General features: G+C 37.5%; 2 protein-coding genes across 2 annotated transcripts; both read right to left on the bottom strand.

The window, feature by feature from the left end:
- Positions 1-31517: 31517 nt before the first annotated feature.
- On the bottom strand, positions 31518-54136 carry LOC109003684 (T-complex protein 1 subunit eta). The gene is made up of 14 exons (XM_018981932.2): positions 53955-54136; positions 53577-53837; positions 46043-46168; positions 45750-45953; positions 44379-44548; positions 44158-44293; positions 43356-43472; positions 43110-43229; positions 42923-43021; positions 42746-42835; positions 41140-41227; positions 40641-40729; positions 40461-40535; positions 31518-31983 (listed from the first exon to the last, which is right to left on the bottom strand). Exons 1-14 carry the CDS (start codon positions 53967-53969, stop codon positions 31885-31887), a joined length of 1689 nt encoding a protein of 562 aa, XP_018837477.1. The 5' UTR covers positions 53970-54136; the 3' UTR covers positions 31518-31884.
- LOC118344216 (T-complex protein 1 subunit eta-like) lies at positions 37101-46296 on the bottom strand. The gene is made up of 13 exons (XM_035684340.1): positions 46273-46296; positions 46043-46168; positions 45750-45953; positions 44379-44548; positions 44158-44293; positions 43356-43472; positions 43110-43229; positions 42923-43021; positions 42746-42835; positions 41140-41227; positions 40641-40729; positions 40461-40535; positions 37101-37280 (listed from the first exon to the last, which is right to left on the bottom strand). The coding sequence occupies exons 1-13, from the start codon at positions 46294-46296 to the stop codon at positions 37101-37103; spliced, it is 1518 nt and encodes a 505-aa protein (XP_035540233.1).
- Positions 54137-72089: the final 17953 nt, after the last annotated feature.

Here is a 72089-nt window from a genome sequence, read left to right as displayed (position 1 = left end):
GATTCATATTAACTCGACCTTACTTCATCAGGTTACATACCTTATACACCCACTAGCGTTAAGCGCTTTCTCCCTTTAGCATAAAAATTCATTTGAGACTCATTGACAATACTTTATTGACCCAAGGGTTACCACTCTATTCTTAAGCAGTCCAAAGTGGACAAAGGAGTTCCACTAGGACATTCCCCCTCCCTAACACTTGGGGTCGTGATAAAACTTATAAATTTTTTTCTTTGAAAACAATTTATTTGAAAACACTTTTCCCCAAATGCATGTGACATGAGCCTTATAACATGCGTACTTACACTTGACATATGACACTTGCTTAGGCTGAAACACATAGGCACAAAAACATGAATCATCACATAAACATGTTCCAAACTTCAGGCATATAATATAGAAATCAAGGCATAGTGAAACAAAACATGGAATCATAGGTTTTTTCCAAGATCTGAAACTTCCAAGACAGGTTCAAACCGAAATATCATGTTGCAAAAACCATCAATCTTAACAAGTAAAAATTGAAACTTATAGGAGTATTTCATGGCATTTTCATCACAAATCCGAAGCATATAATTTCTTCCAGAGATTTACTCAAGATCATATTAGCATATTCAAACAAACAATCAATAGATAGCAAACAAAGCAATCAAAACAATGAAAGGATTTACACAAATATATACAAATATTAACTAAGAGTAAGTTGAGTATATACTTACAAAAATCAGCGTAAAGAAATACTAGCAAGCTGTAAATCCGAACATACTATATTAGAAATAGTAACGAAAAACCCTATCTCATGTTCTTGAGTGTGTGAGGATTTCTAGGATATTACTTGATTTTAAACCACTCGGCTTCTAGGGTTTTTGGCTTGAAACACCTTCATTTCACTCATGAAGTAAAACAAAACTTAAAGTAAAGCAAAAATACATGTGGTGGTCGAAAACATGGAGGATTAACTCCCCCCCGCCAAAACAAATTATTCAGCTTCAAGGATTTCTTGCAAACCCTAAGTCATTTTCTAAGAAATCGGTAGGAAGTGTGTGTTCTATCATTCTCGAAGTCCAATGAGATTTGAATCTCATTTTTGGGTTGAGAAAGTGACGTGTGTGCAAAACTAAGAGAAAACCGATCATTACCTTGTCTATCCTTGATGGTGTTGAAATCATTTTTCTTGAAATGATCCTCCTTATTCGGTTGGAAAGAAAATACGAGAAAGTGAGCTATCATTCAAGTGAATATGTGAGAATTGTGTGGAGAGAGTCAGAGTTTATGCAATTTTCAAAAAATGACAAGGGAAAAACCCATAGGCGTGTGCCCCTTCCTTTTTATAGTAGACTCTTCACTTTCGTCTTTGGTTGCTTTCAAAATCCTTGCATGGATGACAAGTGGCATATGTTTCTTCTTCCCCTTTCTCTTTTGCCAAAAATACCTGTTAGAATTCTCACTTGGATTGTATTGGGAAGGGACATCTTGGGGCTGGTGTATAGGGTTTCTCCATCCTTGGCCAAAATTCCCTTCTTTCCCCTTTATGCCCTTCATTTCCTTAAGCAAATGAATATTTCTTCAAGGGTAGCTTGGTAAAACATCTCATGCCTCTTCCTTTTCCCAACAAGTAACCTTTGGCATGGATGACAAGTGGCATTGGGCGTGTGCCATAGCCTTAGTCGTCCACTCCTTCTTCATTTCCCAAGCTGATGCTTCGTCTTCCTAGTGCTCCTTCCCTAAGTGACCTTTCATGTGCCATTTGTCCAAAATAATCGAAGTGAGAAGTCGCAAGTGAATAGGGTGCTTGGGAGTGTGTTAGCGGAAACCCTATGGGCATATTTGTTCTTGATACAAAAGTTCATTCTTCTATTCTTCTAGAAGCTTAGTGCATGCTTGACACTTGGCAAAAACTGACCAAATTCAAACTCCTATGTGCCTCCCTTCTGTTTCCCATGCAGATATTCTAGAAAAACTCTATTTCACTTCCCTAGGCTTCCCTTCCTAAGAAATCTACCTTGGAACTCGAATTTTGGGCAAGACAAGAGTATAGGCGTGTGGGAAGATAGGCTACCCGACCATCCCTTAGTCTTCTTATGTTCCTTTTGCCCCTTGATTCATCTAGAAGGTTTCTAACAAGTGGCAATTCCTCTAGGGTAGGCGTGCAAGCCATTTCTTGGTGCTTTCCTACACTTCTCTCTCCCCTTTATCCCACTATCAAGTTTATATTCTTAGTGTAACATTTACATGACACATGGCACTAGTGACTTAAGATTTGGGTCATGGGCCAAAAGCCATTGGGCCTTGGTTTCTAAATAGGGCCAAAAATTACAAGTAATCCAAGGTCACTCTCATCTTGGGCTCAAGTTAAATCAAAAACTCTAAGGCCTTCCAAAGTAACTAAGGCTTCTCAAAACCCATAGCAACCTAGAACGATTTCTATGGGCCATGTCTAGACAAACTCGGGTCATCACATACCTCATTCACAACTGCACATCCCTTCACGTCACATAGCTTATAACCACTTTCAAACTAGACCGTAATCCCATCACCTGACATGGCATACGACCACTGCACAACTACCTAATCACCCTATTCTTCTCACAGCATAACTTTACATTTAACCCACGTCACTTCATAATATACTGTCATATCCCCAACTACATCACACGGCACAACACCACGTCACTTCACAACTAACATTTACAACACTACACAATATCAACACTCCAACTACACATTCACATTACAACTACACCACAATTCCCAACACTTCACAACAACTACACACACTTCACATATACTCCACAGCTACTCCATTCACAGTTCACAACACAGTGCACTCCACAATAACAGCATGGTGCAGTGGTGGTAGCTACGCACTTGAGAGGAGGGGCTAGTTGAGGCACGGTGGTCACTTTCGTTATCTTAAAATAGGGTTGTTTGGGGTGGCTAGGGTTTGGAGGGGCTTCGTGGTTTGTGGCAGCAGCAGGTGGAGAGGGGTGGTTTGTGGCTGGCATGGTCATGTACGGTGGTAGGGGTGTGCGTGGGTGTTAGAGGTCGAAGGGGAGAAGAGAGGGAGGCAAAGCCTCGGCTGGCTGGGCACGGTCGTGTAGCTCGGCGTGGAGTGGTGGCCAGTGGTGGCTTGGAAGGAGCATGACGGGGCTGGGGAGAGGTTGAGGCTGAGAGAAACCAAGGGAAAGGGGGAGAGAAGGTGGGGCTCAGCTGGGCATGGAGGAGGATAGGAAGATCCGGCAGAGGGACTGGTAGCATTGCGACATGGTGCGGTGGTGGCGACTGATCTAAAGGAATCCGAGAGAGAAAGGAGAGATCCGGAGGGAGAGGACGAGCTGCAGCGTGAGGTTGGAGCCGCGAGGGAAGGGTGGTCATTGAGGCTCGACAGCGAACAATTGGGCTGCTCGCGGTGGCGCGGTGGTGGGACGGTGGAGAGAAACGACGGAGAAGAGGGAGAGGGCTACGGGGCTGATTCGGGGAGGAAGAGAGAGAGAGAGAGAGAGCAGGTCAGAGGTGGAGAGGTGATGTCGTCGACGAGCGGCGGTGGTTAGGGCTGGGCTGCAGTAGAGTCGCCAAGAGGAAGAGAGGGAATCGGGCGAGGGGGCGTCGGCTAGAGGGAGGGGAGGAGAGAGAGGGAGAAAAGGAAATGGGAAAGAAGTTACAGTTTTTGGGATTAAATCCCAACCGTTCATCTAGGGATCTTCAGATTGATCTAACAGTAAAGATTTAAACATTTAAAATAACTAACTAAATAATAAGAATTAAAATAGAAATACAATAAGACTAATTTAAAAATCAACTTTAAATTCTAAAAATAATAATCATTCGTTATAAAACAAAATGATGAAGTTTACTAACTATTTTTAAAAGAAATAACTTCATCTAAATAAGTAGAGTTTTACATAAAATAAAATAATGAATATTCAATAATGCTCTTAAAGAAATAAAATCATTTAAATAAAATGATTTTCTAAAAAGGTTTACTTGAAAATTATTTTCGGGGCTTCAAAATATAAAGAGGTTTATTTGAAAATTAGGCTTGGTTCAATAATACCAAAATACCCCTTTAAAATAATTGTGAACATTTAAAACATTTCAAAGACTTTAAAACACTAGGTCTCATTTAAAAATCATCTGCTAAATCTAAAACACAACTTTAGAATTTAAAACTTAAAGACAAAACTCGTAATCAATCGAGAGAAAAATGAACGGTTCATCACACAAACTATGTGGATCTACCAAGGGCCGCGCAATATATTTTGTTGCCAAAGGCAAGCCATTAACATGAGGCTATAATTTAAAAATGATAATAAGATTAAAATATAAAATAATGATTTCATTTAAAATTGGACTTAATTGTTTGATGCAAAAAAATTGTTTTTGGTTTGCTTAATAATATCTATAAGCAATATAAGAATTTGAAAGAGAATCAAATTTTTATGTAATTGTAGTATTATCTCATGTCCATAATACTTGTTTTTATTTTAGGCATGATTTTTTTCAATCTTTTATGCTAACCTATCTTTTTTCTATAAGTTTCTATTTTGAGGGTCATGATATTTTTTATTATTATGAAAGGCCAACTCCGGGGGGAAGCCTTAGACAAGGTCCTTGGTTGCCTACCACTTGAGCCAGCTCTACGATCTATTAGCACTCCTTCACTTGTCTCCTTATTTAGGCAGATCCTTCTTAAAGTATTAAAGTACTCCCCGCTTCTAAGGGATCAGTAAAATCTACAGTTATGAAATTTGGCACCATAATGGGACTACCATGATCAGATTGGGTCTCACTACAACAAATTTAATTTTTTTGTGACAAAATCAAATTTGTCCCAAAAAATCAGTTTTAGGGACTAAATTAATGTTCAATGGCTTGATTTGGGATGAAAATATAACGTCCCCCAAATAGGTTTACCATTTGAACATATCATCTTTCGTTGGAATGAACACATTTTTCCATTTGAACAGCTAATAGTAGTTTGAATGGACATGTTGGCGGAAGAATTGCATAATTTTTGAGCGTGAAATAAAAAATCTCGGTTCAAACTAAAATCACGTGATTTGAACAACAATATATAAAGTTTTTTAAAGGAATTCAGGTAGTTCGAATAAAGAATCAATGAAATTCCAACTAATTATTGAATGGTTTTTAATACATATTTTATTCTTGAGTTTCTTGAAAAAAATAAAATATGATACGAAAAACTTATATTATAAATATTGTGCAGGTTCGTAATTTATAGTTTTTAAAAAGATGGAAATGTTACTCGTGTGAGATAATTATCAAAGAGAAAAGTTTATCTATTTTTTGGAAAACATTTATTTCATTAATTTGACTTGACAAGTTTGATAAAATGTCAATCAAAAAATTAGAAAATATAACAACGTCACCCAGCAACCTTTAAAATGATGTTTGATAGTTATTGAACAAATGCCAAGTGATTTTCAACTACATTTATTTTAAAGGACATAGATAACGAAATATAATTTATGAAAAATAGTTTTAATATTGGGGGGATGAAGATTCAAAAGTTGTTTTGAAAATTTGAGAATACAACATAATAAGGGCAAGCAAGAAGATAACTTGATAATTGTTCTTTCCAAAAAGAGAAATGATTCGTATAAGCCTCAAATAGATAAGTCACATACATGCCTTTGTAAAAAATTGGACTTCATCTTAAAAAAATGTTAAAAAAACTATTTTTTATTAGTGAGATCCATTCTTTTAAAAATAAAAGATAGATGTAGAAACAATTTTACACGCTACCCATAAAGTTTTAATACCATCAACTCGAATTAGCAACAAAGCAAAATATACAAAATAAACATGCAGCCTATTTTACATTCCTAGACTCCTAAGAATCTCCTCCATAGCAGCCATACGACCCTCCATATCACTCAGTTGACCAGTGATAGTGTAACACCCCATTCCCCTAGGGTTAAAACGACGTCACATCTAGAAAATTGTGGGGAACTAGAGTGCTACTATGCTTTGATTTAAAAATTTTCTTTTATTCTTAAGGCATCACCAAGTATAAAAGATTCTCCATAATAGATAAAGTTGTTCAAAATACTGAATGTGAACCCTAGCCCCAAGCCCTATATTTTGGTTTACTTTCTTTGTCACTGTGGGTCTTGCCATGTAGAAGCCCAAACTTGGAACCAGAAACCCAACCCCTTACCCGTGCGGCACTGTTTTGTGCAAGGGGGAGAAAACCCTAAAACCCCTTTTCTCTTCCTCCCTCACCCTTCTACGCCTCACAGCCCCCCTACACAGTAGTACAAGTGATTGTACCACTTAGTGATGAGGAGATCCTAGAAGAATAGCAAAAAGATGAGAAGCTTAGTAGATTCCGATAGAAGATCCTAAAATCCAAAGGACCGCAACACTTTAGCATTCGTGAGGACGAGATGTTGTGTTATAAGGAAAGAAATGTAATTCCTACAATTCCAAAATTAAGAGAAAATATTGAAGGAAACAATACCCCTTATTTTGTCCATCCAGGTAGTATGAAGATGTATCGAGATTTGAAGGGACACTACTGGTGGGACAGAATGAAGAGAGATGTAGCAAAGTTTATGGCCAAATGCCCAGTTTGCCAAATGGTGAAGGCCGAACATCAAAGGCCAACAAGGAAATTACAGTCGTTAACAATCCCAAAGTGGAAATGGGAAGATATGTTCATGAATTTTGTGGTAGGTTTGCCTAGGACATCAACAGGGAAAAATTCCATATGGGGGTCATAGTCGACAGATTCACAAAGAGCACCCACTTTCTGCCAATCGCCAACACTGATTCTATGGATAAACTCTCCAGAATATATGTTAAGGAAATAGTACGACTACATGAAGTACCCAAATCCATAGTGTCAGACAAGGATACGAGGTTCACTTCACATTTCTGACAGAGCTAACAAAAGTTGCTAGGCACTGGCTTGAAGTTTAGTAGTGCGTATCCCCCGCAAATTGATGGACAGACCGAGCAGACAATATGTAACGACCCGATCCTATATTTATTTATTTTTTTGGGATAAAATTTGAATAATTTTATTAAGCTCAATAAATGAGTTAAACCCCATTAGAAATTTATCGGATAGATTATTTTAGGCTTTATTATTATTATTATTATTATTATCATTATTATTATTATTATTAATATTATTATCCCTCCAAACTCATGAATCCTCTTCATAATAAAAATCCTCCCTATCGGATTTTTTCTTCTATCAATTTCAAACAATCCACTCACATGCACATGCACTTCTTTTCCTTTATTTTTCTCTAGGGTTTTCCACCACTTTTTTTTATACACATACGAGAACTTATACACATACGAGAACTTTGATGGTTGCCGCAATAGCCCTCCATCACGTAGACTCCTCACTGTGGTAGATTTCTATTCATGCACGGTTTAGTTTGTGTCCGTCTATCTATGCATGCACGGGCTTCATCTGTTTCCTCCACATTCACGTTTCTCATCCTAGGGTTTTCTTCTTGGCTCTCAATTGGCTAGGTTTATAAATACGTTAGGTCCTCCTCTGCATGAAAGATATAGCCATGCCGCCAACGTCTAGATACACTCACGCACACAAAGCACCTTTCTCAAACCTCCTCCCCTCAAAACCGCAACACGTCCAGGAACACAACCTCCACCACCTCCCCTCAATTCGTCCAGCAGACCACCCAAGACCTCCTCCGTGACGCCCACCACCTTATCACATGCAAATCCACACCGTTGCAAACCACCCGCACGGCAAAAACTCGTGCGTTAACACTGCCCAGCCCCACGTTTAGTTCTGCAGCATGGCTCCCCCGCAGCACCACCTTGCCGAAGCCAAGCAAACCACATCTCAGCTCCTCCCTCTGGCCACCCCGTAGCCCAGCTAGCAGAACCACTGCACGGCCTGCCCTCGGAAAAGCCATCAACCCGCTACCATCCTCCCCTGTTTAAGCCCCCAAAAACAGAGCACTGAGCTCTTCAACCGTAAGCCACAGCCCAGCCACCCTCAGCCACAGAACTCGCCGACCAGCACAACCCTGAGGCACCCACTCCATTCCGGTAAGCCCACGACCGTCGTCATCCCCCTCTTTCCCTCGGTTTGTTTGCGGCCTGACTGAACTCCCGCTCTCCTCCTCACTGCATCATACCACCACTGCCCAGAGAACCCAGTCGCGTCTCCGATCCTTCCCAAGCCACCCAGAGTCGCCGCGCATCAGCTTCCTCTCTCGGTGAGCATCGCACCCCCCCCCCCAACCTGATTGCATGCATTTCCTTTCACGCGTAATGCCAAACCGAATCCATGCAACCCGTAATTCTTTTTGGTTAGCTAAATTACAAAAATGCCCCTCTATTTTATTTTCCCAAAATGCCCATGTGTAGTATGTTGTTTTCCAAAAATATCCTTGCTTATTTAAGACTAATGGATAAGGATATTTTAGTGTCAGGAAGCGTTTAGGTTTAGAAAATATAGACTATTTTAGTAGTTTAGGTTTTTAAATAGAATCGCTTGTTTAATTAGAAATTTATGCAAAATACGTGTTTATTTTTATAGGTGACCGATTACGTGCCGAAAATAGTGGATTAGCATTGCAAGGTAAGTAGCATGATCATATCCTTACACATATGTACGGTAAACTGTTTATTTTTTTTATAAAAGATATTATGCATGTATGCCCTTCATTGGAAACCCCTTTTTACGTACCCAAGACATGATAAAAAGTCATGATTTTATGTGAAAGTTTATGAATATTGATGATCTTATGTGATAATTTATGCATTAAAATAATTATGGGAGTCATACATGATTTTATGTGAGAGATTATTCATAGAATTATTTATTAAATGCATGATTTTATGTAAGAGTTATTTCATAAAATTATTTAGAAATGCATGATTTTATATGAGAGTTATTTCATAAAATTTTCTATGAAAAGTCATGAATTTATGTGAGGAAACATGTTTCACGATATGATGAAAGAATGCGATTTCATTTGAAATCTATGATACGATATAACAAGTATGTATGCGATTTCTGTCGAAATCTATGAAATGACCAATATGCAAGTATGATTATGATAAGATTTGTAACGGCCTATGTTATGATATGAAAACGGTACCTATGTTATGGGCATATTGCATTGCCAGGTCGTGCATGCTGGTAGTGCACTCAGTATGTCTTCCTTATGTATGGATTCCACAACCCACGGCCACAGGCGGAATCGGACTCTATTTAGATTTGCTAACCCTAACTCATGGGGGTCAACAGTGGATAACGGCCTATGATAAGTGAAAGACAAGTTAAAGTTCATGTTCATATTATTTATGAATGTATTTATGAATATGCACGTTTTTCAAGAAACCATATGTTCATTATGTTTACTGTATGATGTGTTGCTTATTGAGTATTCGACTCATTTTAGTTTGTTTTTATGTTTTTAAACCACCCCAGGTGATGACATTTATGAAGATGAGACTGCAGGACAGGATTTGACCTAGGGAGGTGAGGCAGAGGCCTAGACAGATTATGCTATAATTATTTTTATGGTTTAAAGTTTAAATAAATTATTTTGATAAGCACATGAGACTTTCGTATTTTTAATAAGTGCTTCCGCAAACTTTATTTTGGATTTTCAGTATTTATTGAAATTTGTTATTTTATGGAATTCTATCGCATCTGGCGCATTATTAAAAAAAAAAAAAAGCTTTTATATTTAAGTTTAGTAGTAACACACTGGCTCCTCAAAAATTCTAAATATCTTTATTGGGGAGTGGGCTGTTACACAATATAGACATTGGAAGATATGTTGTGGGCATGTGTATTAGAACTATGTGGTGATTGGGAAGGACACCTGTCTTTGATAGAGTTTGCTTATAATAACAGTTACCAAACCACAATCCAAATGGCACCTTACGAGGCCCTGTACGAGAGAAAGTGTAGGTCTCCACTATATTGGGACGAGGTCGGAGAAAAGAGGATACTTGGACCCAAATACCTACAATAAGTTCGGAAATAGGTAGCCTTGATTAGAGAAAGGATCCAGACAGCCCAGAACTGACAAAAAAGTTAAGCCAATAACCAAAGAAGAAGTTTGCAGTTTGCAATTTGCAGTAGGAGATTGGGTGTATTTTAAGCCAACCCAACCTATTGTATGAAGAATGACCTGTACAGATTATAGATCATAAGGAACAAGAGCTGAGGAATCGAAAGATACCTCTAGTCAAAGTACTATGGAGTCTAGAATAATCCAGATTTCCAAGAAGCAACCTGGGACAGAGATGATTCAATGAGTACTAAATACCCTTATTTGTTTTATCTTAGGACCAATTTTTTTCTAGGAACTCTATGTCTGACCGGCTGTACTCTTAAATGTTTGAATAAAAAGACTTCGTGTGGATTTTCCAATCGTGTGGCACGAACTAGGAACACCGCACGTATGTCCACATTGTTAGTAGCCAAGATTAGAGAAGTGCAAGAGCATAGTCGCAGGAACCAATATGAAAGAAGAGATCGAATTATGGCAGCACATTGGCAGCAAATGGAGAAATTTAAGCATCATCGCACCGATGTGCTGGATGCAGATTTTAGAGGTAATATCTTACAACGAACATTACCCCATGAAGAGCGACAACCTCCACATGACCCGTTAGTATGGAAGGACGCTACAAGGATGCGATTGCTCGAACTTAATCTAGAAGCAACAACCAGTCGTGCAGCAAAAGATCGCACCAAGAGATATACGACGTTCAAGACCTCGAATACCTCTACCTATCGTATTCGCCTCCGCGAGGAAGGTCAACCCATAGAAGATAGTGAGCTTGCAATAGAACCTAAGCTGAACGAGATGAGGGTGAATATGTATTACGACAATAATTTGAACGCGATATTCTACATGTTAGAGGACTCGGTAACAAAGGGGATGAAGTACCACGCCTGTCATCATCTGAGGATTCCAAAGCTACCAGTAAGACAAGCAAATTTTGAGTTAAATTGACACCCTTATTCTTTTAGTGAATTTTTAACAGTTAATGGTTGCGATGCCAATTTCGAGGATGAAATCTTCTCTTAAGTTGGGGAGGATGTGACGACCTGGATTTTTGCCAAAATCCTTGCTCGCATAAAAATATATCTGTAAGTGCACAGAATCGTAACAAATAGTAAAGTGTTTTAAAGAAAACATATATCAAACCCACATGAAATAATTATGTTATTGAGTATTGAAATTGACTAAATTAGTTACTATTTGGAAACCGAATTTTGAAGAGTGGATTATCTAAATTAAACTGAAGAAAAGAACATTAAATTAAGATTTCTAAAATAATAAGAATAGATCTAGAGAGTTTGATTTCACCTAACAAATCTCACATAATTTATTCTTCCTTGTTATAGAATCTCAATTATCCCAAGTTTATGATAAAAATCTCTTAACTATTCAATATTTTCTCTCGAATAATACCAAAAATATCTTCAACTAATAACTCCATATTTCTATGTGAATTTAACTAATTGGAGACTCATTAACTTCTTTGGATTTTTCTTGAAAATCACACAAGTCGCGGTAAAGCATCTCTGCTTTCACTCAACTAATGGTGTTTAATCCTAGAGCTTTAATCACAAATCATCTCTCGGTCTCATTGCAATCCAAAAGATCAAACAATAGTTACCTAGAAAGTTGTAAGCATTAAGAACAAAGAATAAACATTCAATCATGAAAATATTGAAAATAAAATAACTTGAAATATAAACTATGTTTAATGCTAGGCTACATCAAAGCTCTAGAAAATAAAATTAGTTCATAATGAAATTAAAAAGAAAAATAATAAAATTGGTGTTCTTCGTTGGAGTCAGTTGATGAAACATGCGGCTCTCGCATCTGCTCCCCCAGATCTGTCTCCTTGAAAGAAACTCAGATAATAAACTCTGAACTATCAAAACCTAAACTCAGACTCTCTAAAACTCAAAACAAAACTCTGATTCAGAACTCTCATATTCATCCCACAAGACGGGATTAAATAAATGTTGAAATTAAAATCTGAAACAAGATAACTACGGCTACAATCTCACCTAAAGATCTGGAAAATAGTTTCTAAAGATAAATACTAACATAAAAGGAATTATCCCAAGAATAACGGGATTATCTAAAATTGAAGATTTAGTGATATGCGGCTTGAAGTGCGAGGTTCAGGAGGATTTGGTCGCTAACAGATTGATTGCGGAACTCAGATTTGGTGGTCAGCAGCAGATTGATCCCGATCGGGAGGAATTATCCCACCGGGTAGATGTCGTATGCGCTGAATATAACTAGTGTGGAGGTCACAAATGAACGGGCGTGGTGGTCACAAATGAACGGGCGAGAAGGTCACAATGACCACACGACCCTCTCCTCGCCTACCAAGTAAAAAGACTCCTCTCGCCTTTTCTAATTGTTGCCCACGATATAGTTTAGGTTGGTCTTTTACGTTAGTCGCTTAGACTAGTCGCCCAATCTAACCGCCTAGAGCCTGGTCGCCTCCTGGTCGTGAGTCTCCTCATCTACCGAGAGGTAAGTGATGGGAACCAAGGTGGGCCTAGTCTTAAAGATATGTTGCAAGTACCAGATTGGTCAAATACAAGTTCAAGGGCTTAAACGATGAAGATTATGCTTTGATTCATTTCATAAGCTATGGAAAGGGCAACAACATGACTTATAGGATTTGGACACTTGAAGACTTTCAATTTATTTAATTAATTTCAAGGACCTATTTTATTTGCTTAGAATAATTGGGTTTATGACTATGCAAGGGCATATTGGGAAAGTTATTATTTTATTGAACTAGGGTTAGGGTTACTGTAGCGAGTTACGAGTTACTGTAGCCGCGGCACTGTTCATCCAGGGGCACTTTTGGAAGATGGGGGGTTTATTTTGGCTAGGGTTTCATTATGTTTTGCTTTAAATACTCTATGTGGCCACATTTTAATCAGATTATGAAGTTTATGAAATTTGATGAATTTATTCATTGTGAGTTGAGTTTTACTCCTCTTGTTCTTAATTGAACTTTTGAACTTATCAAAGGTAAATCACAACCTTTGTGGCGTTCCTCCTTTGTAATCTGGGTTCTTGAGACGGGTTCTTCAACGGGTCTAGATTTTAATATAATCTAGGTTCTTGAAACAAGTTCTCATCGGGTCTAGGTTCTCCATCCATTGACTTGATTTTGGCTTTCTTGGGGAGTTTTCAAATTGATTGTGGGTTCAAGGGATTTCATTCCCGCGGGTTCATATCATTTGGTATTCAGAGCAAGGTTTCCAATCAGGTCTGATTCTATCTTTTAATTTTAGCATTCTTAAATTTAATTCTAGGGCTTCATTGTTCTAGGGTTGCCAAAAAAAAAAAAATAGAAACAAAAAGTAGGCTGCCGAAATTGTTAGGGTTTTGGGTTTGGCTGAAATTTGCATCACCTAGGGTTTCAAAATTCTAGGATTTTCTGCATCTCTAAGTTTGTCAATTGCTTGGAGTGTCGTTCCATTGATTCTCTTCTACTTCATTGTCCATGCTTGTGTGTTTGAATTCAATTGGTTGGTTTTCACAACTGACTATTGCTGTTTGTGGATGAATTAGAGAAAAGAAAAGAGAGGAAAAGAAAAGAAAAGAAAAGAAAAGAAAGGAAAGGAAAAGAAAAGAAAAGAAAGGAAAGGAAAGGAAAGGAAAAGAAAAGAAAAGAAAATTCAAAAAAAAAAAAAAAAAAGAGGATGAAGAAAAAGAGAAGGTAGCATATTCAAAATTGCTACATTGTTACAACAAAGAGAAAGAAAGAAATTTGTTGATTAAACCTTATGATCAAAGGGGCTGCTGCATACATCACTCAAGTTGGTATCTTGTCTTATTGTTAACTTTTTCTTTCGTATAACTTCATTGATTCTCCTGTCATTTTTATTCCTTCATGTTTCTCTTGTTCTTGTTTCCTGGATCTAATTACTAGTTGGGATAATACAAGGTTGTATTGTCTTGATTTAGTTCAACTAGTTCTTAAAGAACTTGAGTGGGAAAACTCTTGAGGTAAAAGGCAAGAGAGTGTGAGATTATTATCGAGTAAAAAGCCAATTCAGAGTTACACACGAGTGGAGTGTCATTATTTGAGTGTAAACACGTAAGGGAGTGTGTGAGGTTTTTCACTAACATTCTTTTTGTGCAGCACATTATGATGTCTCATAGGAGTGACTCGTCACCAAAGGAGATGGTAGATAACACATCCTTTGTGTTGCAAGTCATGCAACAACAGTTTGAGAAGTTGAACTTAGTGTTGGGTGAAATGAGGGATAGGATGGATCATCAAGATGTGGTAATTAGAAATCTTCATGGCAAGAGAGATAGGAGGCGTCCCGAGTTTAGTGTTGAAAATGGGTATGAGAATGAAGAGTATGGTGATTCTCTTGTTACCAGGCATGCACTCAATACAGAAATTAAGATGGATGATATAGAGCAGAAGAGTGAGAATATTTTTCATACTAGATGCCACATCAACAACAAGGTATGTAGTATGATCATTGATTTGAGGAGTTGTATTAATTTGGCTAGCACTACTTTAGTTGAGAAATTGAATTTACGTACCTTGAAACACCCTAGACCATACATGTTGCACTGGTTGAGTGATTGTGGGGAGGTTAGGGTAAATAAGCAAGTGCTAGTTTCTTTTTCAATTGGAAAATACCAGGATATGGTGCTTTGTGATGTAGTGCCTATGCATGCTAGTCATATTTTGTTAGGAAAGCCATGGCAGTATGATAGGAAGGTGATCCATGATAGGTTAAGGAACATGTACAGTTTTGAAAAAGATGGAAAAACAATCAAACTTGCTCCTTTAACTCCAAAACAGGTCCATGGGGATCAATTGAAGCTGAAATGTAAGGTTGCTCAAAACAGAAAGAGTGAAAATGAGAGTGATAAAAAAAGAAAGAGTAAAAGTGAGAGTGATCAAAAAAGAAAAAGTGAAAAGGAGATTGAGCAAACAAGGAAGAGTGAAAGTGAGAATGAGCTGAAAAGCAAGAGTGAAGGTGAGAGTGAAAGTGAAAGTGAGATTGAGCTGAAAAGCAAGAGTGAATGTGAGATTGAGAAGAAAAGAAATAGTGAGACCGAAATGGAGAAAGAGAGAAAAATGAGAGAGAAAAAAGAAGAGGGTGAGACTAAGACCTCAAGCAAAAGAGAGAATGAGTTGAAAAATAATTATGAGGTCGAGAGTACAAAAAAAGATGAAGAAAAAGAGAGTGACAGAAAAAAAGAGAGTGAAAAGAAAAAAGAGTGTGAAAGGAAAAAAGAGAGTGAAAAAGAAAAAGAGAGTGGAAAGAAAAGAGAGTTTGAAGAAAGTGAGAGAAAAACAAAGAGAAAAGTGAGTTTTTATGCTAAGGCAAGTCTTAATCCTAACGAACTTGACGTATGTTTGCCTAGTATTGTTGTCTCTTTGTTGCAGGGATATGAGGTCGTGTTTCCAAGTGGTGTATTTAGTGGATTGCCACCCATTAGGGAGATAGAGCACTACATTGATTTTGTGCCAGGTGCAACAATTCCTAACCGACCTTTCTTGGAAGAACATGAGTCATTGACACACTTAAAGGGAGAAGGTAAGTTGTTGACCATAATGCGTGCTAAGCGGGAGGATTCTATTGAGACTTTTGCTCATGTATTCAAATACACACAAGGTATGGAAACTTTTGTGGTTGATGCTTTAGCAAGAAGGTATGTACTTATCTTCATTTTAGATGCAAAATTGTTGAAACTTGAATATGATAAGGAATTGCATGCTAATGATGATGACTTTGCTATTGTATATGGAACATGTGAGAAAGCATCGTTTGGTAAGTTCTATAAACTAGATTGGTACTTGTTTATAAAGAATAGATTTTATGTACCTACTAGTTTTATATGTAAGTTGCTTGTGTGCGATGGACATGGTGGTTTGTTGGGTAACCATGGTGTAAGGAAGACTTTTGTTGTGTTGCATGAACGTTTGTGGGAATATCATTTGCCTTTCAATGACGTGTTGCATGAACATTTGTGGAAGTATCAATTGCCATTCATTGATGTGTTGCATGAACGTTTGTGGGACTATCATTTGCCCTTCATTGAGTTTGCATATATTTGGAGTAGTCATTCTGGTGTCAAGAAAATATTAGACATTTTGTATGAACATTTATGTTGGTCTAAGATGAAGAGAGATGTCAATTGTATTTGTGGCAGGTGCATTACATGCAGAAAGGCCAAATTTATACTTTTGCCACATGGGTTGCATACGCCCTTACCTATTCCTAGTGAGTCATGTGTAGACATATCTATGGACTTTGTTTTGGGGCTGCCTAGGAAAGAAAGGAGTAGAAATTCTATTTTTGTGGTTATGGATGGATTTATAGAGTTTGCATATAACAGGACCATGCATACTACCACTTTATATTCTCCTTTTGAAATTGTTTATAGACTTAATCTATGTAATCCTTTAGATTTAATATCTTTATCTGTTGACAACAGGAGTAGCTTAGATGGATGTTCTCAAATTCTTGAACAAATTAATGACAATGCATATGAAATCAATGATAATGTTACTAACATTTTTCCCTTTGATCCAGGTGGAGATTCGAGGTCGAATCCTTTTGAGGAGAGGGAGAATGATGGGAACCAAGGTGGGCCTAGTCTTAAAGATATGTTGCAAGTACCAGATGGGTCAAATACAAGTTCAAGGGCTTAAACGATGAAGATTATGCTTTGATTCATTTCATAAGCTATGGAAATGGCAACAACATGACTTATAGGCTTTGGACACTTGAAGACTTTCAACTTATTTAATTAATTTCAAGGACCTATTTTATTTGCTTAGAATAATTGGGTTTATGCCTATGCAATGGCATATTGGGAAAGTTATTATTTTATTGAACTAGGGTTAGGGTTACTGTAGCGAGTTACTGTAGCTCCGTACTGTAGCCGCGGCACTGTTCATCCAGGGGCACTTTTGGAAGATGGGGGGTTTATTTTGGCTAGGGTTTCATTATGTTTTGCTTTAAATACTCTATGTGGCCACATTTTAATCAGATTATGAAGTTTATGAAATTTGATGAATTTATTCATTGTGAGTTGAGTTTTACTCCTCTTGTTCTTAATTGAACTTTTGAACTTATCAAAGGTAAATCACAACCTTTGTGGCGTTCCTCCTTTGTAATCTGGGTTCTTGAGACGGGTTCTTCAACGGGTCTAGATTTTAATATAATCTAGGTTCTTGAAACAAGTTCTCATCGGGTCTAGATTCTCCATCCATAGACTTGATTTTGGCTTTCTTGGGGAGTTTTCAAATTGACTGTGGGTTCAAGGGATTTCATTCCCGCGGGTTCATATCAGTAAGTCTTCTCGCCTTTGGGCGAGTCAAATCTCTTTGCTGCCCACGGGACAAGGCTCCCCTTCCCAATCTCATCGGCTCTCTTCAGATATCACTTTCTCTCATCGATCTGGATTCGTAGTCTTTTCTTTTGTACCAAAATGCTCTCCTTTTGCATTAAATCTTCTTGTTCCTTCAAATCCAAAAAAATAAATAAAAATATGTATAAATAAAATAAAATCAATCGTATTGAAGGGAAAATGACAATTTTCATAAATAAAAGAGTGATCAAAATCACATAAAAATAACAGCTATCAATCCTCACTTGTTTTTTTATTATTATTTATTTTTAATTAATTTTAGCTTAGTTAGAGTTGGCCCAATGTTTTGACGAGCCAAGAAGACGCTAGAACCATGAAGGAAACACTTGGACCTAACATTATAAGCATCCAAGCCCAAAGCGACTAAGTGGTAATCGGCCATTAAGTGGCAAAAAGGGAATTAGGCAAAACCCTAGCTAGGGTTTAGGGCATGGTGGCGCCTACTTGGGAGAAGGAAGCCTATTTTGTGCTTTCCCTAGAAATATCATCATTTGAGACCTAGGGAAGGGGCACTCTTGGTTGGCACAAAGTTGCCACTTGGCAACCATGCATGAAGGCTTCGAGAAGAAGCCAAAGAAACAGAAGACAATGAAGGGTTCGGCACACATGGCACTCAACCACCCACATGCCAAATGACTCACATGCAAGTCCACCTTTAAGATACAATGAACCTAGAAGTGAAACTATAAAAAGAGAAAGAGGCGCATGGGGTATACCAAGGGCTTCAAGCAGTCTCCAAGAGACCTTAGGGACTCGGATGGGCTTCATGCCAATCCAAGGGAAACCAACCATCACTTTGCCATGTGTCATGCATGCACTAAGTTTGGGGGTTTTCTAGAAGAAACAAATAATGAGGAAGAGGAAAGGTTGCATGGGGAAGGGGCACATGCACTCCCAAGGTTCTAGAAGAACATTTGTAAGAAGAGAAGAAGAGAGAGGGTCAGCTTTGGGCACAAACACATGACACTTGAAACATAGTGATATAAACCCGCGGGAATGAAATCCCTTGAACCCACAGTCAATTTGAAAACTCACCAAGAAAGCCAAAATCAAGTCTATGGATAGAGAACCTAGACCCGATGAGAACTCGTTTCAAGAACCTAGATTATATTAAAATCTAGACCCGTTGAAGAACACGTCTCAAGAACCCAGATTACAAAGGAGGAACGCCACAAAGGTTGTGATTTACCTTTGATAAGTTCAAAAGTTCAATTAAGAACAAGAGGAGATAAACTCAACTCACAATGAATAAATTCATCAAATTTCATAAACTTTCATAAACTAAATAGAATGAGGCTACATAGAGTATTTAAGGCAAAACCTAATGAAACCCTAGCCAAAATAAACCATCACCTTCCAAAAGTGCCCCTAGATGAACAGTGCCACGGCTACAGTGCGGCACTACAGTAACTCGGCTACAGTAACCCTAACCTTAGTTCAATAAAATAATAACTTTCCCAACATGCCCTTGCATAGGCCCCCTTAAGTGCTTCCCATAATAAACTCAATTATTCTAAACTAATAAAATAAGTTCTTTAAATGAATTAAATAAGTTGAAACTCTTCAAGAGCCCAAAGCCTTTAAGTCTTTTCGTTGCCCTCTTCAGTAGCTGATCAAATGAATTAAACTGGATCTTCATCCTTCAAGCCCCATCTTGAATTTGGGCTCTTGCTAAACTCGTCCCAAGTGGATTGCATCAATCCTTGTATTGTCTCCTTGATCTTCTTGGCCCATCTGGAAGTTGCAAATGATCTTTAAGACTAGGTCCATCTTGGTTCCCATCACATGGCAAGCATACACACGCCTAATCCTAGGTTTTGGTTTAGTGTTTTTGTAAAAAGACATACATGCGCTAAAGGTTCATTGAACCTAGACACAAAAGGATGATGCAAATGGACTTTTAAGGTTTCAGAATTAGGGCAAGAACATGCCACTTTTCATGCATGATGAAGAGTCTTTTGGTTTTCCAAAGAAAAGCAATGATCATAAGGGAAAGTGAGAAGTTTCGGCCAAGAGAGGAAGGGCATGCCACATGGCGCCCTTGCACATAGACTCTTGAGTTTCCAATGTCAGAAATGAGAGAGAGAGAGAGAGAGAGAGAGAGAGAGTGTGTGTGTGTGTGTGTGTGTGTGTGTGTAAAATTGAGAAGTATATAAGGGCTTCTTTTAGGGGTCAGTGCCCTACACCCCCCAAAGAAGTTACACAAAGGTCATTTTGTGATTTTTCAAAAGAGCTTCGCACCTCCCTTCTCTCTCAAGCACGTCCACCATAGGGGAAGAACAAGACATTTTTCTTTCACTTTCTCTCCAACTAAACATTACCCATGCCCATACCATCCCCATTCATCCAACCACACGATGGAGAAAAGAAGCAAGGATCCCACGTTAGAAGGAAATCCGCATGGTAACAACCACTAAGTCTCTACTATGTTAATTTCTTCAAAGCACACATGTTCACAAGGGTTCTCTTGGAAAGAAAGGGCTCGGTTTGGGTGAAGAAAGATACCACTCTATCTCAATATTTGAAGAAGATTAGAGTGTTTAGGGTTTTGTTTGGATTGTTGTCAAACCATGGAAAAACTAGGGTTTTCCTTAAGAGGAAAACCGAACCACCATTAGCGAAGCACAAGTGAACAAGAGACCTATGGAAGGAAGAAAGACTTTCGGCCACCATTTTGGTCCAAACTAGGGTTTCCTTTCTCTATAAGTTTTTGGCCATGAGAGTGATGATCACTACACATAAAACGTGCACCACACACCCATCAAATTAGGGTTTATGAATTCCTTATTTCTAATAAGTTGAACAAACATTTTTCAGCTTGCTTATCGTGTTCTTTACGTCAGATTTTGTAAGTTAGCTCTTAACCACCTTTGGATAATGTTTGAATGTATTGTGTAAACTTTGCATGTTATCAAACAAATTGGATTATGGAATTGTTGAATGTCAAATGTTTTATATGCGAGTTCACATGTCATTGCCATGCTTGTATGTGTTGTTTAGGGATATTGTTATATTCGGCCTCAACAAGTTTGTCATGCTTGTATGTGTTGTGTGATACTCGGCCTTAACTAGTTTGCCATGATTCAAATGTTGTTGCTTACCATGCTAGGCACTGAACGTTGTTTATGTCAAGTATATTGTATGTTTCAATGTTTTCAAGCCGTAAACATAATATGCTTGAAGGTGTTACATGAAATTGTATAACTCATGACCCTGCATGATCCGGTCTTTCATAAAAGAAGAAGAGTCTCAAAGTTCATGTCATATACATTCAGGTTGTGCAACGTTTCTCAAAAAAGTATGTTATTTCATGTTTGGTCACAACCCCAAATGTTAGGAAGGGAAAAAGTCCTAGTGGAACTCTTATGTCCACTCGGGAGTGAATAAATTGGAAGTGGTAACCCCTGAGTCAACGAAACATAGTCGACGAACCTCGAATGGGTTCTTTCTAAAGGACCCCGGAGTGAGATAGCACATAACGCTAGTGAGTGCCATAAGATGAATGCAGTGAAGGCTAAATGTGAACTATCGTACAATGATAAGAACTCTGACGCAGTCACCACAAGTCAAGTGGACCGGAAAGTGATAAAATAACTAGCAGGGAGCCCACGGTGCGTAGGGGAGACGTTAGGTGTCCACCTATATGTTACAAGGACTATATGCCTATGAGTAATGTGTGTTATGAAAAGAAGATAAATGTTTTTCTGAAAGGTCAAACATGATTTTCTATCACTAATTTCTATAACGTATATGCATAAATCAAGTTTTCGGGTCAAGTACCTGTCCATGCATATATTCTCATGGTTCGCCTTTATATACTAATATATGTTTGTATGTTATATGTTAATTTACTGAGATTTTCCGAAATCTCACTGTGGTAGTTTCTATTATCATTCCTCCACCCAGAATGGTAGACGTTGTAACAGGACATCAAGATTCCGGTCTTGATGGACGAATTGCATGATCTCATCGAGAATGAGCTCAGACATGAGGACTACATCACGCTACCTTAAGGAAATACAAGACATTCTGAGTAAGGATCATAAATCACAAGGGTCACTAGAGTTTGAGCGACTCTATACTGGACGGACTATGTAGTTGGCTATATAAGACAAGCTTGGGAGTATACGATGGAAGCCCAGAGGGTCATTCATAGTTTGGGGATCCATCAGTCGGGACTCCATGTCCCACGAGGAAGCAGCGTCTTTTTATGTCACCGAGGGTGGTGAACTTGGGATTTTGAGGTTTATAGTTTAAAGTCATCTTGTATTCTTTTTGGGAATTTGAACGATTATGACATTTTGGGATCAGTAATTTAAATGGTACCATGCTTTTGATAACAGCTCATAATCTTACTTTGATTTTTATAAATTTTCATTGCGATTATTGCATACTACTATAAATATGCTAGGTACATTGCATATTAACTGTCATGTACGAGGTTATGTGGCCTTGAGTTACATGTCCCAGGGCCTCAGTCACTGTGCAATCCAAAGCTAGGGGCGTCACAAGCAAACACACCTCAGCACAAGGACTTTCACCCCTTGTCAGACGAGCTAGTACCCAAGCGAGGAATAAGGAGCTGAAGAGACTCCATAGTTCTGGAAAAGGCGCCAATCGTATGAAGGTAATGAATGAGTCTAAGGCGAGCAATGGTCAAGGACATGACCTGTGCAGATCTATGAGATTTCGAGGTAACACAAAAACTCTCAAGAGGGTAGCATTGCTTTACGCAGAAGCTTGTGCTCTATTTGAAATGTCACATCTAGAATGGGTCTGTAGGCAACACGCCATGGTACCCTAGACCATATTGTCTGAAACCTAGATATATGGTCCAGGCCCTCAATCAAGGAGAGACTATGGAGTGGACCCAAGGTAGACCATAAGAACGTGCATGCCTTGTCCTGATAGTCTGTCTCTGTCATCATGCAGTGGGACGATAAGACCAAAGGGCTTATATTCAAGCATGCCTAGAGTCAGAAGGACACCTGAAGGTCCCATTCTATAAATGGCTTAAGGTAAAAACCAAAATCTCACTTTTGAGATACTTGTAGGACACTTTGAAGCCAAAATCTTTAAAGAAAGCAAGTGTAACAGCCCGCTAGAAATTTATTGGTGGAATTTCTATAGATTTTAAAAATCTCGTAAAAACCCCATAAGTTTTTACAAATCGACCAATCGCTCAGGTTTTAGTCTGTCATCACAATTAGTGTTATCACTCACTATGGTGCTAGATTTATGAGTTTAATTATTTGAGATAGTTATAAGTGTCAGAATGCGTTATGGTCTGCGCCATTAGACTCAGTGGATTATTTAAGATTTTATGGCGCAATAGCCTATTTTCATAATTTCGGACGAAACGTCTGTTGGAAATTGTGAAATTTATTTTTAGGAGCACTTCGGGGTTGAATTTTGGTAAACAATTTTCACTATAAGTTAATATGAATATTTAGAATTTTTCAGTACTAAGTTTATTATGTATTTTTTTTGGAGTGAATAGTAACCTCGATAAGCGCATCCAGTGCAGTGTTCTCAAAATCACAATGTGAAATGTGATGAAATTTATGGGCCTAACTCATCTCATAAAACCGGTTGTATAAGAGAGAATTGCTCATTGCTTATAAACATGCCCAAGACCTTGTCCACAGTCAATGTGGGATTATTCCTCAACACCCTCCCTCATGTGCAGGCCAGTATTTTTTCTGGTCCTTGTCACGGGGTAAGTAGTGTAGGCCCACATTCGTCCTATGGCAGTCTCTGATACCCATGATGAAATTCATGGGCCTAACTCATCTCATAAAACCGGTTGTATAAGAGATGATTGCTCATTGCTTATAAACATGCCCAAGACCTTGTCCACAGTCAATGTGGGATTATTCCTCAACAAAATGTCCAAATTAGGTTGGAGGAGTTTTATTTGGACACTTGGCAAGATCTTAGCCACACATAGTGAATAGTATTAGACACTTGGCACCATGAGGAACCATTAGATGGATTTGTGAAGGAAGTCAAGGTGTGAGATCATGCCACCTAAGCAAAGCTCTGTTTCATCTGATCAACTAAATTGTGTCAGACCAAAGAGGGTTTCAACCCTAGCAAAATGCTAAATGGTTGGAATCCAATTGAAACCCCAAAAGCTTGATTGAAATCAAAACCCTAAACGGTTTTCCCAACCCTAAAGTTGGCCTCCAAACCCTTTTTAATCCGATTTCTAGCATTGTATTCAATCATTTGATTAAATCACTTCCACATGCTATTAATTAATCAAATCATTGTTATGACATCCTTATTCAACCTTTTAAACCTTGGGAATTTGATTGGGCCAAGAAAAATTGGTTTTGGACTTGATAGCATCTCAAACCCTAACCAAACCCCCTTTAAACCCCAAATTGAAGCCCACTTGGTTGGGGCCCCCCAAGACCCACGAAATTGGCCACCATGGCAAAGCTTCTTAAAGCAGTTTCCTCCCCCACATGGCAGACCATCCACTGCCATTGGCTGCACCCAATAGTGCCTTGATATGAGGGAGAAATCCACTCCATCAACCTCCATCTCTCACAGCTGCTGCAGGCAGTCCATTCCTCTTACTATTCTCCACTTTATGTCACATAGCCACCTCCAATCAAGGGTCATTCAAGCCCATAACTTCTCCCTCCAGAAGTCTAAAGTCGTGCAAGACACACTTCTCTCCATTTTATCACTTCTTCACCCGTTCTTAGAAAGAAAACCCAAAAGAGCTCTCTCGGGCAGATTTCTGGATCTTTTTACATGGCCATTTACAACCCCTTGTAAGTATGTTCGCACGATTATTCCTTCACATAAGTTGTTCTTCTTTGAGTGTAGTTTCCGTGGATATCTTATTTGTCTCATTCCATGCTCATTCGATCGGTCAAAAGTATTTTTAACCATGGAAAGTTCATTCTGGGCGTGAAACTGGAGAGTATGTTATGTTTTGTAAGTTTTGACCAAGCTAATGGATATATCTTGGTCCGAAAATTTTATGGAGTGTTGTTAACATGTGTTTATGAATGTTCATTGAGATTTTGTTGCATGAATAAAGCTTTTGATGATAGATTTTTTTAGATTTAGAAACTTGAAAACTGGAAGTGGAAAAACAGCTTTTGTTTTGTGAAAGTTTGAATATTTCGTGGTTTAATCTTATTCCAAAGGCTTCGATATTTTTATATGATGATCCTAAGCCTCTTATATACTTGTTAGGATGTTATTTCAAAGATATTTAGTATTAGTTTTAAAGATATGATCTTCTATGCAAGAGGATTTCGGTTAGGCCTAAAATTTGATGTTTTTGAGTTAGATCCATGTTTTATTAAATTTTAGCCATGTGATTTTAAGTTTGATGGTTGGATCTTCTTTAGGACACATTTTTAAACCATGTGATTTGTTAGTTTGAAGATCACATGTCTTTAAGCCATGGATCAAGAGATTGATCAAAGTTAGTTGGGAAAAACAGTTTCTGTTTTGTACTAAGTTTAAAACCAAAAACTCCAAGTGTTGTTTTGTGATTTTTGATGAGTTTTGTTTGATGATTTAAAGCATGTTTGATCTTAGGATGATGTTATGAATATGTTAGAAGTAAGATTTGATTTTTTTGGAATTCTTGGAGATGCTTTTATTAAGGTCAAAACTTGTGATTTAAGGTTTACTTTTTGTTAAAAAGTTTAGGTCTTTTTACAAAAAGTTTGGTGTTGATAATTAGCTTTTTCTTAATGGATATTTTAAGTGTGTTTTTAAACTTAGGATAAGAAGATCTTTGTTACAAGATTTTGGTTTAATCATGAGTTTTGAAACTTGAGGAATGTAAATTTTGATAATTTTTGGAGTTGATATTTTTAAGTGTGCTTTTCTAAGTTGATATTTGTGTTTAGGACAAAATTTACATGAGGAATGTAAATTTTGGTAATTTTTGGAGTTGATATTTTTAAGTGTGTTTTTCTAAGTTGATATTTGTGTTTAGGACAAAATTTACATGAGGAATGTAAATTTTGGTAATTTTTGGAGTTAGGATGTGAAATCTTTAAGTTAGGAGTAAAATGATCATTTTTCCACATATAGAGGGTAAAATGATAATTTTACTCTAAGTTATCTCTTTTCACATTTCTAATTGTTAGTAATTAATTTCTAACTTTTAGAATACCCTTTTACAGTTACTCGTGTTTCGCGCTTTATCTAGTAGAACGCGACGATCGAGGTAAGTTAGCTTTTAACTTACTGTCAATTTATTATGTATGAGTGATAAGTAAGGGAACTAAATTGTATGTATGCATGCTATCATATGTGTCATGCCAAGTCATTACATATTTATCTGTTACACAGAATTTATTCTGTCGTGAATTATTCATTTGTTACACAAGATATTCTGTCACGTATTACTATACATTGCAAGTATGTCATGTTGTATGTCATCTGTTACATGTATTTCATGTTACGTAATATTCATTGTCACATGTAACGCCATGTTACGAAATGTTGTATGTTACATGTATGCCATGTTATGAAATGTTCTCTGTTACATTTATGTCTCGAAGTATGTCATGTCTGTCGTCTTAGTTCATGTCACGTTATGCTACGTCAGGACTTCTGTCTTTTATGTCACGTTCATGTTACGTTACGTTACGAAATATCATGTATGCCAGTTAAGTTATTCATGTCAATCACGACCCTAAGCGCTAGGATGGGGTAATATCCTAGTGGAACTCCTTTGTTCACGCTGGAGTGTCTAAATAGGTGTGAAATTCCCTGGGTTGATGAAGTACAGTCAACAGGTTGCGAATGGGACCTAATTAGCTGGTCACCAGAGCACGATAGGCACTAACGCAGATGAAGTCACACTTTATGTTATGTGTGTCCACAGCAAGTGTGGTACAAACAAATAAGTCATGGGGCCACAACAACTGTGGAGCATACACTACGTGAGACACAGCAATTGTGACACGTAGAATACGTGGGACCACAACAACTGTGGAGTACGTATTAACGCACTCACAGCTGGTACAGAAACCTGTGATGTGATGCGGTAATCTGCTATGGTCAAAGGGACCCGTGTAGCACCCATATGGTCACTTTAATGATTAATTTTATTGAATAAGATTCCAAGTTCATGCATTTCACGTTCAAGTCATGTTTCACGTTATGTTATGTTCAAGTTTACGTTCACGCAATCATGGTAATCCCATGAGACAAGAATATGTTTCAAGTTCATGTTAGTTATATTCACGTTTACGTTATGTTCCAAGTTCACATTTATGTTATGTCATGCTCAGGTTCATGTTATGTTTCAAGTTCATGTTCAAATTATGCATGTTCACGTTTATGTTATGTTTCAAGTCCATGCTATGTTTCAAGTTCACGCTCGTGCTATGTAATAAGTCCATGTTATGTTTCAAGTTACGTTCATGCTAAGCTTCAGTTTCAGTTTAAGTTATGTCAGTTATGTTATGTTGTATGTCAAGTTATGTTATGATTACTTATGATTTGATTATGCATTCATGCTTTTACTGCCATGCATGCATCATTAACATGTGTCGAAGTTTCCTGTTAACTTGTTGAGATTTGTAATCAAATCTCATTGTGGTAGTCCCAACTACCATTCCCCCCCGAATGGTAGATCTTGTTACAGGATCTGAAGGAGAAACGAGAATGGACCAACTGGAAACGATCGACTAAGCGATGGTGCGATGTAGATGGTAGTACAGTAGTTACCTCAGGTTACTACTTCTATTTGTGGAGTTCAACCTCTAGCACTCTTTTGATCACAACCATTTTGGACTAGTGTTGTGATCTCAGTTCTTTAGTACGTCATTATGTATGAAGTATGTTTTAAGTATTTGGGATATTTCAGTTTGGTGCATAGTATTGCTAAAGAAAAAAAATTATCCGCTACGAATATTGCGTAATGCTAGATGCATGTTAGGAATATTGTATCTTATATGTCATGAACGGGGGCAGGTAACCTTGTGTTGCATGTCTCGATGCTTCAAATGTTCGTCCGATCCTAAGCGGAATTTTGGGGCGTCACAGCAAGTGACTTCAAGAGAGCGCCGGCAGAGGAAGAGAAAGAGTAGCGCAGCACCGCCATAGTGAGTGTACTACTGTGAGGTATGTAAGCTTCTAAGACAATACATAGCTCGAGTTTGAATATCTTTACTCAATGATTTTAAGATCTTGACATTTACATAGCTCAGATTTGTGATGTGGTGATTTCTAGTGAGTGCGCGTGTGAGTCTTACCGTATGTCAATCATCATGGATAGGTAAATGTTCCCTAGGCCATTCCTACGACATGTTGCCCTAATATCATATGAGAATGATAATGTCTCGTGATGATTAGGATGGAACGTGTTTGTTTTGGCCTTACTAGATGGATGGAAAGGAGAATGCCCCAAGCGTATCATGTATGGTGTCCTCGAGTTGGTTGGGCTAATGTATTCTCTTATGAAACTTGTATTCTATATGTGAGATATGGAGACTTGATATTCTTTATGTGAGATATGGTGATTTGATATTCTCTTTATGAGATTGGATGATTAGAAATATCTCTGTGTGAGGTTGTTAGATTTTGTGTTAAATTCCATATTTTGAAATACGATGAGTTATACATACTTGAGAAAAGGGTGATTCATAGCCTCAGCAATATAAATATATATATATATTTATATTTATATACACACTTGAGTTTTGTACATAGGGAAATTTCCTAAAGGGTGATTCCTCTTCGTGCTTATGTACTTGTATTTCACTCAAACGGTGATTCCGTGCCATGAATGCATGTGTTCTGCTTAGAGTGATTCCTCCCCATGCATAATACACGAGTTTACGGTTCTTTTTATGTGAAAATGTGCATTACATCATCACATACATTGTTTGTCATTAACAACCTTATCATAGTTGTTTAACCTATATATAGTTTTGTTTACGGAATCGTAGACATTGATGCAGAGGTAGATTCAAGGAAAGGTACCCGAAGAAGAAGGACCAATCTCGCCCAGCAATAGACACAAAGCCATGTCTCTGTTACTTAGTCCAACGATCAACTATGAACGATTTGAACAAACATTTGGGTCTATATATTATTTTGAAAAATGAAGTGACATATCGATATTTTGGTGTTTATTGAACAAATCAATTTACAATTTACACTCTAGTACAAACTGCTCTTAACCTTTACTTATTCTACTGCGATCTAAACAACCATTCACTTATATGCGCACTTCCTTGTGAACATTGCATGTCTAATCTAAACCTAAAATTCTGGGTGTTGTCGACCAGTTGGCACCCTTGGCACCACATATTCTCATCAAGTCTTTTACCGATGTATGAAGCGCCACATATAGAGGGTAGTTGGGTCTTGGGTCCATTTTGTAGACTTTTAAGAGTCCCTTAGGGGCTTAATAAAAGTATTGGGTCACTTAATGGGTCGCTCTTGGGATTGCCGATATTTTATGCCAAGATAACTAATAAATTTGAATGGGTCCAATCTTAGACTTCAAACTATGTCTAGCTCGTTCAATAAATAGTTTTGAACTTTTAAAATAATTCTTAGATATATTACCAATTAAATAGGGCCCATTTCGTCCATAAATACTAAATAGGCTTAATCCAATTATTGGGCCCAGTAATGACCATTAATCCATCATAATAAATTATATGTTTATGGCCTATTCAAAATTATATAAAGAATTGCAATTGGACTTTCCAATAACCTATCAAACATAATTTAGGTCCACTAAAATTATCCTTGTAATGACCTTTAAAATATTAGACCGGGTAATCCTCACCATATAATCAATCAAACTTGTTCGTTGCTCAACAAGTGCTGCAAGAATCTCCATGCACACAATGTTAGAGATGTCATCTGTACGCCCAGTTGTTGTTATTGGCGTAGTAGGTCTCGCTGAGGATGGAATACCCGACCCCTCACAGCCTCTGACCAATGATGCATATCCAGGTGGCCCTCCTCGCTTTTGCCCAAGGTCACAATGTTAAGGGATAGATCTATGACTGTCGACACTCAATTAGAGTCACTCCCCTAGATACAAGTAGTCTAGAGATCATCAGCATATGGCAGACTAGATCTAGTTGAATACCGTGACTCAGCTTGGATCCAAGTAAGGTAATACAGCAGATCAATCAGATAACCTCTTTCCAGTCATAAAATAAATCACGTCCAATCTAGGCTGAAATCCGCTTAATGCTTCCTCAGATCAACATTGTATAAGACAATTAGCGTCAACATCCAAAAGAATGCTTTGCAATCAACTTGTTTGATGGTCTTGCTACCATGATAAGGAGGTGTTGTATCTACAACAATCAACCGATGTAATTCATCATCAGCAATATCATCCCTCTTGTATTGTGTATTGTCTGCTCCACGTGCTCCTCACTCCATCCTCCTTCTAAACTGGTTGAGAAGCATGATATGCCTCGAGCGCACAAAGGATGTTTAGAATCTCAACGATCTTGTCAGCTAAGAATGTAATACTAACCCCTTGTACAATGAATGTGAATGGGTCATCTACGACACCCATTTCAGCCACCCCATGATAAAACTTAGACAAGATTAGTATAAGCAACCCTCGATTGTTCGCAGATTGGACCCCATCCTGTCTCTAAAATTCACTCGATACTCCTCCCCTTACAAATCAAGTCGCTGAAGTCACTCAAACCGATTACCCTCCCAACAAGTATGGGTCTAGCAAGCTGATTCTATGAGCTAAAGAATGTTCACTCTGATCTTCTACGTTTCGTTCCATTAGTTTGACATGGTTCAAAACAATATGCGCATCAAGAAAACAAAATTAAGAGCCTTTCATAAATGGATAAACATGTCTACAATAGATCCTATAAGAAATTGATATATTCAGAAGCATGGTTCAAACTGTAAAAATTATCGTTTGAACTGTTAAAAATATGGTTCAAACTTATGAAAATAGCCTTCAAATAATCTTCTGTTCGAACAAGACTATTTACTAAATCACAAGCGAGAGGTTAGGGGCGCCACATCTATGGGCAAGTATAGCCCATTGTCATCATGGAAGACCTATCACAATGTCATCTACGATCACAGCTACTAGCTGTTACCCACAACAACTAAGAGAAGTTCTTTGCCGGCTTAGAGAACGAGAAGAGAACAGAGGCAAAGCAACATTGTCCAAAACATGAAGGCATAGGTAAAATGAAAACTTGTTTGAATATAAATTTTTCCAAAGACACTAATCAAAGATGCTTTTTGGAGTTAATGTGGAGTTTTTTCAGTTTTAAGTAATTTGTAAATAAACTTTAATTGAGTGATGAAACCTTTTGTATAAAAATTGATATCATTTTGGTTTAAAAAGGTAGGAGGCCAACCAGAGAGGTAACCTTCCTAGTTCCTACTAAGTAATAAGAATGATATCCTAGCCTAGCGTGCAGGAAGTCACCAAGCTTCCTCAAATCATATCTAAGCCATATCCTAAATCCCAACACCACTAAGAAAATCCATAAATCCTTGTATATCCATAAATCTTTATACGACTAATATTGATAATCTCGAGCAAATCCATTTTCGAATTCGAACCCAGGTCGTAATGCGTCGAATCAATATGTGAAAAATCCAAAGACCAAGGAGTCACCAGTCTTAAGAGGCATATAAAAAATTAATTCGATCGAAATAGAATGTTTTTTAATATTTCCGAAATTCTTTCATAATAGTTTTATGAGAAATTCTTTATAGAAGCCTTACACCACACCTCCACTTAATCAATATGTAATTTATTATTTTTGTCCTATCTTAATGCTTAAATATGTATTTAAATAAAATGATAAAAATGATAAATCACATGCTAATTAAGTAGTGTAGTATAAAACTTCCTAATAACATTTCTCTTCGTATAAAATGTTCTCACAATAATATATGATCGATGAAAGTCAAGCATGTGTCAACTCTGCAAATGATGTTCTCTCTTGTCGCTATTTCTATTACATTATTTCACGTGTATTTCATGTGAGTGCCAGATCCAGATGTCTCGAGGATCAGACCTATGGGCGTTCCGTTCTCTACTAGAAAACCTCGATAACCGTACAACTAAAATCACTGCCAAGGTCGGCGCATCATAAAATTTAGGCTGAAAATTTCAGAGAATTGATTTAAGAACTCCTTACATCACTCCAACGCAACAAAAGCAATAAGCCACAAAAAAGTATTCAACAATTCATTCCCCAGAAACCAAAAATGTAAATACAAGAAACACAAATTAGATTCTCAAAATGGATACCAACTATTTTAATTCCAAAAAAAAGTTGCTCAAACATATGGAATTGATTTCAACTACAATGTGCCGCTCCTGACAGGAGGGCTCATCACCTTCCAGACTACTCGACCCAGAAAGTTGACAGTTGAAAATTTAAAAGGCCACACAAGTAAGAATTCATACTTCCCAAATTTAAGTCTGAAGTGCTCATCGACGTCGCATACCACGTCCACGACCAGGAAAAGCACCTCCACGTCCTCTACCACCCATGGCACTAGCAGCAGCTTCTCCCTGTGCACTCTCTGACTGCATCATAGAAACGAAAACAAGCATCATATAAATAATGCTGAACATCATATGTGCACTACGTCTTGGGAGGAAATAAAATAAATGAACTAAAAAAATTAATACATGTACATTAGAAGCAAGCTAAGAGATCTCGCTAGATTGGCCATAATTTTGAGTGGGGAAAAAATACTAGAGGTATTGCTAATGCACCTTTCAGATCTTTTAGCACCTTAATGTTCTCGTGCCAAAACATAAGTGAATGCCACTGCCGTCCAACATAACTTTTTTTTTTTTTTGTATAGGTAAAACAGGTTTTATTGACCCTCGTAAATAGGCAAAGCCCAAGTACCCAAGAAGTATACAAGAAAGAGCCTAATTACAAAACTATGTGCTACGGAGAGTAGCGAAAGTCATTAAAGACTTGTTCCATTCAATACAATAGAAAAGGCCCAAAGCAACAATGTATGAAAGAAAAAAGCCCTAAAACCATCCGGAGAGCATTCCTTATACTCGAAGCATCGGCCATTTCTTTCATTCCATGTGCACCACATTAAACATACTGCACCATCTTCCATACAGCTGCGATATGGCGATTGCCCCTAATCCCTCGCCAACAAGACAATAAATCTATCACCCTCCTGGGCATAGCCCATGCAATACCAAACCTAGAGAGGATTTCATCCCATAATACCTTATAACTACTTCGCAATGAAGAAGGTGATCCACTGATTCACTGTTGTGTTTGCACATGAAGTACCAATCCATTATGTAGAGTCCATGCTTTCTTAACTTGTCTATAGTCACTATTTTACTATGGGATGCCAACCAACCAAAGAAAGCAACCTTGAGGGGGACATTACTCCTCCAAATGTTCTTCCAGGGGAAGGCATTGAAGGTGTGAGTCGTCAAGGCCTTGCAGTGCGAACGAACTGAAAATTTCTTGTTCCCTATGCATGTCCAGAGTAATCAGTCCTCCCCTCCTGCCCTTAGTTTCAGCACATATAACACGCTGTATAAATCAGTGATGTCTCCCACCTCCCAATCCTGGACAGCTCTAGTGAATCTCACGGACCAATGGATGGAATCAACAATACTGCACATATTATCAACCACTGAAGAACCCTGATCAAACGAAATCCTATAAAGAGGGGAAAGTGTTTTTCAAAGCAATATCCCCACACCAAATATCGTGTCAAAACCTGATTCATGTGCCCCTTCCCACCTCAAACCTGCAGTTATCGAGAAAATCATCTCAACCATTCTGGATAAGCTTCCACACTCCCACGCCATAAGCCCATCTTACTTCATTAGAGCACCAACCTCCCCAAATCTTCCTGTATTTGACCTTTAGAATATTCTTCCAAAGAGCGTCTCCCTCCAGATGATAATGCCATAACCATTTTTCAAGAAGTGCCTTGTTGAAAGTTCTCAATTTTCTTACGCCCAACCCATCGCAAGACAAAGGGGTGCATACTTTATCCCATTTGATCAAATGGAAATTTTTTGCATCCTCTATCCCTCCCCATAAGAAATCACGAAAAATCTTCTCCAGCCTATTCGCCACCCTTACAAGCACAGGAATAAAGTACATTGGGAGATTAGATAACGTATTCTTAATAAGTGTGATTCTCCCACCCTTAGACAAGTAAATTCTCTTCCAACCTGTCAATTTGTCTTCAATTTTCTCAACAATCCCTTCCCACATCACCTTGGATTTATGAAGGGGCCCCAAAGGGAGTCCAAGGTACTTCATAGGCAAGGATAAAACCTTGCACCCCAAGATGGCAGCCACTTCACTTAAGTTATTGACTGAGCCAACAGGAACTACTTCCGACTTTGATAAATCCACCTTAAGGCCAGATACAGCTTCAACACAAAGTAGAAGTGTTCTTAGGGAACGAATCTGATCCAAATCCGGGTCACAAAAAATCAATGTATATTGGTGAAAAGAAGATGGGAGGTTGTCAAGCTTCCATGCGAGGAACCACCCACTGAGAAACCCGAGATGAAACCCTTATCCACCACCCCTTCCAACATTCTACTCAGCACATCCATGACTAGAATAAATAGGAGTGGGGATAATGGATCCCCTTGTCTCAAACCTCGAGAACTGTTGAAGAAGCCTTCGGGAGTGCCATTGACCAAGACAAAAAATCAGACGGTTGTAATACAATGCTTTATCCACTGACACCATCTTTCCCCAAAGTCGTACCTACCAAGTATATACAAGAAGAAATCTCAGTTCACATGATCAAATGCCTTTTCCATATCCAATTTACACAAGATACCTGGAATGTCGGCTCTAACTCTACTCTCCAGGCATTCATTAGCAATGAGAACCGAGTATTTGTCTTCCTTTCACAAAAGCATTTTGGGACTTCAGGATGATCTTCCCCATGACTTTGCTCAACCGCTTCGCTAGAACCTTAAAGATGATCTTATAAACCTCACTCACCAAGCTTATGGTATGGAAATCATTCACTTCCACCGAAAGTCCAACATAACTTGGTTAACCTTAAAGTAATAAGTGACCAATGTTTAACATTGTGGGCAAAATGTTCAATTTTTAACCACATTGTCAAACTTGAAATATCTTCGACCACCATGAATGCCACTGTCGTCCAACATAATGGAACATTTATCCAAGCAAAGTTAGCAATTAGTAGATACATTTATCTACAAACTAATGGAATATCCAAAGAGAGTGCCAATTAGTAGAGACATTTATCAGCAAACTAATGGAATATCTAAGAGTTCTTGCTCAAAAAAGAAAAAGCTCTGAAAATGCCTCCGCAACTTTGGATCTCTCACTAGGGAAGCACATAACTTTGAAATCACCTCAAATAACACAATATATCCTACCAACTACTAAGACCAGCCAATTCCTCTAATAAGAGCAACCTTTTACAATCATGTGGCCCATAGACTACTGCATACACCCGATGAAAAACTGCTGCACATTTCAAAAAAAGCAAGCAATTGTATACTCCCCCATATAGCCCTCCACTTTCTCTACCATCCTTTTGACCCCACATCAACAGAATTCCTCCCGAAGCAACCTCTTGAAGCCATGTGGCTCCCATCCATGTGCGTATATCCCCACAATCTTCTTAAGCATCTTTTTGCAATGGCTTCCATCTTAGTCTCTTGTAAGCAAATAATATCTACCAACCCTCGTCAAAATAAATTTTTAATTATGGCCACTTGTTCGCATCATTTGCCCTCCTAATATTTTAAGACAACAACTTAGGCATCATATAGAAATAGACTTCACCCTCCCCCTTACCTCTACTATGGCTACAACTACCACCATGAGAGTCAGTTTGTGGACACCATTTAGGCCCATTCAACTCTCCATTCTTTTCTCTGTTGTGTTTGGCCATCATTTGCATTTCAAACCCCACACCCAATAACTCCTCATTGTTGGATTTCCATTGCATTTTTAGTCGCCCAATTTGAGGAAGATATCCCATGGATTGCTCCGAAGTCTCCCAAAGACATTGTCTGAAAAGGGAAATGCTCTTAAGAATAAGTTTCCATCTCCCTATATCTATTGTCTGCTTCATCATACACAACAGGAAACCTTATCCAAGTTCTCCCCACATGCCATCAATCCACTACTTCCATCTCAAGACCATTCATCACAAATATTCCATCCCCCATGCACCAATATAAACTATAACCACTCTTTAGTCTAAGACAAAGACAAGGAACAAACCCCAAAGCCGCTTCTTCCCCATTCTTGGCATCATAGTCCACTCATCCAGTCTGTCCACCCTATCAGAATTTGCTACTCTTCCATAAGCCGCCCTATTCATTCGTGGCAAAGATGCTGAAAAGGGACAAGGGGATTGAAACGCTTATCTCCTAGCTCACAATGCCTTAAGCCTTATAATAGCTCATGTCTACATCCATCAGGTGCAGAGTACACAGCCAAATTGGGATGAGGTTTTGCCCATCTCTGTTGACCCACCAATTTATCTTTTTTAGATTCACCATCTGCACGCCTATATACAAGAGTACAACTCACTCTCTCCATCTGCTAGAGAACTCTCCATGTTGACTCAGATGAGAAGACGACATCATCATCGTATCTGCAACATTACCCATTTTAAGACCTGAATCGCTTGGCGTAAACACGATAATAAGCTTCAGATGCCGTTTAGATCCACGGGCCGAGTTGAGTTGAAAGATGGACCCTTATTGAATTAGAAGATTGGGATGTCCAAGTTCTCTATCTATTGCTTTTCAACTTCTTCCATTCTTTTAACTTTGTCGCTTCTTCCACTCTAAAGGATTCCTCTTTCCTTGGCATTTCTAAAATTGCTCACGTCTCATTTTAATGACCCAACCCAATATTATAAGGGATAAAATATGGATGATTTATTGGGCCTAAAATAGTTTTAATGGGCCGTGTTAGAATAGCCCACGAGCTATTAATTTATTGAGGCTATTGGATTATTAATGGGCCATATGGGATAAGCCCACAAGTTATTAACTATTGAAATTTAGTTAGGCCCAAAATTTTATTTTAAAGTCGTTAAGGTTTAGTTGATGATTTTGGAGGATATTATTGAGCAAATATTTATAGAAGCCCAATTGAGATTAATCGGGTAACTTTGGAAAGACCACGGGCCCATAAATTATTACGGTGGATTATAAGATTTTTATTGGGCTCAGTAATTGAGTTAAAGCCCATTTAATATTTATGGACCAAATGGATCCCTATTTAATTGACATTAGGCCCAAGAATTTATTTAAAGCCCAAAAATGTTTACTGGATGAGTTGGGCTTATTCTGAACCAAATACCAAAAGCCCATGAGTTAAGCCCAAAGTTGCACTGCCTCAAACCCGTATATACTATATTAAGTTCTGTACCAGCACTTTAAGTTTTATCCTCCTCTTTCTCTAGGGTTTCTAGCTACTATGAATATACACAAATACACATTCAGCCACAGCCCCTCATATATTCACGCACAGCCCCACAAAAGATTTCCTCCCCAAGCCGCTAGCCTCCATCTCAAGGAACAGCAGCCCAGAAGGAAACCCCAAGCTGAGTAAGCCTTCAACGTTCAAGCAAACCACCACAGAAACGCTGCCTCAAGCCACCGTAGAAACCACCTCCCCCCAGCCCCTATAGCACGTCCAGCAGCCCTCCTACTGCACCATAACCTAACTGTGAACCATTGTTCCATGCAAAATCCGCCGCAAATCCGCCGCACTCGGTGAAGCTCCTTCTAGTTTCGGAAACCACACAGTCGCTGCACCACCACGGGATAGCCCCACTGCCAACCTCCTCCACACTGCTGCCACCCTGCACCACCCTCCATATAAAGACCAAAACTAGCTCCTCGTGAGATCGACACAACCCCTGCTTTAAGCAAGAAAAACAAAGCACGACACCTTCCTCCAAGCACGGCAAAACATCAACCCCGTAAGCCTCCGTTGATGTTTTCTGTCTCTTATTAATCTCTCTCTTTTCTCCCTACGTCAAGCCCCCCTATCTCTCAGTTTAGGTCTCTCACATTACTCTCTTCTCCCCTCTCGGCTCCCACTATCACCATACTAGCACCACAAAGGAGCAACCCAGTTGAACAATTCACATCACTCCACAATGAAACCGCAAGTCCTCTCTCTCAAGCAAGCTAATAATTACCATGTGAGATCGATAGGGTGTCACCGATTGGAGATAATTGAGTGTAAAACTTTGTTACGGTTTATGTTGGCTATAAGAATTTATGAGGATTGGGGCCCATGAAAAGTCAGAATACTTTTAGGGTAATTGACAAAACATCGAGAAATCAAAGTTGGACACAAGAACACAAGATTTACGATTTTAACATCAATATTATGGAGTCAATGTGATTTTACGATTATGAGAACTTGATGTTTATAGAATTTAATGACTTTTAGGGTTTGGAGGATTTTTGGCTTTAGGGAAATATAGAATATTTTAGTATTTCCGTTTTAATTTAAAAGTACATGATTAATTAGAAATTTATGGAAACTACTTGATTATTTTATAGGTAATCAGCTTCACCCTAAAAATATTGGATTAACGCTACCAAGTAGGTAAGAAGCATGATCATACCTTACACGTGTGTACTGTAAATGACATCTTTTATAAAATTACTATGTATGTACGTACTCCAATGGAAGCCCCTTTTTATTTACCCAAATCATGATAAATTTATAAATGTCATGATTTTATACATAAGTTTCACGTTAGCTGCAATGACATGCATCAAGATATTTTATGAAAACCCATGATTTTAAGTTAATATTTATGCATTAAAATATTTATGAAAATCCATGATTTTATGTGAAGAGTTATGCATCAAGAGATTTATGAAAAATAATGACTTTATGTGAGGAAATATGTATCACGACATTTCATAAAAGATTACTATTTCATTTGAAATCTATGATATGATAAGGCACGATTTCACTTGAAAACTATAATATGACAAAACAAGATATGAAAAGAATGTATGCATGTACGATTACAATGAAATATGAATGTTAAGATACGTAACGGCCTATATTATAATATGAAGATGGTACCATGATATGTCATGGGCATATTGCATTGCCAGGTTACTTATCAAAAAAAAAATATTGCATTGCCGGGTTGTACATGCTAGTAGTGCACTCAGTGTCTTCCTTATGTATGGATTCTTCAACCCACGGCCACGAGCGGAATCAGAATCTACTTAAATTCGTTAACACTAACTCATGGGAGTCAACAGTGGGTACTAGCCTATGACAAGTTAATGCATTTCATGCACTAATCAGGTTCATGTTATTTACGTATGTAACTATGAGTATGCATGTTTTCAAGAAATCTTATGCTTTATTATGTTTACTACATGATGTGATGCTTATTAAGTATTCAACCCCTGTTTGTATGTTTTAAACCTCCCCAAGTGAGGATTTTCATGAGGATGGAGCTGCAGGACGAGGCGATGCAGAGGCCTAGACAGCTTATGACATGGTCAGTTTTATGATTTCTAGTTTAATAAGTTATTCTTCATAAGTACATGAGACTTTATTGATAATAAGTCTTCTGCAAACTCTCTTTTGGGTTTCAAGTATTTAATAAAGATTGACTTATTTATTTATAGAATAAAGAAGAAAGAGTTTTAAGTCATTGTTAGTAGCACTCTGGTTCCCCAAGATTTCTAAAAATGACCTTATTATCAACCCTGGGGGAACGGAGTGTTACACGCACACAACAAACCATCAACAGCTCCTAATCACTAAAGGCTCGTTTAGATAATTGGAGTATCTCAGAATTCTATAAATGATAGTGAGATGATTTGAGTTAAGATATTTTATTGGGTTTTGATAAATGAGGAAAAAAAATTTGAACAAAAATATTATAAAGTTGAAAAATTATTTGAATATACTTTTTTAATATTATTTTTGTTGTGAAGTTGTACTGGTTTTTGTATTTTGTTTTTAAGTTTGTAAAGGTTGTATTGATTTTTGTATTTGGATAATGATTAGGTAATGATTATATAAAAAATTGAAAATTTAAAATTAAAGTGTGTTGTGTTTGAGTGATGTTTGGAAAGGAAGTTATGAGAATTTTTCATCTCATCTCATTTACTAAACGTACCCTTAAACTCTATTACTCATCCTAAACTGCCCTTATGATGAAAAATGGCAACGACACCTAAGACCACTGAGACTATCCTGCATCACCTCCAAGCATTTATCATGAAGAATTCTTAAAGTCAGGCTAGAAAAAGTGCTTGCCAATAAAATATGATTCACACTTTTCAAATAACTAAGGGTATTTCTAATTCACAGAATAGGGTCCTAGTAATCCTAGGGCATTGGAGTAGGAGTTTTTCCAAAATACCCTTATTTTTTCAAATGTTTATTTTAGAAAAATAATAATTTTTAAAGTCCTTGGGGCTGTACTCCAACCAATTTTGGTGGTCACCCACCAATAAAGGCCCACAGGAGTGGTCAAACCACCCTCAAAATGCCATTTTGGGGGTGATCCAACCACCCACGTGGACAAAGAGGATAGCCTAGGTTTTTGTGGCTGGCCGACAATCATATGGTTTTATTTTATAACAGGAGGTTGGTTTTTCTTTTGGAAGGGGGCTGTGGTCTTTGGGTATTTTACGAATTTTAATCCAATTTCAGTCAGTATCTCATGTGTCATCACCAAACAAAAGAATAAAACTGCTCGTTTTGCATACCAAACTTGCCCTAAATATTTCTGTGGATTCTTGGAATTGATCTGTCAATAAGTATTTGTGAATATGTGGAATTTGTATTTTTAAGAGCGCATCAGGATTTTTCTTTCTATTTATTTTGAGCCAGAAGTGACAGTCTGACATATTATTCAATGTACCCTAACTGATCAAGTAATATGATCATTTTCAATTCACAAACAAAGCCTCGAAAAACCAAAAAAAGAATAACGAAATAAGGTACAAGTTTTCACTTTCAAACCACAATCCAGAAATCACAATACCTTTGGGTTTTTTACCGTCTCATCTACGCTTAAAATAAGGCAGGCAGCCTCGGTAGCAGCATTAATAGCATTAATCTGCAATTAAGCAGTTACCATAGTGACCAAAAGTGTAAAATTGTCAGCAAAGACATTATTCATCCAAACATATACACATGTTAAGGACCCAAAACAGAAAGATACCTTCACAACTGCTGGCTCCCAGACAAAATTAGCAAATGAATCGGCAATTCCACCAGTATTGATATCCACACCATAATTTGCACCTTCACCTGTTAAAGATTTGAAATATTTGGTAAAAGGGGGGGAAAACTCTGAAACTACTACCAAACATTAAACCACCTCATATGCTGCAAGACAGAAATCATCCAATATACTCTCTCCAGACAGGGAGAATGCGGTCTTTCTGGGATAATATTAGGGGGAAATGGCTAGATTATTTACTTTAATTTTGTTCTGTATATTCTAGTTGTTGGTTTGTTATCATGGTATTCCCATGCCATAAGTGAGGGTTTATCAATAAAATTGAGGCTTTGTCCTCTTTTATAAAAAAAATTAAAAAACAAATAGTCCAATTGATTCTGGTGACCATATTTGGAGACAAAAAGGGATGTTTCAGTAACCAAACATTATTTAACCAAAAATGAAAGCAGCGAAATATCTACGATGGAAAGATGCCAACCAGATTGAAGTGCATGTTTCTGTCTTAATTTGTTCAGTACATCCGTTGCATCAAATCCAGCATTATCACATAACTGCCGTGGAATAACCTGTAACCATCAGAGGAGCATACCTTAATAAAATGTCTCAAGTTGATAATTCTTATACACAATACAAATAGGTAACCGTTTATTCACTTTTTTTAACAAATACTTGACTCGCAATACCACATGATTAAACTAGTGACCTTAAGCTTCACGCAATACTTAGGGGAGAAGGCAATGCTAATTAGTCCAAGAACCATTGCGAAAAGTTAACAAACATATTATCATTCAGTAAACAGAGAAAATATATTCAATATTATCCCAAATTCTAGTTATAAAGAATATATATTCTGCCAAACTCTAGTGATTGAATTGACCTTTAAATTCAGAGATAACAACTATTTTATAAACCATGTTCCTTCAGTAAGTTAAAAACTTGATAAAAGTGCAGTTTGTAAAATGGTAACTTCTACACAGATATCTTCCTGAAAATTATGGCTTGCATGCCTATAATGCCAGAATTTATTATCAAAATAACCCCCAACAAAATCAGTCCAGCAAGACTGGCCTCAAACATTAGCAAGTCAGACAACATACCAAGAAATCTGTGTTCCCAATTCATGCTGAATAGGCACACATGCTCAAGCCCTCAACTTAACCCTCCAAACCCCATACCGAGAAAAGACATGTTAGCTTGCTTTCATTGGCCTTTCTTTATCATGCCCTAGTTATAAACTTAATTTTAAGTCGGTCCCATGACTCTGACATCTTCACCCCCAAAGTAAACTGCATGTAATTGAGCGCACTTAAAAGCGCAAAATGTGTATGCTGTTTTCAAAATGAATGGCAAACTTATTTATTATAGATTTCAAATGGAATTCAATAGAAATATAATTGAGACTTTAACAAATAGAAATTTACCAATAATTAGTTATACCAACTCCATTCTTGTACTATGTTTTCACTTATATATGGCTCGGAGTCAAGAAACCGAAGACACCAAGTGCAAGGGAGCACATAGTGAACCCCCCCCGCCCCCCGGGGGGGGGGGGAGGGGGAGGGGTTCTCTTTATGGTAAATTCTATGTTTTTTTTTCTAGCAATCTTTTTGGGTAAAACAGTAATATAATAAAAAAGAAGGCAAAAGAAATGCCTCAGAACACTGATTTTGTACTATCCATTTCACCCAAAAACAAAGTATATTCTATTTCTTTACTTTCTTCCCTAAATCACCAAGTGGAAACTAATTTAGGAGTACTTAAAATTTAGTGGTTTTGTTCAATCTAAACTCATAGTTTGAGGACTAGCAAAAATGAAGATCTCACATTGTAGAATACTATTCGATTCATTTCAACCAAAACCAATTCCCAATTCTGAATCAACATATGTGAAGAAAGTTTATTCCCATATCTGTTCCAAAGGGAAAAATAATGGCATAAAAACAAAGCTTTAATACCATTTTGTGCACGCCTGATAAAGAAAACATAAAGCAATTTAGTCCACTTGTACAATTTTTTTCCTGCATATAATTAATCGAAACGTTTTCATCTAGATAGAAAAAAGGCACACTCCCAAAAAGATATACCTCAAGAGCTTTAGCATAAGAGTTGATAAAAAGTTGAGATTTCCCAGCTATTGTGCGAGCATGCTGTCTAAGATATCGACTTAACTCCATCTGACACCAAAAAAAAAACATTTTGCATCACCAAAATATCCTCAATATAATTGATCAAGATCTAGTTAATTGTTCTAGAAACCATACATCGATCGCACCACCCCCAGCAACTACAGTGGAGTTCTTCATAGCCCTCCGAACAATCATTATTGCGTCGTGTAAACTCCGCTCAGCTTCCTCAATAAACTGGCAAGAGAAATCTGAGGTCAACTATATGTGCAAGCATTGTGCGACCAAATAACTCGGTGGTTCTTTTTTCATGCAATTGACAGACCTGATCAGCTCCACCGCGCAGAACTATGGTGGCTGTATGGCCCGACGGACACCCACAGAATATATTAAACCTCTCATTTCCGACTTGGCTTTCCTCAAAAAGCTCACATGTTCCAAGAACCTTGAGGACAAACAAATCTCACATTAGAAGTGCTATCCACCAACATATCAAACAACATAAGCAAACCACTGTCTTCATTCTTAAGAATAGTGGGAAAAGATATTAAGAAAAATGCAAAATAGTGACCTCATCAATAATGTTGTTGACAGATGTTTGTACAGTTCCACCAGTCGCAGCAGCAACCCGTTGCAAATCTTCTTCTGTTACACGACCGGCACAGAAAATATCTCGATCTGCAAAATACTGTCAAACACACCCCAGTAAATCCAAAGAATCTTCCTGTAGAGAGCTCAGAGCCATTGTTTTCATCATTTTTTTATCGGTAAACAAAATTTTATTGATAATAGGGATAGGCAATAGCCCAAGTACAGGACATATATAGAGTATCACCTAGTTTTCATCAAATTATGACTCATTTAAAACCATAAATGAAAAGGCATGAAGAATAAAGAAATGCAGTTCTTCACTAAATGTGAGGGCGTATGAACTGAGTTTACCAATTAAGAATGTATGAAAAAGCTTATGAAAATTGAAAAATATCTTTCTGATAGGATAATTTTTATAATAGGTGTAAAAGACATTATTTTTTTTTATGTCAGGAAACCTCTCTAAGGCAGGGCCGTTCGGATCCACCCCTGCAGAATAAACCCCGGTCCCGTGCACTGCACCCTTGGAAGTTTCCCTACACGGAACTAGTTAAATCGCTGGTTTTTCACCAGGGGGTGTAGCCCCTAGAGATTGTTTGCACCCAAGGGGATTTGAACCTTGGACCTAGGGGAGAATACCCCCAAGCCCAAGGCCTTTACCACTTGAGCCAACCCCCCTAGGGGTTTAAAAGATATTATAAGACACCTACTACATAAATTAGAGTTAGAGCAGATGTATATGAAAAAACAACAGATGCACTAAGGATTGGGACAATAGACACCTGTGTGGCAAGATCACCAATAGCCAGCCGCGAAAGAACAACCTTAGCCCCACTCTGTACACATTTATCCAACTTGTCATATATAATATTCCATTCTGCATCAACAATTGACTGGTACTGCGATGGATCTGAAAGTCTACAGAACATGGGAAGAGCATGTCCAGATAAGCACTTTATCTAGATGACCGTGTAGAAATTGAAAATAGACCCAAATACTTTACCTTATTTCCGCATTTTCTTTCTCAGATTTCAGTTCCAATTCAATGTTTAGCAGAAGTATCTTGGGATTTACAAATTTCTTTGGCTGCTGCTCAAAACCCGCATATGAAAATGTCTTTTTAAAGGCAACACCATTTACCAGAAAGGAATCACGCATGTTACCACCAGGAACCTGTTAAAAAAACCAAATTTGCCATTGCTTGAATTTTGAAAGCACAATTTCCGGCTAAGAAAAACTTCCAGCTAAAAGATAGAAGATTTATGTTGGAGTGAAGAGAGAGAGAGGAATAAAAGCATCAAAACATTGGGTATCGGAAGGGAAAAGATTGAACAGAAAGAAAGTTCCAACAAAGAATTTTTGCTACAAACTAAAAGTGGATTGAAGGGGAGTGACATTTTAGTCAGAAGGATCTTTTCTAAACAAGATTTAGAACAAAAATACTATAGTAGTAGTATATATCCTGTGTGGCTTAGCTCAAATGACACATCCTCCCTCAGTAAAAACATGATGAAAGGTGCCATTCTAGCATCAAGGACCAGAAGTGCAAGGGTAATTTACAAATTAAAAATAATTGTCATCAGTACCCAGAAAAAATCTCTATACACATGCCCATGAACCATAAATGGTGAGAAAACAAAATGAACCAACAAAATATAGTAGATAAATCCAAATAATATAAATCCCAAAAGAATTTGAGGCTTGGTAAAGAAAATGAAAAAGACTCCAGGAGAGCCTAGAAGATGATCACAAAATGAAAACTAACCATGTGACAAAAAGCAGCCTTTTGGTAATGAAACTAATTGACAAATTAGTTAAAGACATTCATTTCCAAATTTGTTCTCCGATAATGAGTGAAAATGGTTAAGCACATACAGGAAGTCAATAGAGTAAAAGGTGGCAATATTAAATAAACAATAAATGTTGTGTTATTGGCCCAGTGGCCACCCAACAAACATAATTTTTCAGGATAGCGTCTCTAGGCTCAAGTTTACTATCAACTTGAAAGTACAACATGAAGAGTTCAAAGATTAGAACACAAGCTTCCAAGTATCAAGATTAGACTGAAGTACTTCGAGTGAATTTAAAGGAATCACAATTATTCATCATGCATCTGTAATGACCAGATTTTTTAATTATGCCAGTATTATATTATTTTGGGGGAGGGGACCACTAATTATATCTTTCAAGTAGGGTTTTTGGCATCCATCTGGATACTTTACATCATCCAGTGTTCAGTATTGAGATAAAGCTCATTACATTACAAGTCAAACCTAAACAGGTAGGTTTAAACATCCAATTATTATAAATAACTAAAACAGAAAAATGAGAAATTACGAATTGTATCTTTTAAAGGACTAACAGCCAAACATACCTTCTTTATTCCAATCATATTCAGCCTATCTTCATACCCAATTGCAATGACAGCATCAACAACCATTGATGCAAAAAACTCCTTTTCCCCACCAATGAGTTTTGAAGAGAGTGTTGTAGTAGCACATTTAGCAAGTAAGCTTTTCTTTTCTTCTAGGCTTTTTCCCTCTATGCTAACAGCCAGTTCTTTGACCTTCTCCAGTGCCTAGTGCATTATTCATAATATTTAGAATGAATGAGGATGAGCATAACCATACTTCTTTGTTTTATAAAAAAAAAAAGCAGATCATGTACCAAATAGCATGCAGTCCGATAACTCCGTATCAAATTTTGTGGGTGGACGCCATCCTCTATAAAAGGCTTGGCTTCCTTCAGAAATTCTCCTGCAAGCAGAACTACTGTAGTGGTTCCATCACCAACCTACACCGCAAACATTACAATTGGTAAGTCATTTAAGTTAATTGCCAAAAACATGTTAAAACAGAGAATAAAGAGCAACAAAACAATCTATAACTGAGTTTTACAGCTTGAAAATCATGAATTAGCATGACTGTACCATTTCAAACCCTAAAAGCCACCTTCAACAAAATATAATATAAAAAACTTCTGCAATAGGTAGCACTTTGATTCTCTTATTTTCTTTGTTCTTTTTCAATAAAAGACCACCACTAAATAAAACACAATAAATAGACGTTGATGATCTACTTCATTGCTTAGGGAAAGATGAAGGCAGTTTAGCATTAATTGAACTTTTGTTTTGTAACATGTAACAAAAATGACAAAAACATGCTATTCAAAATTTTGGTGCCTTTACCTTCTCCCAAATTTTCATACAAAGAAAGTGGGAGGCAAGTGGCTGAACTCATTACATTTCTCATTTCAATCATATACAAAGTACAATTTGTAATACAGTAGGGAAAAAAGAAGCTAAAATGTAATACCCCAAGTTTAGTATGAGAGAGTGGTGAATAGGGTCCCACATTGTTTGGGAGGGAGAAATTCTGACCCTTTATAATCATTTCAAAAAACTCTAATTGTATTAATTACTCTAGTTATAATAATTACTCTAATTATAGGCCCAGATGTTGGGTGGGCTTTCCAAAGATCATTGCACAAAAAAGAAACTACAAAATAGTTAAAAACTGAACTTTTGATTAATCTCTCTGCAATAAGAAAATACATAATCCTCCTCATCCTCCAAGCTGCCCACCAACTTCTTGGCTTGAAACTGTTCTATCTCAATGCACAATTCTTTAAGAAGTTGGAGTCCTGGATAGGGTATAGGAATTAACACTAGTTGTACTCATTCATAGAGACTTTTATTCTCTCCGTACACATGCATTTTTTCTTGGTCTGTTTCTGGTTTCTTGGTCTGGTTCTTGATTCATTTTGCTTCACCAACTTGGGTTGATTGGTGTTAGTTAGATGGGCAGTGTTATAGAACTAGTTATTGAGTCCAAATGCTTCACTATAGCATTATGTGGAGGTGGCGTTCTGAGAATTACTGAGAGAAGCTGGAAGACAGAAAACTCGGTGTTGCTGGGCTTCTCCTCTATTCATTGGCTTGGGAAGGTGTTAGAGGAGAGCTTGAGCAGAAAAAAGGAGGTTTACTCGGCAACACGTGAGGGGTATTGTAGTTTTATTGCTCAACGTTGTGAAAATAGGAATGGAAGATATGTTGAAATATCAGAGTATAGTCAGGGGGGAAGAAGAAATATGCTATGTATTCCAGAAGGAGAGAGTGGGTGGGGATGGAGGAGGATGAGGGAGGCTTTGATAGTGAAAGGGAAAGAAAAAACCAATGAAGGTGGTCTGCATGGAGGAGACAAACCGAGTGATGGAAGAGAGAAACTGAAACACTATGAGCGATCGTATAAGGATGTCCTTGCGAAGTCGATACCGAGAGTTGCTGGTGCGAAGAAGGCTGGTGAGAAAGTTCTGGACAGAGGTAAGGGAAGTTGGCAACGTGATGGGATGGTGAACCATGCCCATGGCAGGGCCTCTGTCGAGTGTCAGACATGGGAAATGCAAAGGAAGTTGTTGGAAATGCAGGGGCAGCTACGCGCATTGCAGAAGGATATGGCTACTATAGTAGCATTTGTCGGTTCATTAAAGGAAAGTGAAGGTGCCGAGAAACTGAAGGAAAATGGGCTGAGGTTCACTCGGGAGAAGACGCAACAGAAGGGAAAATATTCTAAAGGCTGGAATGTGTGGCGTCGGGCGAAACAACAAGAAAGCTTTGGGGCTAGGCCGTCGAAGGTTAAGGCCCAGAATTTCGAAACCCAGTCCAAGGCCCATACAGGCGGGTCGGTATCCAAGACCCAAGTAAACGGGTCAGGATCCGGGCCAACAGAACTCGCGAAACCGAGTTCTAGCCCGATACGATCCGTCGAGCATCACGGGCTAGGGTTCGTGCCGGAAAGCAAACAGACGGCGCCGATAGAGGTTGAGGGGCCACAGACGGTGCCGACGGAGATAGTGGGGGTCGCCGGTGGGGTCTCGCCGGAGTCCTGTGCTCAAAATCTGTTAGGCGTAGAAACTCATCTTCATTCGGCGCTGGAGAAGCAAACCTCGCGGATGAGGGAGGCTGTGTCGATGAGTCTAGTGACAGGCTCGGGGAGATCAGCAGAGAACCTCGACTTGGCTGAGATTGAAGAAGACTCAGATGACTTCATGCATTCTGTGGAAGATGAACTTTTCATCCCTTGTGGATTGGAGGATTTTTCTATGGGAAGTGAATTTCAGAACCAGAATAATAAGATGGGGAATCCTACCCCATTAAATTATTATTTTCCAGATCAAGCATCAGATTGGGTTATACATAAAGCTAAAGAAATTCAACATGTTGTTGGAATTGAGTGTGTTGGGTATGAGGAGCAGTTTATAGCCTTGTTAACGGCTATGGAAGCTGGCCATCATCAAGAAAAGAGGGGGAGCACAAAGAAGAGTCGGGAATTAAAAAGATTAATGTGGTCGATGAACTCGGAAGCAAGTTCTAGTAGGAATAAGGCCAATGGGAAGGGGCTGAATGTTCTACAATGAAGCCTAAGATTTTATCTTGGAATGTCCGGGGTCTAAACAAGGTAGAGAAGCGTCTTCGGATTCGTCGTCTACTTCGCGAATGGAAAGCGGACATAGTATGTTTACAAGAGACAAAGCTGAAGTTGATTAGTAGGAGGATTATTCGGAGTTTGTGGAGTAATTTTTATGTGGATTGGGTATATTTGGCCTCTTCAGGGGCTTCGGGAGGAGTAGTGATAATGTGGGATAGAAGGGTAGTAGAGAAGGTGGAGGAGTACATAGGGAGATATATGGTAGCTTGTTCTTTTAAAAGTGTATCAGATGATTTTTTATGGGCATTTGCAGGAGTGTATGGGCCTAACTTAGATGCTGATAGAAGTTTATTATGGGATGAACTTGCAGGGGTACAAAGTTGGTGGGACCTCCCTTGGTGTATTGGGGGGGATTTTAATGTGGTGCGCTTCCAGAGTGAAAGTCTGGGAAATAGAAGATTGAGACCAGCAAGCCTGGAGTTCTCTGAGTTTATCTTTGATTTAAACTTGGTAGATCTCCCATTAGCCGGGGGCCCAGCTACTTGGTCAAATAATCAGACGTGGTCCCGCTTGGATCGTTTTCTGATTTCCCCTGAGTTTGAAAGCCATTTTCCGGACGTATGGCAAAAGCGTTTGAGTCGTATAACTTCGGATCATTGGCCTATTCTACTGGATTGTGGAGGTGTTCGTAACAGCAGAAGGTATTTTAAGTTTGAAAATATGTGGTTGAAGTCAGAAGGATTTGTGGAAAGGGTTAAAAGATGGTGGACTTTGTATCAATTTGAAGGAACACCCAATTTTATTTTTGCAAACAAACTGAAAGCCTTAAAAAGGGATCTAAAGGAGTGGAATAAACAAGCTTTTGGAAATGTGGAGGAGAACAAAAATGCCAAGTTGATGAAAATTCAGTATTTTGAAAGGCTACAAGAAGGGAGGTCACTTAATGAAGAGGAACAAGCACAAAAAGTTTTATTGGTTGCTGATCTTGAGAGGTTAATTTTACAGGAAGAAATCTCATGGCGCCAAAAATCAAGAGCTTTATGGTTGAAGGAAGGGGACAGAAGTACGAAGTTTTTCCATAGAATTGCAAACTCACATAGAAGAAATAATAACATTGAAGGGCTGAGTATTGAAGGGGTTGAGAATAGAGAAGAAGAGGTTGTCCAAGACCATGTGGTTGTTTTCTTTAAAAAGCTTCTCACGGAAGAGGTGGGTTGGAGGCCTACGTTAGATGGTTTGGCTTTTGACTCTATTGAATCAGGGGATGTTACCAGATTGGAGAGGGCTTTTGAAGAGGAAGAGGTATTTGAAGTGGTAAGAAAGATGGCAAAAGATAAGGCTCCCGGACCGGATGGTTTCTCTATGGGTTTTTTCCAAGAGTGTTGGGAGGTGATCAAAGTGGACCTTTTGAAGGTATTTCAAGAGTTTTTCTTGTTAGGAAAGTTTGAGAAAAGTCTTAACACTACTTTTCTTGCACTAATCCCTAAAAAGGTAGGGGCCATTGAGATCACAGATTTTCGGCCTATAAGCTTAGTGAATGGTGTTTATAAGATCATTGCAAAAGTGCTTGCAAATCGATTAAGTGGGATATTGGGGAAGATTGTATCCAAACCACAGAATGCTTTTATTAAGGGTAGACAAATTCTTGATGCGGCTCTTATCGCTAATGAATGCTTCGACAGTAGATTGAAGATGGGCAAAGCAGGGATTATGTGCAAATTAGATATGGAAAAGGCGTACGATCATGTTAATTGGGAGTTTCTCCTTTATTTACTGGGTAGGTGTGGGTTTGGTGAGAGGTGGAGGTCATGGATCAGATGGTGCATTTCTACGGTACGGTTCTCGGTGTTGATTAATGGTAGCCCGGCGGGTTTCTTCCCAAGCTCTCGTGGCTTGAGACAAGGGGATCCGTTATCTCCTTTACTTTTTGTCATTGTTATGGAGGCACTGAGTAGGATGATCTCAGCCTTAGTGTCTAATGGTTCCATCAGTGGATTCCAGATTGGAGCACCGAGTAGGGGTATTACTACTGTTTCTCACTTGTTGTTTGCAGACGATACGCTTATCATGTGTGAGGCTGATCACGCTCAGTTGAGGGCGGTGAAGGCATTGCTGCTGTGTTTTGAAGCAGTATTTGGCTTGAAGGTGAATTATGATAAATCCGAGTTGGTACCGATTGGAGAAGTTCAAGATATAAGGGCTTTGACGGGCATTATGGGGTGTAAAATTGCGTCTTTACCTATGACTTACTTGGGATTGCCGTTGGGTATAGCTCCGAAATCTCGTTTGATATGGGATACAGTGATTGAAAAAGTAGAGAGGAGATTAGCAGGGTAGAAGAGAATGTATTTGTCGAAAGGGGGTCGGACTACTTTAATCAAAAGTACACTTTCCAACCTTCCTACTTACTTTTTATCCTTATTCCCTGTACCGGCAAGTGTGGCGGGTAGACTTGAGAAGTTACAGAGAGACTTTCTGTGGGGGGGCTTGGGAGATGAGTTTAAATTTCACTTAGTTAAGTGGGAGATGGTATGTCGGCCTATCTCCAATGGCAGTTTGGGTGTCAGAAATTTGAGAGTTTTTAATCGGACTTTACTAGGCAAATGGTTGTGGAGATATACCAAGGAACCAGAGGCCTTATGGAAGACTGTGATTGCAAGCAAATATGGTGATCTAGGGGAGGGGTGGTGTTCCAGAGAAGTTAGAGGAACAGCGGGTAAGGGGTTATGGAAATACATTAGAAGAGGATGGGAGGTTTTCCAGCGTTACACTAGATTGCACTTGGGGACAGATGCCAAGATTAGATTTTGGAAGGATGCATGGTGTAGTACCAGTGTTTTACTCGATCTGTTTCCGTCTCTTTTCTTGATTGCAAGTAACAAAGAGGCCACAGTGGCGGAGGTTATGGAAGTCTCAGTCTCAGGTAGAAACATTCACTGGAACATTAATTTCAACCGGGCGGCACAGGACTGGGAGATGGAAAGTTTTGCAAAATTCTATAGCCTCTTATATTCCGTTAGACCGAATATTCAGCAGGAAGATGAGTTGTGGTGGCATCCTGCAGGGAAAGGGGTATTCTCAGCTCGCTCTTTTTATAAGGTTCTCACACAAGAACCAGAGATACAGTTTCCTTAGAGAAAGCTTTGGCGTCATAAGGCTCCTCCCAAAACCTCTTTCTTTGTGTGGACAGCGTCTTTGGGGAAGATCCTCACTACGGATAATCTAAGAAAGAGGAGGATAATTATTGTAGATTGGTGTTGTATGTGTAAAAGTGGGGGTGAGTCGGTAAATCATTTACTTTTACACTGTGAGATAGCTAAGGCTATTTGGGACGCGGTGTTTATAAGGATGGATATGGCGTGGGTGATGCCAGAAACAGTTTTGGATGTATTGGCTTGCTGGAATTCTATCCGTGGGATGAGACAGATTAAAGCAGTATGGAAGATGATCCCTATCTGTATTATGTGGTGTCTATGGCAGGAACGAAATGAGAGGACTTTTGAAGACAAAGAGAGATCTGTGGAGGAGCTTATATTGTTATTTTTTAGAACTCTTTGTACTTGGGCCATAGCTGTAGAGTTTAATGGCATGGAATTTCACGAATTCCTAGTTTCCAATATGCCTACATAAACAGGGTATTTTCTTTGTATCGTGTTACTTTGGTGATTTAATAAAGTCTTATTTTTACTTATCAAAAAAAAAAATAAGAAAATACATAAATGCAACTTGTCAGAAGTTCTACCATAAACAAACTACTGTTTACACAGATTTTAGTCAATTTCTAAATTACCTGATATGGTTGCTAAGAACATAAGAAAAAAAACAACTCTTCAAATTGTATGATATTCCACATTTCAGGGAAACTCTGGAGCAGTAGGAAATGTCAATAAGCCTAACATGGCTGGAAACCTTTTTTCTACGTAATCAACAACATACTTGGCTCTGCTTTGCCTTTTCTGCTCAGCAGGTGACACATTTATAGCGAACACGTAAAACCCAAATTTATTTGCCATTTCCTCCGCTTCCATTGGCTTCAATTGAGCTGGGTCCCGTGGATCAAAACTTAGTTCCAGTTTTTTTAGAAAAATAGATTAAAAATCTCATCCTCCCCTTTCTCAGACGTGAAAAGAAAGGACTTAGAGCTCATTTAATGCCTTCAAATAGCAATAATAAATGGATGTAGCGGGCTATAGGCCACGTTAACAATCAGTACCTCAAATCTAAATGGTTAGACAACCCCAAGGCCTCGGCATTCCAGCCCCCTCATATTCTCCCCATTTTCTTGGCAAAAATGCCGTAAATTAAACTGTAAAATTATAGAGAAAATATATTTGCAACCGTGAATTGTGCAACCGCAGCATAATCGTTTTGAAAAAATTGAATAAAATATGAGACCCACGTAAAAAAAAAAAATTAGTTTTTTAATACTGGACCCTACTCTTTTTCAAATTCAAAGCGATTATACGGCGTTAATGCAATTCATGGTTGTCCGTAGAATTACTCTTAATTATAACTAAACAATAGAAAGTAAAAAGATAAATATTTCCTGTGAGGAATTATGCTAATAGAAAATAATGATTATTACTGATATAATATAAACAACTGAAATCTAAAATATTAAGAAACATAAGATCTCAATATTCTGTTCGAAGATATTTCCCCATTTTCTAGGCAACCAAGCAGAATATAAACGGAAAAAAACTATCCACAGTGAAAATTAAAGTTTACAGAAAGAAAAATCAGAAAAAATAAAAGAAAAATCAAGAAAAGGAAACCTCGGAGTCTTGGGACTTGGCAATGTCGACAAGGATCTTGGCGGCGGGATGGACAATGTCAAGGAGCTTCATGATGGTGGCACCGTCGTTGGAGATGGTGACCGTGCCTTTGTTGTCATGAATCAGCTTATCCATACCCCTCGGCCCCAGCGTGGTCCTGACCACGTCTGCCGTTGCCGTGCAGGCGTTTATGTTGCTCACCAACTGCGCCTTTCCTTGGGTCGTGTCCGTTCCTTCCTTTAGCAGTATGATCTGCGGTTGCTGTTTTTTGTTTTTTCAACATACATTTCACAAACACCGACAAACGAAAGTCAGTAAGCTAACACTAGTAAGCTAAGAATCTATCCAAATCGATAGTGTGAGAAAGAATCTGCGTACCAGCATGGCCGCCATTGTTGGCTATTGTCAAGGATAGGTGCCGCGGGAGAGAGGGAGGGAGAGAGTGAGAGAGAGACCGCGTAGGTTAGGGTTCGTGTTTGCTCGGACCTCAACTCGGGCTCAGGGTTTTGTAATTTATATTCTTTTCCTGGCTCTTTCTAGTTTCTAATATTCGGGGAATGGTGGAGGGTGCTCTACGGCGTACGGTAACTATTGTATGCGAGTAATTTGTGACGTAGAGTGGATCTCAAACTTGTTTGGTAACGGGAATTGGTTGTGTTTGAATAGTGAAGTAATTTTAGATATTTTATAAATATTAATAAATAATTAATTAATAAATATTAAATAATAGTAAATAGTAATAAAATAATAATAATAAAATATTTTAAAAATACTCTATTATCTAAATTAACCATTAATCGAGTGTTGAAGACCTCGCTCACCATTGCCAGTCGATCATATATGTTTAGTCAATGAATTTCATTTTGGCCTCATTTGAATTCAAAACCATCTCAACTCATCTCATCTCATTATTATAATTTTTTCAAATTTTTACACAAAATATAATAAACAATTCAACTTTTAGGCTTCGTTTGGAATTAAAATTCTTTTCAACTCATCTCAACTCATTATTACAACTTTTTCAAATTCCAATACAAAATATAATAAACAATTCAACTTTTTCAAATTATAAAATAATAATAATAATAATAAATAATATTTTAACAATATTTTATTATCTCAACTCAACTCAACTCAACTCACTTCAACATCCAAACACACTCTTATTCTATTATTCACAAACCATCTTAACTCATTTCTAAATTCAAACCACTATTTGTCCTCTCACTTATCATCAGTATAATTGTACTTTTATTTTTTTCTTTTAAAATCTTTAAATATTTTTAAAAATAAATATACAAATTTATTATTAGTCACTTCTTTGATGAGTATTCATCCGGGCCCCCGATTGGGTTCGGAATCCGAAAAACTAGATTCCAATCTGGGTTGCAAAACTCAAGTACACCTAGTCCGGATATTGGGTAAAAAAAACCCAGAACCTGGGTTTACAACCCGATACACTCCAACTCCTTCATGAATGCAGCTTGCTCCTGAGGCATCCCCCATTCATCAGCCTCGGACATCTACACGTTAGGAATGAGATTTCTGGATGACATAACATTTTTGCTTCTTCCCCAATTTGTTAAAGCAACAAAAGTTTAAAATAAAATCGTGTGCCCAGTTTTCACTTGGAAGTACCTCAACATCACTCAACCATACATTCTTATTTTGAGCTATTGGAGTCAAGAACAAAGGAAATAAAAAAGACAACGCTTCAAACCAAAACCAAAAAACATTCAAACATCAAAACATTCAAAAAAAAAGATACCCGGTTTAAAACTCGGCCGACCCAACCCGGTCTGGGTTCCGGCACGGGTTTGAAATTCGAGTTCCAGACTAGGTATATTTGAATTCTCAGGGCGGAACCCGAATGAACAATCCTACTCTTTAACCATTAAAGGAATAATAAAACAAAATAAATAAATAAGCTTTCAAAATATTGGGCCATTTAGCATTTTTCTATATGTATTCAACACATCCTTACTTGTATTTTTCCCTTCCTTTTTTTCGTATCCGGTTGGCCAGTTGATGCACAAAATAGTGTATAACTTCTTTAACATAATTAAGTTGACTACAGAGTCAAGATTTTTAAAAATAAAGAAATTAGAAAGTAAATTAAAACGTTAATTTTTTATTTTTCTGTTTTTTATACTTGAACAGAAATATTTCGTATAAAAAAATCTAATAAAAATAAACTTACAAACTATTGCGATTTAATGTGAGAATGAATGCAAACTTAAGTTTGAAATGCATAGAAAAACTAAAACAGAGAAACTTAAAACATTCATATCTCTAAATAGAAATCATCTTGTTCAACAACAAGAAATATGGATTAGTCCTATTTAAAAAAATTATAGTTTTTAACCCAAAAAAAATGATGGCATGGTAGGCACCAAATTGCCACTTGGCAACATCAGATTGCCCCGAGTACACCTATGAGCTAGTTCACATCATATCACTTCATATACCCTCCACTAAGGCTATGTTTGGGTACCAAACATTCTTCAACACTTTTCAAGTATTTTCGTACTTTTAAAAATACTTCACATGCCAAACAACTTAAAATACTCTCAATGGGACCCACAAACTCACTTCAATTTCTACTCAAAACTATTCACAAACATTCTATAATACTTATCATTATTATATATAAATAAAAAATAAAATCACTATAATATTTATCACTATTATATAAAAAAAAATCATCATAATATATAAATAAAAAAAATCACTATAATATATAAATAAAAAATAAAATCACTATAATATATAAATAAAAAATAAAATCATTATAATATATAAATAAAAAATAAAATCACTATAATATTTATCACTATTAAATATAAATAAAAAAAATCACTATAATATATATATAAATAAAAAATAAAATCACTATAATATATAAATAAAAAATAACATTACTATAATATTTATAACTATTATATATATATAAATAAAATCATTATAATATTTATCACAATTATATATAAATTAAAAATAAAATCATTATACTATTAATCATTATTATATATAAAAGTAAAATAAAATCACTACAATATTTATTAATATTAAAAAATCATTATAATAAAATCATTACAATATTTATTACTAAAAATAAAATCACTATAATATTTATGGACCCATACATTTTTCAACTACCTACTCAAAAGTCAACAACTCAACATATTTCACACATCCAAACAACTCAAAATACTCTCAATGGGACCCACAAACTCACTCAAATCTCTACTCATAACTATTCACAAACATTCTCAACATTTCTCAACACTTTTCAACACCCAAATGTACCCTAAGTGTCATAACCCTTACCTCAAAGTTGACAACTCCAAATTTGCTTTCTCGTAAAGCAACTTAAACTTCAAATGGCCCTACCCCAAGAGAAAACCAGCATAACTATATTACGAAAAGTGTCTCATTATGTGGCGCTCCGTTTCTCAATAAAGAACCTGGTGAGGATCATGCTGCTAAGGGTTGCTAGTTGTGGCACTTCATTCCTCGGTAAAGGTCCTGGTGAGGATTCATAGTGCCAAGGGTGACAGCTGGTCGGCAACACCTAGGATTTAGGTTGAGATTTGGCATCCAATGTTCACAAAAATATGCACATGTAAGCGAATGGTCAATTAAACCGCAGCGGAATAAATGAAGGTTAAGTACAATTTGTACCAAAGTTTAAACTGTAAATAAATTCATTCGATAAACAGACAAATATCCATGTCACTTCATATCCCAAAATAATATACATACCCAAATGTTTGTTCTCTAAATCAAAAAATCAAATACTACAAACCAAACATAATTGATCGTCGAACCAAGTAATACAAGTCCAAAGGGACGACACAGTTTCTATTAATGGAGACATGTCTCTGTGTCTATTGCTTGGACATGATTGGTCCTTTTTCAGCAGGTATCTCTCTTAAATCTACCTCTACATCAAAATCTACGGTTTCAATAAACAAAACCATAGGTACATTAAACAACTATGACAAGACTGCTAATGAGAGATAATGTATGTGATAATGAAATGCACAGTTTCACATAAAAAGAACTGCGAACACGTGTATTGTGCATGACGAGGAATCACCCTCTGGGATTTACCTCTATGCAAAATTCAAGTGGATTAGGTCATTTAGTTCATATTTAATCTTTATTTGAGAACCATTAGTAGAAAATAATTTTTCAATGGATTTTTCATAATATTTACTAAAAATTATATTATCTTGGATATAATTCATATAAGCTCCCTGAATCAATCAATGCAACTTGGAATTCAAATAATTGGAAAACAATAATCTTTACTTTGAAAAACCATTTTAAAGGAATGCAACAATCAATTAAATATATTTTATCAGTATTAGAAAGAGATTTTTTATGACTGGGACTAGCACCATCATCTTGCTCTATAGTATTGGAAACATTGTGTCCGATATTTCTAACCGGTTTACTACCTTAGGTAGTACAACCAATGCTAAGACTAGTTTCTCCTCCGTTTTGGCTACCCCACATGATCCATATGCAAATGTCATTGCTAAATCCCATCAACCTATTCAATCTTCCAATCTTGATAGAAAATATGTTTCAATGACTAATTATGTCCAAAAGCAATATTGTCAAAAGTTGTTTTATATTTGTGACAACCCGGACTTAGCCAAGTCCTCGCCTATCTTTTAGTCACAACTAATTTTAATCTTTGGGCCAAGCAGAGAGGAGGAGTACACTTAGGACCATGGGTCTTATATTTGTTCTTAGTGCATTGGGCATTCAAGCCCACAAAAGGCCCAAGAGGCCCATATATAGGTTTTTCAGCCACTAGAAGGGATTAGGGTTTAAAACACTAGTTGGGGTCTAGGGTTGAGAAGGAAGGCGTCACATGGTGGGGGAAGACCTTTTAGTTTCCCCAGAAGCTCATCATTTGAAAACCTAGGGAAGTGGCATCTCGATTAGCACACACATGACATTTGGTCAACATGCACCTAAGGTTCTAGAAGAATAAGACGTATTAGGAGAAGAGAGAACGCTCGGCCACATGTAGGGCACACACCATTCTCACTAACCATATGCCACGTGCCACATGCACAACTCACCTCTAGGTTACTTTGTATCTAGACGTGAAAGTGGGTAAGGGGAGTAAGAGAAATTAGGGTTTCAGTAAACCCAAAGGACCCACACGCCACCCATAGAATTTTGGTAAGTTCCAAGAAGAATGTGCAATGTTCTGAGAAAGGGAAAGGGCGCATGAGAACACTACAAATCAGAGGCATAAGTCTCCAAGAGACTTCTAGGGCTTCGGCCATAGTGCCGCGGCTACAGTATGGAGCTACAGTAACTCGCTACAGTAACCCTCTCTTTCTTTTTTCTCTCGTGGCTCCACTATTTTTTCTTTACTCTCAGCCACCTCTCTACTTTCTTTCTCACTCTTTCTTTTATGCTCATATTCACTCTCACTCTTTCTTTTTTGCTCAATCTCTTTTTCACTCTTCCTTTTTTGATCACTCTCATTTTCACTCTTTTTCTTCTGATCACTCTCATTTTCACTCTTTCTTTTTTGAGCAACCTCACTTTTCAATTTCAATTGGTCTTCATAGACCTGGCTTGGAGTTAAAGGAGCAAGTTTAATTGTTTTGCCCTCATTTTCAAAGCTGTACATGTTCTTGAACCCATCATGTGTCACTCTCCTATCATACTGCCACGGCCTCCCCAACAAAATATGGCCCGCATGCATAGGCACAACATCACAAAGCACCACATCTTGATACTTCCCAATAGAAAAAGTAACTAACACTTGTTTATCTACCCTAACCTCTCCACAATCATTCAACCACTGCAATTTGTATGGTCTAGAGTGTTTTAAGGTTGGTAAATTCAATTTCTCAACCAAAGTAGTGCTAGCCACATTAGTACAACTCCCTCCATCAATGATCATACTACATACCTTATTGTTGACATGGCATCTAGTATGGAAAATGTTCTCTCTCTGTTGCTCTGCATCATCCACCTTAATGTGTGCATTAAGAGCACGCCTGGCAACAAGAGACTCACCTGTCACAGGGTATACCACTCCATCATCATCACTAGCATCATCCAACTCGGGCACCTCATCACTATCATCCTCACTCTCAGTCATCACCTCCCCATTGTCACGCATAATCATCACCCTCCTATTTGGACATTGAGAAGCAATGTGCCCTGAACCCAAACACTTAAAACATTTGATATCTCTATTCCGTGAAGGTTGGGATTCTACCTTGGGTTTGTTGCTAGTTCCCTCATCTTTTCCCTTAGGTGGTTCGGTCTTTCTCTTTGCTTCAGCTGGATCATTCCTATCCCATTTTGATTTCCAAGTAGTGCTAGAAACCGTAGTGTACCTTGCTGTCCCTTTTCTCTTTAATTGCCTCTCCACCTTCATAGCCATGTGCACCATGTCCTCTATCTCCACATAATGCTGCAATTCAATTACATTGGCTATGTCCCTATTCAACCCACTCAAAAATCTAGCCATGGTGGCCTCTCGGTCCTCCTCTACATTAGCCCGAATCATCGCCACCTCCATCTCCTTATGGTAATCCTCCACACTCCTAGACCCCTGTGTAAGATTTTGTAATTTCTGAAAAAGGTCTCTATAGTAATGGCTAGGAACAAATCTCCGCCTCATGAGAGCTTTCAACTCTCCCCATGTCTCTATAGGCCTCTCATAATTCCTTCTCCTATTGGTCACTAATTGATCCCACCAAATAATAGCATAATCAGTGAACTCAATTACCGCCAACTTCACTTTCTTCTCCTCAGAGTAATTATGGCAATCAAACACCAACTCTATTTTCTTCTCCCACTCTAGATAAACCTCAGGGTCAGTTCTACCTTGGAAAGATGGTATTTTCATTTTGATGCTACCAAGGTCCCTATCTACACCATCCCGACCCCTTAGATTCCCCTCAAGTCCTCTTTCATGCCTAACTCCTCTATTTCTATCCGACCCAACGTCAGATGCTATATCTTCCTCTTCCTCACCATCTCCTTCATTCTCATACTGATTTTCAACTCTATGCTCACGTCGCCTCCTATCCCTCCTATCTTGTAGATTTCTAATCGCTGCTTCTTGATGATCCATCATATCCCTCACTTCATCCAACACCATGTTCAACCGCTCAAACTGTTGTTGCATGGCTTGCAACACAAAAGATGAGTTATCTGCTCTCCCCCTTGGTGATGCGCTACTCCGATGAGACATTATCAGGCGCTACACAAGAGAAAGTTAGTGGCAAAAAAAAAAAAGTAAACCTCACACACTCCCTCACGTGTTTACACTCGAATAATGACACTCCACTCGTGTTTCACTCTTAATTGGCTTTTTTCGATAATAGTCTCACACTCTCTTTGCCTTTTACCTCAAGAGTTTTCCCACTCAAGTTCTTTAAGAACTAATTGACTCAATCAAGACAAAGCAACCTTGTTTTATCCCAACTAGTAATTAAGTCCAAGAAACAAGAACAAGAGAAACACGGAAGGAATGAAAAAAAAAAATGGCACGTGAATCAAGAAAATTATACGAATGAAACAGTAGCAATAAGACAAGATATCAACTAGAATCACCCCCTTTGATGATAAGGATCAAGAAAAAAAAAATCTCGAATTTTTTTTTTTTTTTTTCTTTTCCTTTCTTTTCTTTTCTTTTCTTTTCTTTTCCTTTCACCAACTGATTTGATCACAATCAAGAATAAGCAGTTGAGAAAAACCCTAACAATAACTCAAAAACCCTTGGGCAAGTGATATACGGCAGCCCCTAGAACAAGAGATTTCAGCCAACACAAACCCTAGAACAATGAATTTCAGCAACCCTACTAACCACCACTATTTTTTTTTTTTTGTAATCAATCCTAGAACAATGACGCCCTAGAATTAAATATGCAAGAAATAAAAGATAGAATAAGACCTGATTGGAAACCTTGCTCTGAATACCAAATGATATGAACCCGTGGGAATGAATTCCCTTGAACCCACAATCAATTTGAAAACTCCCCAAGAAAGCCAAAATCAAGTCAAGGATGGAGAATCTAGACCCGATGAGAACTCGTTTCAAGAACCTAGATTATATTAAAATCTAGACCCGTTGAAGAACCCGTCTCAAGAACCCAGATTACAAAGGAGGAACGCCACAAAGGTTGTGATTTACCTTTAATAAGTTCAAGAGTTCAATCAAGAACAAGAGGAGAAAACTCAACTCACAAATAAAATTCAATATTGTCTAAATCTCAAATGAGGCTACAAAGAGTTTTAAAGCCAAACCTAATCAAAACCCTAGCCAAAATAATGCCCATTTTACCCAAAATTACCCTTGATGAACAGTAGCAGCTACAGTACGCGCGGCTACAGTAACCCCAACAGTAAATTGATGAAACCCTAGTTCCTAAAATGTAATTTTCCAAATAAGCCCTTGGCCAAAATACAAGGCCTTCCCAAAAACATAGTTCAAAAGAAATAAGACATGTGAGTCAAGCATCTTCAAGCCCACTTATTCTAAACTAATAAAATAAATCATTTAACCAAATTGGAAGCCTCCAATAACAATAGGCCGTATCTTTAAGTCATGTCTTCCACAGCTTGAATAAAGTGGATCAAAACTGGTTCTTCTTCTTTCAGACCCATCTTCAATGTTGGGCTCTTGCTGGCTTCATCCCAGGTGGATTGCACCAATCCTTGCATTGCTTCCTTGATCTTCTTGGCCCTTGATCTTGTAATTGGCCCATCTGGAACTTGCAAAGGATCTTTAAGAGTAGGCCCACCTTGGTTCCTATCACCAAGGATAAGCCAACCACTCCTTTGACACTTGTCACACATGGAGGGAAAGCATGAGAATTTTCAGAAGAGATGCATGGGGAAGAGGAAGACACGGATGGGGAAAAGGAATAGATGCATGGGGAAGGCACACGCCCACACATTTATCGAAATTCTGGAAGAATCTCTGTAAGAGGAAGAGAAAAAGGTGGGCGGCTAGGGCAAGACTCACATGCCACTTGCCACATGGCAAGCATGCATACGCCTAAGAGGACCTAGTCTAGAATTAGGGTTTTATCAAAAGACAATCATGCCCCAGAGGTTCAATGAACCTAAACCACATAGTGAAACACCCCCTAAGGGCATTTAGGGTTTCGGTTTTTTTAAAGCAAGACAACAAACCACTTGTCACTTATGTGTAAGGGTCACTTGGACTTCCCAAGGAAAAACAATCATGAAGAAGAAGGGGAAGGGATTTTAGCCAAGCCAAAAGGACTTGTGATACTTGGCATTCATGCATCCAAACCTTTGAGATTCTCTATGTCATACGAATGAGGCTAGCATGGGAACTTGGGGAACTATATAAAGGGGAGCTTAAGGGCTAGCGCCCAAGGGGCACACTAAGGGGTCACTCTGTCACATTTCATTTTTAGATCACTGGTTCTCTCTCTCTCTCTCTCTCCAACCATGGACGTAAGCTCACCTCCCAATTTTCTCACCAACCAAACATCATATACATCTCACCCATCTCCACGCAATCAACCTCACGAGTGAAGAGATGAAGCAATGATATGAACCCACAGGAATGGAATCCCTTGACACAATCAATTTGGAAACTCATCCAAGAAAGCCAAAATCAAGTCAATGGATGGAGAATCTAGACCTTAGTTCCTAAAATGTAACTTTCCAAATTAGCTCTTGGCCAAAATACAAGACATTTCCAAAAATCCTAGTTCATAAGAAATAAGACATGTGGGTCAAGCATATTAAAACCCACTTATTCTAAACTAATAAAATAAATCATTTAATCAAGTTGGAAGCCTTTAATAACAATAGGCCCTATCTCTAAGTCATGTCTTCCATAGCTTGAATCAAATGGATTAAAACTAGTTCTCCTTCTTTTGAGTCCATCTTGAGTGTTGGGCTCTTGTTAGCTTCATCCCAAGTGGATTGCACAAATCCTTACATTGCTTCATTGATCTTCTTGGCCCTTGATCTTGTAATTAGCTCATCTAAAACTTGTAAAGGATCTTTAAGAGTAGGCCCACCTTGGTTCCCATCATTTCCCCTCTCCTCAAAAGGATTCGACCTCGAATTTTCACCTACATAAAAAAGAGAAAGATCAGAAATATTGAAAGTAGCAGAAACATTATACTCACCTGGAAGATCCACTTTATATGCATTGTCATTAATTTTCTCAAGAACTTGGAAAGGTTCATCTTCTCAAGGATGCAACTTAGTCCTTCTATGGGCTGCGAATCTTTCTTTGTGCATGTGAACCCAAACCCAATCAACTCCGTCTTCTTTTGTTCATCCAAGCTACTCCTTCGGAATAGAGCATCAGGAACAATGTTCTCCTTACTTTGCTTGTAACGGATGACATAGGGAGAGGTCTCAATGTATTCCATCCATCTAGCATGTCTTTTATTCAACTTACCTTGACCCTTGAGATGCTTCAATGATTCATGATCAGTGTGGATCACAAATTCCCTAGACCACATGTAGTGCTGTCAAGTCTCTAATGCACGAACAAGAGCATAAAGCTCTTTGTCATAAGTAGGGTACTTTAGGGATGATCCACTTAGCTTTTCACTGAAGAAGGCTATGGGCTGCCTATCCTGCATCAAAACGGCTCTAATCCCTATTCCTGAGGTATCACATTCAATCTCAAAATGTTTGTTAAGATCAGGTAATGCTAACACAGGTGCAAAGCACAACCTTTCTTTAATAGTGGCAAAAGCATTCTCTTGGTTAGCCCCTCAATGAAACCCAACATTTTTTTTAATTACCTCAGTGAGGGGTGTAACAATGGTGCTAAAATCTTTAACAAAACGCCGATAAAAGCTAGCTAAGCCATGAAAACTTCTTACCTCAGTGATGCTTTTTGGCGTTGGCCACTCCTTGATGGCCTTGACTATCTCTTCATCCACGTCAATACCCTTTGTACTAACAACATAACCAAGAAAAACAACTTTTTCCATGCAAAAGACACATTTCTTGAAATTAGCATACAACTTTTCACATCTTAACACATCAAACACATATGCCAAATGTTCAATATGTTCATTTAAGTCCTTGTTGTGTACACTAGGATATCATCAAAGTACACAACCACAAACTTACCTATGAATGCACATAGGACATGGTTCATTAATCTCATGAAAGTACTGGACGCATTTGTAAGTTCAAATGGCATAACCAACCATTCATAAAGCCCATACTTAGTCTTAAAACAATTTTCCATTCATCACCCTCTTTCATTCTAATTTGATTGTACCCACTTTTAAGGTTAATTTTAATGAAAATACATGAGCCATGCAATTCATCAAGCATATCATCTAATCTAGGAATGAGACGACGATACTTTACCGTTATATTGTTGGTCGCCCTGCAATCAACGCACATCCTCCATGTTCCATCCTTCTTTGGCACTAGTAGCACTGGTACTGTACGTGGGTTCATGCTCTCCTCACGTACCTCTTACTCATCAAATTCTCAAATTGCCTTTGAAGTTCGTTTGTCTCCTCTGAATCACTCCTATAGGCTGGTCGGTTTGGAATAGCAATTTCGGGCACAAAATCAATCTAGTACTCAATGCCTCTAATAGGTGGCAACTCATTTGGCATCTCCTCTGGGGATACATCCTCAAACTCTTACAACAAAGAAATAGCTAAATTAGGAAGAGACTGGTTAGTTTTATCAAGAGTAATATAAGACTCCTTATAGATAAGAAAAATCATAGGGATCTGCGAAGAAAGCCCTCTTAACCTCACTCTCTCTTGTATAAAAACTCACTTTTGTCTTTTCTTTTCTTTCTGCAGACTCTCTTTCTTTTTTCTCTCGCGGCTCCACTCTTTTTTCTTTACTCTCAGCCACCTCTCTAGTTGGTATCATCAAAGGGGCTGCATTATTCTAGTTGGTATATTGTCTTATAGTTACTGTTTCATTCGTATAACTTTCTTGATTCATGTGTAATTTTTTATTCCTTTCATGTTTCTCTTGTTCTTGTTTCTTGGACCTAATTACTAGTTGGAATAAAACAAGGTTGCATTGTCTTGACTGAGTTCAATTAGATCTTAAAGAACTTGAGTGAGAAAACTATTGAGGTAAAAGGCAAAAAGAGTGTAAGACTATTATCGGATAAAAAGCCAATTAAGAGTGAAACACGAGTAGAGTGCCATTATTTGAGTGTAAACATGTAAGGGAGTGTGTGAGGTTTTCTTTTTTACCGCTAATATTCTTTTGTGCAACACCTTACAATGTCTCACCGAAGTAGCTCATCACCAAGGGAGAGAATAGATAACTCATCCTTTGTGTTGTAAACCATGCAACAACAGTTTGAATGATTGAACTTTGTGTTGGGTGAAGTGAGGGTTAAGATGGATCATCAAGAAGCAGCGATTAATAATCTGCAAGGTGGGAGAGATAGGAGGCGACGTGAGCATAGGGTTGAAAATGAGTATGAGATTGAAGGATATGGTGAGGACGAGGAAGACTTAGCATCTGAAGTTGGGTCGGGTAGACATAGAAGAGTTAGGCGTGAAAGAGGACGTGAGGGGAACCTAAGGGGTCAGGATGGTGTAGATAGAGACCTTGAGAGCATCAAAATGAAAATATCATATTTCCAAGGTAGAATTCACCCTGAGGTTTATCTAGAGTGGGAGAAAAAAATAGAATTTGTGTTTGATTGTCATAATTACTCTGAGGAGAAGAAAGTGAAGTTGGCAGTAATTGAGTTCACTGATTATACTATTATTTGGTAGGATTAATTAGTGACCAATAGGAGGATGAATTATGAGAGGCCTGTAGAGATGTGAGGAGAGTTGAAAGCTCTTATGAGGCGGAGATTTGTACCTAACCCCTACTATAGAGACCTTTACCAAAAGTTTCAAAATCTTACACAGGAGTTTGGGAGTGTATAGAATTATCATAAGGAGATGGAGGTGTAATGATTCGGGCTAATGTAGAGGAGGACCGAGAGGCCACCATGACTAGATTTTTGAGTGGTTTGAATAGGGACATAGCCAATGTAATTGAATTGCAGCATTATGTGGAAATATAGGACATGGTGCACATGGTGCACATGGCTATAAAGGTAGAGAGACAGTTAAAGAGAAAATGGACATCAAGGTACACTTCGATTTCTAACACTTCTTGGAAATCAAAGTGGGATAGGAATGCTCCAGTTGAAGCAAAGAGAAAGACTGAATCACCTAAGGGAAAAGATGAGAGAACTAGCAACAAACCCAAAGTAGAATCCCAACCTTCACAGAATAGAGATATTAAATGTTTTAAGTGTTTGGGTTCAGGGCACATCGCTTCTCAATGTCCAAACATGAGAGTGATGATTATGCGTGACAATAGGGAGGTGATGACTAATAGTGAGGATGATAGTGATGAGGTGCCCCCAAGTTGGTTGATGCTAGTGATGATCACGGAGTGGTATACCCCGTAATAGGCGAGTTTCTTGTTGTCAGGCGTGCTCTCAATACACACATTAAGGTGGATGATGCAGAGCAACAGAGAGAAAATATTTTTCATACTAGATGTCACGTCAACAATAAGATATGTAGTATGATCATTGATGGGGGAGTTATACTAATGTGGTTAGTACTACTTTGGTTGAGAAATTGAATTTATCAACCTTAAAACACTATACCATACATATTGCAGTGGTTGAATGATTGTGTGGAGGTTAGGGTGGACAGACAAGTGTTAGTTATTTTTTCTATTGGGAAGTATCATGATGAGGTGCTTTGTAATGTTGTGCCTATGCATGCTCGCCATATTTTGTTGGGGAAACTGTGGCAATACAATAGGAGGGTGACACATGATGGGTTCAAGAAAAAATTTCATATTTTTTTTTGGACGATTTTTTTTTCTTTTTTTTTTTGGATGATTTTTTTTCTTTTTTCTTGTTTTTTCACTAACTAATTTGATTACAATCAAGAATAAGCAATTGAGAAAACCCTAAAAATAACTCAAAAATCTTAGGATAAGTGTGATATACGACAGCCCCTAGAACAAGAGATTTCAGCCAACACAAACTCTAGAACAATGAAATTTGGTAACCCTAAGAATAGTGAAGAAATTCGGTAGCCACCTCTTTTTTTTTTGTAATTCTAGAACAATGAAACCCTAGAATTAAATATGTAGGAAATAAAAGAAAGAATCAGACTTGAAACCTTGCTCTGATACCAAATGATATGAACCCGCAAGAATGGAATCCTTTGAACCCACAATCAATTTGAAAACTTATCCAAGAAAGCCAAAATCAAGTCAATGGATGGAGAATTTAGACCCTAGTTCCTAAAATGTAACTTTCCAAATTAGCCATTGGCCAAAATATAAGGCCTTCTCGAAAACCTTAGTTCATAAGAAATAAAACATATAGGTCAAGCATCTTCAAACCCACTTATTCTAAACTAATAAAATAAATCTTTTAACTAAATTGGAAGTCTCAAATAACAATAGACCCTATCTTTATGTCTTCCAGAGCTTGAATAAAGTAGATCAAAACTGGTTCTCCTTCTTTCAAGCCCATCTTGTGTTGGACTCTTGCTAGTTTCATTCCAAGTGGATTACACCAATCTTTGCATTGCTTTCTTGATCTTCTTGGTCCTTGATTTTATAATTGGCCCATCTAGAACTTACAAAGGATCTTTAAGAGTATGCTCACCTTGATTCCCATAACCGAGAGTCCATCTAAGGTCGAGGATTTGCCGAATTGTAAGAGAGTTCTACTGGGGGCATGAATTCTAATGGAAGATGGTGACGTGCATGGCTTAGAGTTTGAGAAGGCAGTCGGTTAAATAGTTTGAACATGGAGATTACTTGTAGAATTGTATCCCTCTTAGTGACTTATATGACTTAGAGTTATAGAGAATCGACATTGGGCCTAACAGGTTTGGGTTCATTTCATGGGCCAAAAATTCAGAAATTTTAATTGGGTTTCTAAGAAATCAGCTCATTTATTTCCTCTAAAATTTTCAACTAACCTTAACGATTTAAAAATAAAATTTTGGGCCTTTAGGCTTAACTAAATCCTAATAAGTAATAACTCATAGTTTATCCAATATGGCTCATAAAATCCAATAACTTCAAGAATCTTAATAGCTTGTGGGCTATTCCAATATGGCCCATTTAACTTATTTTAGGCTCATTAGATTTTTTTTCCCTATTGCATCTCTAATAATATTGGGTCTGGTCGTTACACCATCAGACAAAAATATGTTTTGAAGTAATATTTTCAACATTTTTTCTAATACATATTTAGCACTTTTGCAATCAATACATAATAAAAATTTTTGATTTAACCAATCACTTTGAAATTTAGAAATACATAATATTATAGATAATAATTTCTTTCTTAATAGTACTATAGTTAATTTGTGCACTATTCCACGGTCCATAATAGAAGTGAACAATTTGTTCCGATGAACTTGGTGAAATAATTTGTTTATGTTGGAGGCATCAATTTCAATAATTTTGAAAGAACTAATAGTAGGAATACTAAGATAAGATAGAGTTTTGACATGAGTTTTAATATGCTTAACAAGAGAAGTTTGAATATCTAATCAAGGAGGTGGATTGAATTGTAACCCCTAAAATAGTGGTTTATAATGTTTTTTGAGATTTTTGTAAAACTCAGCAACATAATTAATAAACCAAAAAATCTTTGTAGGTGGGTTTTATTAGTGATGGCATCACGGAGTTTATCAGCAAATTGGATGGATCTATCGATAGGATGAATTTCTCATTCAAGAATATAATAACCAAGGAAACGAATATTGGTTTGGAACAATTTAATTTTCTTATCAGAGACAACAAGACCATTTCTTTTGATGATTTTCAGAAATGAATACAAATATTTCTAGTGTTCATCAATAGATTTGGAGTAGATAACGACATCATTAATATAAACAATGGTAAAATAACTAAATATGGAAAATATCATTCATGATTTTATTTTGGAATTCACTAGGCACATTTTTAAGATCAAAGGGTATAACACTCCACTCATAATGTCCAAAGGAAGTGTTAAAAGCAGTTTTGTACCTATCATTCTCACTAATATCGATTTACCAAAAACCAAATTTCATATCAAACTTAGAAAAAATTGAAGCGTCACTAAGTTTGTAAATCAAGTCATTCTTATTAGGAAATGGATACCTAATCCATTCTAGCACTTTATTTAGAGGTTTGTAATTAATAACTAGGCGATGAGTCTTTCTCTCACTCTCAACATTTTTCTGAACATAGAAAGAAGTACAAGACCATGATGACTTACTATGCCTAATAATCTATTTAGCAAGCTAGTAATGGATTTCATTTTGCGCAAAACTCTAATGTCTCACTATTCATTTCAATATATTTGACTTTTATAAGAATATTATTTTCAGAAAAATCTCTAGCATAATGAAAATTAACAATATATTTCTTCCTATGCCAGAAAACATTAGGAATATTAGAACAAACATCATCAACAAGTTTTTTTATTTTTTATATATATTATTAAAACTATCAATTTCTTACTATAAAAATTTATCACATAATTATTCATCAATTTTTTGTATTTAATTTACTACTTTAAGAAATTCAATGTTTAGTCTTAGTAGAGAGATCAAAGCATTCAAACCTTTATCAATATCAATATCAAATTTTGAAGCAAATTCGAAGTTTACTTTCTACTCAAAAGGGTGAGTAGCAATGCCATCATGTTCTGTAAGAAAATGATATAAAGAAGATATAAAAGGCATATCATGAATCACCTTAGCAGTCATATTCTTAACAAGAATAGAATAAAATTTAAAGCAAACATTATCTTAGCAAACATGAGTATTATTCAGTTCATATTTAATCTTCATTTGAGAACCATTAGTAGAAAATAATTTTTTAGTGGACTTTTCATATTATTTACTAGGAATTGTCTCTTGATACAATTCATACCAATGTTTACTTTCAAATTCATGGCAAACAACAATCTTTTTAGTATTAGAAATAGATTCTTGATGGCTGTGGCCAGCACATCATCTTGCTCATTAGTATCGAAAATATTGTGTTGATCAAACTATTTTTTAGTTTTCAAAAGTAATAACTCTTGTTTAAGTTATCAATTCTGATATTGTTTAACTCACCCTTGAGTTCAAAATTTTCTTTTTTAATAAAAAAAATCTCATGCTGGAGATCATTAACAAAATTTTTTTTGGATTTTTGCTTATTGAATCTTTCTAGTTTCATCAAGGCTAATTTTGGGTTTAACAGTTTCCTCAAGGTGCTCTTTCATCGTGGTTTTCTTGAGCTTTTGGAGATATTATTCCTTAAGTTTAGGATTGGTAATTTGACTAATTAAAGTAATAAAAGATTTTCTTGTTTTTCACCCTTGGTGAGAACATTAATGGTTTTGCAATAAGAATTTTTACAATCAAACGTAATATTAGGAGAATCGAACTCTTCAGTAGCAGAATGAAAGTCGGAATCACTTGTATAGAATTCATCGATACCAGATAATTCAAAAGATCTCAATTCCAAAATACGAATCAATTTGTCCCTAGCATTGTTATCAATGTTTGGCTGATTTATCCTCTTTTTCATCCTGCCAAGTTTTTTAGTACGGTCTTTACTAAAATGGATGGTTGGGATGAAGAGTAAGATGAGATATTTTTCTACATACCAAATCAACGGGTAGGATTAAAAGAAGATTACACTTACTAATTTGTAGAATAGTAATACTAAGGGTAAATTTGTAACATCCTAAACACAAGTATACTCTTCCCTCAATTTTTCTAAGTCACATTAAACAAGAAAAACGTACTCGTTTTAAAAATCATAGTGATGAAGATCCTTATATTAAAATAAATAAAAAGATTTTATTTTTAAAAAAATAATTTTAATAACATAAGATTTTTCCCTAGTAGGACTCGGTTATTACGAGTAGGCAATCAAAGAGATGTTCATGAGGCCAAGAAGGGTTAAAACTAAGGAAAACACATTGTTTGAAGATCATATTATAATGCAAGAAATTGTTGTGGTTGGCAGGGAGCTTGGTCCAACGAGTTTTATCCAACAAGACGTTCACGCCGACAAAATAGTACATGCGAAGATACTTCTCTGGCAGGATACTATCATCTCTAGTATCGTATCCAAGATAAAGACTTTCACCATGTGAGGCAGCTCGAACCCTATAAATACACCCCCAAATATGTATTGCATGATGATTAGATTGACTAAAAGACAGAGAATTGTCACAAATATTACTCATGACTTTTTTTTATTTAATATAATTAATTTATTTTGTGTTATGGGATTTTTTTATAATTGGTTTATAAACTATTTTTTAAAAGGTTAACAGCTATCTTAACCATAATTTTGAATTTCGTACTGTACCGACCAGTAGGGCCAAAATTTTTTGTACCGGCAGGACTATATCTATTTCGTACCGACCAAAATACCGACCCGTACCGGCCTCAATTTCGGCTTGTATCGGTCGATATTTTGGCCATT

The sequence above is a fragment of the Juglans regia genome, chromosome 13 (genome assembly GCF_001411555.2).
Source record: "Juglans regia cultivar Chandler chromosome 13, Walnut 2.0, whole genome shotgun sequence".
Taxonomy (NCBI): Eukaryota; Viridiplantae; Streptophyta; class Magnoliopsida; order Fagales; family Juglandaceae; genus Juglans; species Juglans regia.
This window is presented reverse-complemented; position numbering and strand designations above follow the sequence as displayed.

Coding starts and splice junctions, on each gene's coding strand:
- LOC109003684 (XM_018981932.2), bottom strand. Junction 45,954..46,042: donor ATCGGACTGCATGCTATTTG/GTACATGATCTG, acceptor ATAATGCACTAG/GCACTGGAGAAGGTCAAAGA. Junction 31,984..40,460: donor AGACGGTAAAAAACCCAAAG/GTATTGTGATTT, acceptor TCTATGATGCAG/TCAGAGAGTGCACAGGGAGA.
- LOC118344216 (XM_035684340.1), bottom strand. CDS start 46,296: ATGCTAATTCATGATTTTCAAGCT. Junction 44,294..44,378: donor AAAGAAAATGCGGAAATAAG/GTAAAGTATTTG, acceptor CATGTTCTGTAG/ACTTTCAGATCCATCGCAGT. Junction 43,022..43,109: donor TGCGCGGTGGAGCTGATCAG/GTCTGTCAATTG, acceptor TTCTCTTGCCAG/TTTATTGAGGAAGCTGAGCG.